Here is a 60,948-nt window from a genome sequence, read left to right as displayed (position 1 = left end):
CTCTCACTCCTGACCGGTCGTGGCAGATGGCTGCCCCTCCCCGAGCCTAGTTCTGCTGGAGGTTTCTTCCTGTTGAAAGGGAGTTTTTCCTTCCCACTATTACAGAGTGCTTGCTTATAGTGAGTCATTTTGGTTATTTGGTTTTCTCTGTAATTATTGTATGGTCTTTACCTTACAGTATGAAGCACATTGAGGCAACTGTTTGTTGTGATTTGGTGCTATATAAATAAAATTAAATTGAATTAAAGAAAAAGCATCGCATCAGTTTGCTGTATTGTTGTTTTGCTGCATGCAGCTCTTAAAATGAAGGTGATGATGTTTGTGCTCTGCTAACAGGCTATTGATATCTAGCTGAGATCGCTTTAGATCGCTGTCACAGCAGTTTAGCACCATGGGGGTAACTACACGCAGAAGCACACACCCATAGCTTGAAGATGCACTCCAGCAGAAGCAAAGAGACTGGAATAGAATGGAATTTGAAACGTTTTAGCTAAAAATGTTGCCATGCTCAAAGTGTTTTTTGCAGAAACGTTTCAGATTTCGTTTTGTTCTCCAACTGCGTGGGTGAAGATGATCAACTGATCCTGCAGGAAATACACTCTTTGTGGAAGATATACACAAAGAATAGATTTTGTTCAAAAGATCATAATGTGTAATTCTACATTTGAAGGTACACAAACACACCAGGAGTCTGAAAAATCTCTCTAAAAGCTCTCCTCTGACCCAAGTCCTCTGCCCAATACGATTGTTAATCATTTGAGCATCACTTTGTTTACTCCTGTCTGTGCTAACAAAGTGATAAGCATCAACTCAGTAGCCCACCTTAGTGATGGTGTTACAGCTTTGGTATTCTAAGATGAAGGCACATAAAACACATCCTCTGCAAAGGAAGTGTAAACAAAATACAGCAAACATAGAACTACTCAGAAAGAGCATACAAAATATTTTAGTTAACTTCTACAATTTACTTCTCTAACACTCCCCTTTCAGGATGCTACAGTATAATTGGACATGTTTAGACTACAGAAGATTCACACAATAGTAATAGGTATTATGAAGTTATGCTTTTAAGTGGCATTTTATCAACCTCAAGTTGATAAAAAAAAATTCTTCAGCAGCTCAAAATGAGAGAAAGAAGCACAAAACATTTAAATAAAGAGAATTTTTAAGTTAAAACTTAATTTATTCTGCTTCATTTATTTGATTTGAACATCTTGATTTAAGGTGCAGGCAGGGAAATAATTCATTTTTTTGTGTTAGTGGAACCATTTAGCACACAAATAAAGAATAATAAACTTTTAGATGTTTTTTTCAAAAACTGGCATTATGGAGATGTATGGAATTTTGTTATGAGTGTGGAAGACAAGTATATTACTGATTATTGCCTGTTTTTTTTTGTTTTTTTTTCCCTGTTCGGTGCTTCTCAATCGCTTTGTTATTTCAAGTTATGTGTAGGCTGTTAATCAATCGCCAGCGTGCGCACACACATACAGTATAACAAGTTTCTCCATGTTGTGTGCAGGCCACGTGGTGAGATAGGGCTGAGACTGCCTCATGAGTTGGGCCTCTTCTGTGTTTTGGTCCCCACCAACCCCCATCCTCCCAGCATCAGTGGGATGTCCCAAGCCTGTCTCCTCTTGGCCTTGCTCATGCTCTGCAGCTGCAAGAAGGTATGACTTTTAGCATTTCTCACTTCCACACGTCCATTCACAAAAATGTTTCCTTAATCCACTTTCTTGAATCAGACTGGCTGCTGAGAGCCTGGAAATTTTGTTGAAATGCACTAAAGGAAATTCCCTCTTCTTTCAGGTCTCCTCTGCTAACTCTCTTGAGCTTGTGAAGGAGCAGTGGAGCAGCTACAAGAACCAGTGCCTTGACCACCTTAGTGCCACACCCCCTGCAACAGGTGGTACAATTTCTTTCCAATATGAGCTCATGCAAGTGTATAAAGTCTGTCTGTCTCAGCGCAGATTTTACAGATCTCCTTTCCTTTCCAGGGCTGGTGTGTAACAGGACCTTTGATTTGTATGCCTGCTGGCCTGATGGACTTCCAGGAACCAGTGTCAATGTGTCCTGCCCATGGTTCCTGCCATGGTACCATAAAGGTCTGTGTGACTATATTTGCATGAGGTAGACAGAAAATAAAAGAGTGACTGCTGCGTCACAATGGCAAACATTTAAGACAGCATGAATCAATATTTTCGATAAAGACCGCATCAAATGACAACATTTATGTAATGGGATTGTTTTCCCTACTTTGCAGTTCTGTTCAGCGCTGTGGAATGTTTTTAGTATTTTTGAGCTCATTGTTTTGTTGTTACTATTAGCAAATGTAAGATTTAAATCCAGTCTGTGCACTCTTATCAGTAGCATTTCAGCCCACACCATGATAGGTAACTCATTAGCTTTTTGCCATTTTTTAAAATGTACAGTATGTAGCCTGAGCTGAAAAATGATAAAATGCTTATACCTGCCTGACTGTGCAGTTTGCCTACTAACTAAAAAGTTAACTAGAACAACCATATAAGGTGATGATATGTAATTACTGTGTTTCACAACTTGCTCACCAAAACAGACATAATATATGTGACGTGTTTTGTACTCACTCTGGCATTGTTGTTTAACTATTAATGTTAATAAATGCAGTGATAAAAAAAAAAAATTAACTTTATGCTGCTGTTCTTGTGTGTCAGGATTTAGTGCAGCATTATTTATTATATTTCAAGGTTTTGAAGATGGCAACTCAGTACAGAATATCTCAGGTCAATCTGTGTTATAGTACATAAGTAAGTGATGAATTTCATGGTTATTGTAAATGGCCAGTTTTCTGAAAACCTCAAATACATACATACATACAGTAAAAGAATTAATTTTAACATGGCAGATTGGTTTCCTTTTATCACCTACAGCACTCCGGTGCTAACAAGCTCACCTTGACACAAGAGCCTTTACACTCATAGAAACTGACTGTAGCACTTGTCAGATCTGAAGTAGTTACATCATTTATTCTTCTGAGAATGAAATGATGTCGTGTTCATCCAGTAAGATGATCTGAATGGAAAATTATTCGTGATCACCACTCAGCTCATCGCATGTCCTTGGTATTCAGTGCAATTAGTTAGAAGAATGATGTACTGAATACAATGTACCAAGGTTTCAGAGTGGTTAATCTGGTGTGAAGGACAAATATTACTCAGATCTGACTTTACTCTCAACCTTTAAGTCATGTAAAGACTTCACACATTGTCTCTCGGGGGAGTACACCTGTCCTGTGAAGCTTTCAAAGTCACTTGCCTGTGGTATGCAGGCTTGTGCTTCACATGCTAAATAGTTTTGGTTCATAGCATAACTTTTGATCTAAAACATATTACTCTGCAGCAGGTATCTTCTGTGTCTCTCTAATAATTTGAAATCTACAGCTATCTATACAAGATTGAGAATTGGTTAAAAACATTGAAAGTAGTCTTCCTGTGTTGTTGAAAAGACACAGAAAAAGATGTCTGTTTACATCTATATATGGTTCAAAAGGGAAACACATCCTTCCTCCTTGATTCTTCTGCCAACTCCACAGATATCTGGTAGAGTCAAACCCAGAAACTTTGAGCTGTGAGGGAGCAGTGCAAACCTAGAGTACACCCTAAATAGGGAAAAAAATAAGGTTTAACTCTCAAGAGGCCCATACAGATAAGTTCATGGAACACTTTTTGAGATGTTACCCCATGAAAAACACAATTTATAAGTATTTCAATGGCAATAACATGTTTTTTTTAACATTTCTTTTTAAATACTACTGAAGTTGTGTGGATTTCAAATATAATTGTCAAAAAAAAAATGTAATTGTCAAAACTAAGACATATTACCGGTAATCTACATTTCTGATATGATAGTTAGGTGTAATGTAGTCATCTACTAAACTTTAACTTTGGGACCAAATGTTATCTGTTTTTTAGATGTCTTTTGTCTTCTCTTTCCCTTCCCTCCCTTGCTTGGTTATGCCAGAGGTCTCTTACTGCTAAAAGGGAGTTCTTCCCCATTGTTCCCAAGTATTTGCTCATACGGAATTGCCAGATTGTTTGTTTTTTTCTCTCTGATACTGTATTGGTCTTAACCTCACAATATAAAATGGCATTTGTTGTGAATATTATTCATGAAATTATGTTTTGTTTAGTTTTGTTTTACCCTTACGAAAATTCACTATGGTTTTACCATGGTTAAAAACCATGGTTACTGCATAAAAACCATAGGAAACCATAGTGAATTTTTGTAAGGGTAGTTTTGTTAGGCTATGCCAACCAGATTTAGCTTGAGAAACATTCATGCAAAAAAATATCCAGATGTAAATGTAACCAGAATCACAGAAGAAATATTGTAGAATTGAATAAGATTTATTCATCAGTTATTTTAAATATAGTTCTTGAATTTTTTATTTATTAAATCAAAAACTATCACTTTGCTTGGGCATTAGCACTGTTTACACAGTTTAAATATGCCACTTTAATATAAAATCCTACAATCTTTGTTTCTCTGTGTGAATAGTTCAGCACGGTCTGGTCTACAGATTCTGCAACGAAGATGGTAAATGGGCACAAAAGAATACCAGTGAATGTGAGGACGACCCTGGTGAGGTGTGTGTATACAGTACTGTGTTTTTGTGTCCCTGTCTTGGTAATTAGTTGCCATTTTTGTAGCTGCCTGCAGTGGCAGATGGTTACACAGTATTGCGACTTAAAACTTTAACTCAATATGATCTGAACTTAATCTGCATGTGAGTATCTTTACGATCTTGGTTGGTATTAGTTTAAAGAAAACTGAATCTAAATTGTGTATCTGTATGTACATATGAGTACATTGCATGTATGTAACTGACTTTGTCTCATTCTGCAGCAGCAATATGGCCGCATCCTCACTCAGTTACGGATCATGTACACAGTGGGTTACTCTCTCTCACTGGGGGCTCTGCTACTGGCACTGGGAATTCTCATCATCTTCAGGTACAACATGTAAAAAGGACAGGTTAGAGGGAATGGGCAGCAGGATGAGGAAGAGATATTTGAAAGTGAAAGCAAAAGAAAGAAATAATTAAGGGAAGGATGATGACCAATAAAGATTTAAATTCATTTTTTTTTACATACTTGTAAGAGAAGAAGGGGGAACAAAGCAATAGAAGAATAAATTTTAAAAAACAGAAAACAAATTAATGTTTACAGAAGCAGGAAAGAAAAGATAAAAGCAGGTAGGAAATTATATCAGAAGGAGGGGCATGAGAGGAAAAAACAATGTGAAAAAGTTTTGAATCACTAATCAGATTCCAGTAAAATGATTGCACAATCTACAAACCTGGGTTTGTATCAAGGGATCTGCTTTACATCTTCTGCCTTCTTACCCCTCTAATGTAACCTTTTGTGTGGTTTATTCTTCTGTTCCCCATTTTAATTGTGGCGTTCCTCAAGGTTCTATCCTTGGTCTACTCTTGTTTTCAGTATATGTGCTGTGTCTCAGCGAGATCATTCAAAGGCATAATATTGCACACCAGAGTGATGTTTGATCCTCAAGTCCAGTTGCTTCATTCACTTAAACAAAACAAAACAAAAAAACCAAAAAAAAAAAAAATCCATAATTCCTGTCCATCCATCCATCCATCTCTTCCACTTATCTGGGGCCGGGTCGTGGGGGCAGGAGCCTAAGCAGAGAAGCCCAGGCTTCCCTCTCCCCAGCCACCTCCTCCAGCTCATCCAGAGGGACCCCAAGGCATTCCCAGGCCAGCCGAGAGTTATAATCTCTCCAGCGTGTCCTGGGTCTGCCACGGGGCCTCCTCCCGGTGGGACATGCCCGGAACACCTCACCCAAGAGGCGGCCAGGAGGCATCCTAATCAGATGCCTGAGCCACCTCAACTGGCTCCTTTGGATGTGGAGGAGCAGCGGCTCTACTCTGGGCCCCTCCCGGATGGCTGCACTCCTCACCTTATCTCTAAGGAAGAGGCCAGCCACCCTTCAAAGGGGTGCCACTTATATTCGCGATCTTATTCTTTTGGTCACTACCCAAAGCTCGTGACCATAGGTGAGGGTAGGAACGTAGATCAACCGGTAAATCGAGAGCTTCGCTTTTACACTAAGCTCCCTCTTCACCACGACAGACCGGTGGAGTGTCCGTATCACTGCAGAAGCAGCCCCGATCCGTCTGTCGATCTCCCGCTCCCTTCTCCCGTCACTCGTGAACAAGACACCGAAATACTTGAACTCCTCCACTTTGGTCAAGAACGCATCCCTGAGCTGGAGAGGGCACTCCACCCTTTTCCTGTTGAAGACCATGGCCTCAGACTTAGAGGTGCTGATTCTCATGCCGGCCGCTTCACACTCGGCTGCGAACCGTTCCGCTGCGAGCTGGAGGCCCCCCCCTGATGAAGCCAACAGGACTGCATCATCTGCAAAGAGCAGAGATGAGACTCTGAGGCCACCAAGGAAGAAGCCTTCTGCCACCTGGCTACGCCTAGAAATTCTGTCCATAAAAGTTATGAACAGAATCGGTGACAAAGGGCAGCTCTGACGGAGTCCGACACCCACAGGAAACGAATCCAACTTATTACCAGCTATACGGACCGAGCTCTCACTGCGGTTGTACAGAGACTGAATGGCCCACAACAACAGGCCAGACACCCCATACTCCCGCAGGACCTCCCAAGGGATACACCGAGGGACACGATCGAATGCCTTCTCCAAGTCCACAAAGCACATGTAGACTGGTTGGGCAAACTCCCACGCACACTCGAATATCCTTGAGAGGATAAAGAGCTGGTCCAGCGTTCCGCGACCAGGACGAAAACCGCATTGTTCCTCCTGGATCCAAGGTTCGACTAACGGACGAACCCTCCTTTCCAGCACCGAGCACCATGGGCTAATGCCCGGCCACCAGACGCTCTCCCTCGAGCTCTCTCCCCAGGCCTGGCTCCAGGGTGGGGCCCCAGTAACCCTATCCCGGGCAGGGTAAACTGTTCCCTTGCTGTTACAAACATAGGGGTCTTCTGAACCGCTCTTTGTCTGGACCCTCACCCAGAACCAGTTTGCCATGGGGGACCCTACCAGGGGGACAAGCCCCTGGGCAACATAGCTCCTGGGATCAAAGGGACACACAAACCCCTCCACCATGATAAGGTGGCAATTCATGGAGGAATCGCCACCTTATTGTCTGTCTGCTACCAATTTATGCAATGCCACGCATGCTTTTATTTTTTCTCATCTTTATTATTGCAATGCTCTTTAGCATTACAATAATCACTGGTCAGAGCTCAATTCACTCCAGCTGATTCAGAGTGTTGCTTCCTGGATTTTAACTGGTACCAGGAAATATGAACACATTATCCCAGTCCTGGCAAATTTACACTGGATCCCTGTTAAATTACATATTGATTTTAAAATCTTACTAATGATTTAAATCTCTAATTAGCCTTATGTATCTGGGGTGAATGGGGCTCTGCTTGTTAGTCCAAGGTCTCAACTACTAAACAAAGGTCAGCAGGCCTTTTCCATCAGAGCTCCCAAACCATCATCCATCAAACCATCTTCTTCTGCTTATCTTTTTTAAAATTCCTTCTTCTATATTTTCATTATTTGTTTTTAACTATTGCTTGGATTTTTTATATACATTTCTTTCTGTTAAACACATTGTAACATTGTTAAGAATGGTGCTATATAAATAAAGTTTATTATTATATTATTAGTATTATAAATAATGCAAACAAGAAGTCAGGGCAAAAGCAAACAGGAAGAAGAATTGGATAAAGGGAGGGAGGGGAAATTCAAGGAAACTTGGATAAAAGAAATAAAGGAAGATGAGAATAAAGCTGAGTAAAAAATGGAAATCCCAAGACTGGAAAGCTGGAATAACCAATTCAAAGGATTCAGTTATATAACATGTTGCTTTTTGTTGCATGGTCTTGATGCAGCATGCAGATAGAATAGTTACTATGATACATACAAGTAAGAAGACATAACACTCTTCCACCTCTGCATTAGGAAGCTCCACTGTATGAGAAACAACATCCACATGAACCTGTTTGCTTCCTTCATCCTGAGAGCTGTGTCGATCCTGGTTAAAGACGCCTTACTGACCCTCACACTGGATCCCAGAAGCAGCAGTGACTCCCATACACAAGCCTGGGTCAACATACCGGTCAGCACACAAACACACATCAGACTCACCTTCCTTAAGTAGTTGTAGTTGCGAAACCTGAACTACAGACATCATATAACGGTAGGTTTATGGCATGGATCTTGTTAAATAATAAAAGGTATCAAGGTGATTAGTAATTGGAGGGGACATAAACATCTCCTTTCATTACTTGAACTTTACTCCCTCACTGAATGTTCCTGTTAAAGCTAGATTGCAAATGCAATGTAGTGTGCATGAGAGCAGTCTCTGTATGTGCCACAAACAGATACAATGTCATGACTCACAGGTAAGGACTCAGGCATAGGACACAAAATCAAAACTGAACAGAGTTTATTCCGAGATATTTGTAAAAACACAAAACACATTGAGCTGCGGCGAGTCTGTGGCCACTTTATGCTGCAAGATCACTCTGGTGTCTCACACTTGCATTAATCCAGTAACTCCTACGAAAGTTTCCCAATGGAAAAAGTCTGTGCAGAAAAAGAAAAAGAGTATTCAGAAAATATTTCAACATGAGCCACCCTACATATCTGGCCGAGCCAACGATCTGGCGTCGACTGAGAGTTTCCACCGGCTTATAACGCCGCTCCATTAGTGAATGTGAAGAGCAGATTTGTCAGATCAGCCACAGGTAAGCCTTGGACCTGTGGGTGGAGTCCCCAAGGCCCGCCTCCCTCTGCCACAGGCACAACTCCACACAGTATACCCACATCCTCAAAGACACATGCAGGAAAAAGAAAACGGAACATAAAAAAGCAGGTCAGCCAGAGCCCCCAGGGGACCATGACATACAGAGACTGCTCTATGCTATATACTGCTATGTACCACAATATACTTTTCCACAGCCTATTCTGAAAATTAATTCCATGTAGGTTTAAACAACCACCACACAGAAGAATATCACAATATCTCAACAAACTGCTGATTAAATATTGATTGGGTGTGTCTAGACACATCAGATCTGTGATAATAGAAAGCTATTCTACCAAATATTATTGATGTTACTGGTGTTTTTGGTGTCATATCCTGCAAATAAAGATTCAGTATAAGAATATACACTACATGGATAAAAGTATTGGGTCGCACCTCTTAATCTTTAAAATTAAGTGTTTTCAGTCCCATTGTCACAGGTGTATAAAATCAAACACCTGGCCATACAGTCTGCTTTTACAAACATTCATGAAAAAATCTGAAGAACTCACAGCTGTGAGAATTCAGCTGTGGGATTGTAATAGGATGTCACCTGCAACAAATAAGGTGATATTTCTTCCCTCCTAGATATTCCACGATCAACTGTAAGTAGTATTATTGCAAAGCAGAAATGCTTAGGAACCACAGCAACTCAGCTACGAAACGTACACCACATACGTAAAGTTACAGAGTGGGGTTGGCGAGTGCCGAGGCGTATAGTGTGTAAAATTCACCAACACACTGCTGATTCAATAACTGCAGAGTCCCAAACCTCCTCTGGTAATAACATCATGTAAATGCCTGCTCCAGTAGGTGTAATGTGTGGATCTCAAGCATATATACATATATATATATATATATATATATATATATATATATATATATATATATATATATATATATGTGTGTGTGTGTGTGTGTGTGTGTGTGTTTGAGATCCATCTACTGTTGTAACGTGCTTGTATGCAAGGAAAATCTAAATTCCATTAGAACTTAAAGTTTTGATATAAGGGTGGAAGAGAACATCAGGAAAACATAAAGGCTGACTTTTGATTGTCCACTTGTCCACTTATTGACTTACGACTAATTAGGGATTGTTACACACAAAACTACCTAAGGAACAACAGCAGACACTTGTTGAATGACACCACTCAAATGTATACTACTAGATCTTTTAATTAATACATATATCCACAACATTGAAATGAAATTGTATTTATTTTATTACACCAATCTTGTCTGGCAGCTTATGCAAGCCAAATTATTGTCTTCATACTCTGCTGTGCCAAACAACTCTGCTGTGCCAGGAGCTCTATTTTAGGCTCCTCTTGTTAGTTTCTTTGTTTCTTCATTCACATGTTTAAATGGTGTGGCCCAACAAAGCCACAGCCAACAGACGGGATAGGGCAGAAGAAACGATAGAGAGGTGTGTGTGTGTGTGTGTGTGTGTGTGTGTGTGTGTGTGTGTGTGTGTGTGTGTGTGTGTGTGTGTGTGTGTGTGTGTGTGTGTACTTGATAATGAGGGTGAGAGGCTGCAACAATAGTTTTGGATTTTACATTATCGTTTAGTTTTTAGTTAGTTTTAATTTGTTTTCAGAGCAGTTTCGCTCGTTTTTTAAAAGTTTTTCTTTAGAATACGATCAGCATTCTGCCACTCGGGCATGATCACTGATAGTGAAAGGATGAATCTAAGCAGGGGCGGGCTGGGGTTGAAATTCAGCCCGGGAGCTTGGTTTGGAGAGGCCTTTTATTTGATCGTACAACGGAGCAGCAAAAGGGGGAAAAAGATCTTGAACCCCCCCTTAGCTGGTGTCTCACCCTTCATGTAAATGTAAATGCTTTTCCTTCAGTTCCCTTGAATTAGTCATTATGCACACTTACACAAAATTAAACATTTATTAAAAGTTATGGAATATTATTAATAATATTAACATTAGCATTTCACCTGCTTCCCACACACCTGCTCATTAACACCACTTTACTGAGATAATACGAGCGTTTTACAGCAGGACACGCTCTGAAAGGTACAGGGCAGTGTTCAGGACTAAGATTAGGAAAGGCTAATCCACCGCGGTGTGGAGATGTTCTCTAAACGCAAACGCTGAACTGGGAAAAACACTTTACCCTGCATGACATTAAAATGCTTACCTTTGCATGGAGATCTGGGTGACTGGTTTGCAGATGTTGTTTAAGATTTGTCCTGTTTTTACCCGAGATAGTCGCTCCACATGGTTCACACATCGTTTTGTTTGTCACAACGTCAAAGGACAAATGTGTCCATACATCGGCTCTTCTCTTTCTCCATAACTTACATAACTTAGTTCTATCGGAAAGAACGACAAATCACAGGCTAGTTTGGTCTTCCCGGGTTTAGAGCGAATTTGTGCAACTGTGTGTTTGATTGGATGTTTTCCTAATTTGTCCTGCTCTGTCACAAAATTAAATCAGTTCTGATTGGATATTTTCCTAATTTGTCCTTGCCTTTCACAAAATTAAATAAGTTCTTATTGGATGTCCTCCCCGACAAGCATTTTTGTCTCTTTTTCATTCGTTGACAAAAGTGTCATTTAATTAGTTAATTTCATCATCCTTTTAGGTAGTTTTTATTTAGTTATCGTCTCGTTTTCGTCATGAAAAAAGGGCAGTTGACGAAAACTAATATTTATTTAACAAAAACACACTCAGCTGTCATTTTACTGATGAGAAAGAGAAGCGGAAGTAGTTGCAGTTGATAAGGTATGTTACAATCATCTTTACTAGTGAACAGTCATTGGTTATGCCATAGCTGTTTATTTGGGAGCATTTGGACTCGGAAATGACGTCAAACTTAAAGACCGGATTAACACTGCTGGGCTGTTGTGTTTGTAGCCCCTCCTGATGAAAAAAGAGCCAGCTCCTGTCATTTACTTCAAAGAGCCACCTCTGAGAGCTGAAACGTTTGCAACCGACCATCACTGTCTGCACCTGTGGCTGCGCGAGCGCTGCTGTGCTTAATTGGGTTAAAAAAAAAATCTGATCACCGGCAGGTTCAGCCTGGAAACGACCGACCGTTCGGGAAAACTCCCGAACCTCCCGATGGCCACCACGCCCCTGAATCTAAGTGATATCCATCATAATGGAGCTGCTGACTAAAAATAGTCTAAGCACTAATGTAAGTGGTGAAGTGGTGAAAAGAAGGTGTAATCCCCCAAGAGTGGGGTGATTTGAACACCAAAAATCACAAAGACCAAAATCCTTCAGGTGTTGTTTACGAATATCTGCAGGCTGACAGTTCCTTTTTCTCACTGCTGTACTGAGCCTATCAATATCTAGAGTAAATAAAAGTCTCCCCCTATTATGAGTGTGATGTCAGAGTAATCAAAGACTGAAGTGAAAAAGGTATGAAAAAGGTCATCAACATTTGGTCTGTATATACTAATAGCCCATATTTTGAATAGACAAATTAAGTATTATAAGTCAATCTTCTGGATCTATTGTAGTGTTGCTAATGGTGAAGTTTAGCTTTCTATTAATCAATGTGGCCATGCCTCTTTGTTTGGAGCTGTAGCAGGCTGATTAAGTGTGAAGGAAATGTGGAGAAGTGAGAGTGTGTGCAAGTATTTTTAACATATATGTCTGCCTGTAAATCATTTAACTGCTTAACAGTTTTCAGCCTCTTTTCCCTCAAACCGACTCTGTGTGCAGTTCATGTGACGAACCTCAGTGTGGTCAAGTTTAAACTAACTTGTGGAGCACTGTGTGTTCACTAAAGGTGTGTGTGTGTGAGCGTGTGTGTCTGTCCTGTATGTTGTGGGTGTCTGTGCTGTATGTTTGTTAAATCGCATCAAATCTGTAAACTGTCCAGATCTTCTTTGCTTCAGAGTCCTGAAGTTATTGAAAAAATGCCTAGGAATTATTCTTTATTACCTTTAAGGCTATCTAAAAGAAAACAAATCAGTTAAATGTTCATTCACGTTGAGTTTTTGCATCGCTACAGCATGGCGCGTCCTGGGGCTGTTAACTCCGAAAGATCTTCTTCTTCATTGGCCTTTGATGGCAGCTGGCATCCAATAAGGTGCATTACTGCCTCCTGCATGATAATCCAGTCCTGTAATATCCGTAACCAGTCACTCAGCCTCTACATCTTCTTACTCAGCCCAGTCTTTTTGAGATAGCTCAGTACTGCTCCCCTTCCAATGTCACTATCTGTACACTTCAGCATATTCCCCATGTCATGCACTCGGCCCAGTCTCTGTAATTTACCCCCTTTCTCTAGCGAACTTCCTACACAACAGAAGAACATGCTTTACTGTGTCAGCCCTATGGCATTGATCACAGAAACCAGATGGATGTTTCCCTATTATCAATAAAGCACTTTTGAGGTTACTGCCCTATCTGGATTCTGCTCATCATAACTTGATCTTGTCTACTGATCCCTGTGTGTCTTGATATTGAGTCAATTTTACTTTGTACTGAATACAAATGCCTTCCTTTTATACTGTTGTCCCAGCTAAGTTGCCATTGTCTGTTTATCTGTTTCCATACAATGATTTTCCCTTCTGGTTCTGATAACTTAATTCTGTATTTAACCTGAGCCTTCCTTGTCCACTCTCTCATTGACCATAATCCCTACATGTGCAGGAACCCACAATAGTACTATTTCCTTCCCATGTTCTGCCAGGTGACTTTACATTTGCAGTATCTCTTGTAGTAAGTCATGATGATACTTTCCCATTCCCATTTTAATACTGATAAGGGCTGACAGTCTACACCAAATCATTGCATATCAGTATTCTTTTCCCACCCACGTCTGCACTCCATTCAATGCCATTTTACTGCAAACAGTTCCACCACATAAAAGCTCAGCTGGTTAGGGCGCCTGGGTGGCTTAGTGGTGAAGCCGACGACCACATACACACGTTGCGGTGCGGGCGGCCCGGGCGGCCCGGGTTCGCATCTCGGCCTGCCGCTGATTTGCCTGTGTGTCTTCCCCTGTATCTTTCCCCCATTTCCTGTCTCTCTCCACTGTCACAAAAAGCCACTGTGGCCAAAAATGGGAAAAAAAAAAAAAAGCTCAGATGGTTAGATGTTCTCCTATAGAATCCTATTTTCTCGCTTGTTACTGAATCCGCTGTTACCTCTGTTTCTGGGTCCTTTGATCCGTCCACGAGCACATGCACATACTGTTTATATTTACAGTCAGCATAGACATAATACTCACTGGCAAGATCCACAATGTTCCTGATCCACTTGTATGAAGTATCTCCAGATGTATTCTAGGACTCACTGAAGTCCAAAATGGTTTGCTAGGCCATATTACAGTTGCACCAAATTCAGCCCCCCCCCCCCCCCCCCCCCCACACACACACACACACACACACACTCACACACACATTTCCTTTGCCATTTGATCTCCTGTCCACCCAAAGCTCTTGTTGCACCTTTCCCAAGATGCCTGCAATACTTTTGTTGTAGGATGGCTATTTCCATTTCCCTTAAGATTTATCCAATAATTAACTCTGAAAAATCCGAATGAATGGAAAACTTATAACACAAACATCTAGCTTAATTTACAACATTGGCAAATGCATTAAGATAGCCATTTAAAAAGCATCTGAAGAGTATTATATTCTACAGCCACTCTGAATGGCTAATAAAATCCCATTGGCTTTATAGCTGAAGAGCAATGTAGTATATACCTTTTACACACTAAATTTTGGAATATTTTATAGTACACTATAGGCAGAATAAAATGTACACTTATCAATATGATCAGCATTACAAAACGGTTGTGACTCACCATCATGAACTGTATAGTGGGCGAGTGGACAGTTCAAACTTAGCCATGGATATCTTCAAGTTCCACTTTCTTCTTTCTAGATTAACCACTCCACATTTGCTCTGGGGAAATCTGTCACTTGGAAAAGTTACTGGTTGGTTACACAATATTATAACTTTCAATGCTGTGGTGTAAAGCAGTGGGGGAACTATATGTGTATTCCAGAATAAAACATCCATTGTGCAGTACTGTAGTTGTTGTCCTCTGATTCCACTGATTCATCTACAATGAAACTGAATATTTGTCAGCTTTTATCCTGTGGAGCTCTGTTTGAAAGCTGCATTTGCTACATTTGTGTGAGCAAGGACATCTTGCCTAACTGTTTGTGCTTCCATTGTATCTGTCTTGTGTCAGGCTGTGATGTGGTGTCGTGGTGCCATGGTGATGATGCAGTACAGCGTGATGGCCAACAACTATTGGCTTCTGGTGGAAGGGATTTATCTGCATAGCCTTCTAGTCATCACAGTATTCAGCGAAAGGAAGTACTTCTACATTTACTTGGCCATTGGTTGGGGTAAGAGCATAAATTGCTACACAGTGACTGACAGCCACATGCTGAACAGTGAACAGTGCTCTAACTTTAAGCCAGTCTTCTGATGGGTGATTTAGTCAAACAACAGACATCAGCAGCAGGAAGCCAATCAACAGAAAGAAAAATCTGCAGTCTTTAGCTACTGTAGACTGTAAACAATTTGAGAATATTAAAAATTCTATGAGGTACCTTGTCTTCATGCCAGAAGTGGGAAATAAAGTCCCCAGTGGCTTTCTCTGGCTACCAATAAACATCACTTACTGTAGGGTGTCACCCTCAAATCATTTGAAGGTTGTATTTTAACCCAAACCATAACTCCTGATTATTAAAAATAAATAAATAAATAAATAAAAAAGCAAAACTAGACTAAAACTAAGCTGTGACTGAAAGCAAAATGCTTTCAAAGCAGCCTGAATGCAAACTTCTCCCACTAACCAAATAATGTATTCTTCCTCCTTTTTCAAAACCTAAAGCCTACATGAGTATGTCTCTCTCTGGAGACAAACAAAGCTTTATACAGATTTTATTTACTTAGACAGCAGCACTCTGCAAGACCTGTAAACTGACTTTGATGACTGAAGACTGAGAGATATCTAACTCATACCCATGAGACACTGAAAGAAAATCTGTTGTACTTTGTTATAACTGTAAACACCCTACAACAAGGACCTTTGTAAAGTATTGTTCTGAAACACAAAAATGTAATGACTGAGCTCCTTCTACTTAACAAGTCCCCAGATTCCATAATAATAAACATTTACAAGCCCAGAACAGATGTGGTTCTCAGATCTCTTCAGATATCTTAGTTCCAAACACTTAGACACTTTTGCCTTGGTGAGCAGCCATTTCAACTATACTACATTATTAAGATTATTTAAGAAAAAGACGAGGTGATAGGTGTAACGCCATCTGGCTTGTTGGCGTAAAATAAATTATTGGCCCCCTGCTGATACTGCAACTTAAGCATGTGTGTGTCCATTTCACACTTAGGACAGGCAAAGTGGGACACAGTGGATCAGCAGGTCTATTACACACTTTTCCACGATGCTATGTTGCATAAGAACATAATTTTATACTGATTTCTGGGTTAAAATATTAATAATAGTACTAATTTGTGTGTATTGGAGAAAATGATCAGGGATTCTTAATCTATGCTTTCTATCGCTCTCAGGTGCACCACTCATATTTGTGTTGCCATGGATAACAGTGAAATACCTGTATGAGAATGAAGAGTAAGTTTAATCAACTTTATGAAATTCTCACATCAAATGGAAGGCAGTTTAATTTTTGCATTTTTTCATCTGTGACCTCTGTCTTTTGATTTGTGTCTAGGTGCTGGGAAAGGAATATTAACATGGGATATTGGTGGATTATCCGATCTCCTATACTTTTTGCTTATCTGGTAAGACTCTCTGTCTCTCTTTCTCTCGCTCACTTACACACACACACACACACACACACACACACACACACACACACACACACACACACACACACACACACACACACATCTCTCTATCATTTCTTCTGCCCCATCCCGCCTGTTGGCTGTGGCTTTGTTGGGCCACACCATTTAAACATGTGAATGAAAAAAACAAAGAAACTAACAAGAGGAGCCTAAAATAGAGCTCCTGGCACAGCAAAGTTGTTTGGCACAGCAGAGCATGCAGACAATAATTTGGCTTGCATAAGCTGCCAGACAAGATTGGTTTAATAAAATAAATAAATTTTCATTTCAATGTTGTGGATATATGTATCATTTAAAAGGTCTAGCAGTATACATTTGAGTGGTGCCAGATATCAACAGGTGTCTGCCCTTGTTCCTTAATCCTTAACCCTAATTAGTGGACAATCAAAGCCTTTATGTTTTCTTGATGTTCTCTTCCACCCTCATTATCAAAACTTTAGGTGGAATTTAGATTTAGATTTTTCTTGCATGAGCACATGTTATATAGCAGATAATAACTGGCATTACTTTTCTATTTATTTATAATTCGTGTTTCATCTATAACATATTTATTTATATATTTATTTATATACTCTGTACTTTATTTTAAATTTAGTATTTATTTTCAAGAGATTGTTAAATGCACTGGATTTCAAAGTATTCACTGTTCTTTAAGTGCAATAAATGCAGTGTTTACAAAGTCAATGAGTAATTGTGGTAATGGACATTTCAATATTGACCAAAATAACTGTGATTATGAATTTTTTTCCATAAATCGACCAACCCTAGTACAGACCATACAATAATTACAGAGAATTACACAGAAAGGCCCCGGCCACATGATTCAAACTAGAACCATCTTGCTGTGAGGCAATAGTGCTAACCGCCACACCACCATGTTACTGTCTGCAGTTAATATTTTATGAATTCCTACATTCACTTGTGTATGCTCACATTACTGACAAAATACAACTTTCTGTAGTGAAGTGTATTTTTATTACTAGCCATCACATCATAAGGTAAAAACAAACTCATTCATCCTCATCTTCTGGCTCTTTTTAAAATACACTCCTGTCATGGCGTGTGTGTGGCAGGCAGGATTGGACCCCAGGATGCAGACTCACAAAACAGGACTTAGAGGATTTATTGGGAAAACATAACAGGAACCAGAACACAGCTAGGCAGGGGCTGGACAGATGCCAAACTAAACTAAAGTAACTACAGAGAAGGAACATACACAACGAGGGAACACTGAAGACGACGCGACAAGAAACAGATGAACACTGAGGGCTTAAAGACACAGCAGGTAATCAGGGCAAGAGGAAACAGCAGGGAGCAACAGGTGAAGCAAATGAAAATAACAGGGGTTAGCAAAACTAGACACAAAGCACAGGGAACACAAGACTGTCAAAATAATACAGGAAGTGACTAACCAAGGTGCACGCAGACTACATATGGGGAACTGGCACACAGACACGGGGCAAAGACGCAGACTAGTCACAACACTAGGAATAACAACATGAAAACACAGGAGGTCAGGGACAAGACATCAGGACAAAACAGACAAGACCATGGAGCAGGGGAGACAGAGACAAAGGGAACAAGATCATCCAAACACACTGGGAATTAAACACTCAGGGAAAATAAACTAAAAAACACAAAACGCTGGGCAGACGGCCCAGGACCATGACAGCACCCCCCCCTCAAAGGCCGGCACCCGACGGCCAAAACAGGAAACAAAACCAGACCAGGGAGGGAGGCGGGGGACCAGGACGGAGGGACCGGAACAAAAACAAAACCAGGCAGGGAGCAACAAAGGCAGGGAGCAAAACATCAAAAATCACAAGGTCAGAACAAAAACAGCAGGGGCACAAGGCTGGGACAAAGTCCAAAAACAGGGACAAAACACAGGGATGAGAAAAAAAAAGCAACTGGATGAAACAAAAAGCGACGGCACAAGGCCGGAGAGCTCCAATGTCCAAAACAAGAAACAGTTCAGGAGCTATGACAAAAACAGAAACAAAAAGAGCAACGGCCAGGGGGAACAAACAGTCCATAGTTCAGGGGGCCGTCCAGGCCAAGGGGCCAAAAAGCAGAGTCCAAACCTCTCAGGCGGGCGACCGCGGCTCCAGCAGCGGCGACGAGGAGTCGTGGCAGGGGGCCGACCGCGGCACCAGCGGCGGCGACGAGGAGTCGTGGCAGGGGGCCGACCGCGGCACCAGCGGTGGCGACGAGGAGTCGTGGCAGGGGGCCGACCGCGGCACCAGCGGCGGCGACGAGGAGTCGTGGCAGGGGGCCGACCGCGGCACCAGCGGCGGCGACGAGGAGTCATGGCAGGGGGCCGACCGCGGCACCAGCGGCGGCGGCGGCGAGGAGACGAGACTGAGGGCCAACCGCGCTCCAGGCGGCGGCGGCGGCGAGACGAGACTGAGGGCCGACCGCGCTCCAGGCGGCGGCGGCGAGACGAGACTGAGGGCCGACCGCGCTCCAGGCGGCGGCGGCGGCGAGACGAGACTGAGGGCCGACCGCGCTCCAGGCGGCGGCGGCGACGAGGAGACCAGACTGGGGGCCGACCGCGCTCCAAGCGGCGGCGGCAAGACGAGGCAGGAGGCTCGAACTGAGCCAGACGCTCCAACTGAGCGTAACCCTTGGGCTTCAAACACGGCTCCGACTGAGCCGGACCCTTGGGCTGAACGGGGCCTACAAGGTGAGGCTCCGAATGTGCAGGCTGGGTCTGCGGTGTAGGGCACACAGCTGCTTCACTGAGCAGCTGGGGCTGCTTGGGGGATGGACCAGGTGCATGTGATGGTGGGTGCGTGGAAGCTGACACTGGGGAGGGCGAGGGAGCTGACACTATGGAGGGCGAGGGAGCTGACACTATGGAGGGCGAGGGAGCTGACACTATGGACTCTGACTGCAGGGAGGCTGAGGGAACTAGGGGGAACGAGGGACCAGGAATGGAAGCACAGGAGGGAATTAAGGAGACTAAGGGGACCTGAGAGACTAAGGGAGCTGGGGGAACTAAGGCTGACACTGGGGGAGCTGACACGGAGGGCGCTAGGAGCGTGGAAGCTGAGGACGGGGAAGCTGACACTGGGGAAGCTGACTGCGGAAGAGGTAAGGGGACTGAAGCTAACTGCGGGGAAACCGGAGTCGGGGGAGCAGGAGCAGAGGAGACTGGGACTGAGGCTGCAGGGGGAACCACAACTAAAGGAGCTGAGGGACCAGAGGGGGGAACAAAGGGAACCTGAGGGACCGGGGAGACTAAGGGGACCAAAACTGAAGGGACTGAAGCTAAGGGAACTGGCACTAGGGGCCGCGTGGAAGCAGGCCGGGAGACGACTGGCTGCGTGGAAGCAGGCCGGGAGACGACTGGCTGCGTGGAAGCAGGCCGGGAGACGACTGGCTGCGTGGAAGCAGGCCGGGAGACGACTGGCTGCGTGGAAGCAGGCCGGACGCTAGGGAGAGCCGGCTGCGTGGAAGCAGGCCGGGCGCTAGGGAGAGCTGAAGGGACTACGGGGACCCGAGGGACTGAGGGACCAGAAGTGGGAGTAGAGTAAGGGACTACGGGGACCTGAGGGACTGAGGGAACTGAGGAAGAAGGGACTGAGGTGACTGAGGACGAGGGGGCTGAAGCTGAGGAGGATGAGGGGACTGAGGTGACTGAGGACGAGGGGCTGAAGCTGAGGAGGATGAGGGGACTGAGGTGACTGAGGACGAGGGGGCTGAAGCTGAGGAGGATGAGGGGACTGAGACTAAAACTGAAGATGAAGGGACTGGAGGTGAAACTAAACTGACCAAGGGGATCACAGAAAGAGAAACCACTGGAGGGAGCAAAGCTGAGGCAGGGAGAACTAGAGCGGCTGGAGCTAGAACTGACTGAGGGCGAGGGAGAGCGGCTGGAGCTAGAGCTGACTGCGTGGAGACAGACTGAGAGCTAGGGAGAGCTGAGGCTGAGGGAACTGAAGCGGGGAGAGCTGGCACTGGGGAAGTTGAAGCGGGGAGAGCTACAGAGGCTGACTGAGACTGGGAGGTGGCTGGAGCTACAGCTGACTGAGACGGGAGTGACTGGGGAGGAGCTGCTGCAGGCGGCGTGGGTTGCTGAGGCTGAGGTGCTCCCACCCGCGGAACAGGAGTGGGTGCAGAGTGAGGCTTGGTGGTTGCTGTAGCGGGCGAAGATTGTGAGTTCAGTGCTCTGATGTGGGCTTCCACACGAACAGCTGAGTCCATCCATCCTGCGATAGTGGGCGACAGCAGCAAGCGTGGGTGAGCATTCAAAAGACCAAGCACAGCAGAAAAACCAACGGAAAAAGCCTTAGAGTCAGAGCAGTTGTAAATCCGGGAGGAGATTCTGAAAAATCTGTGAACCTCCGGTCTGAGCTCCTTGTCCATGAAAATAGCGGTGTCTACTGGATCAATCGGAGAAAGAATGGATTCTGTGTGGTGAGGTGTGGCTGTGTGCAAGGTGGAGGTTTCGGGGACCGGTGTCAAAACAAAGTTATTACTGTTCATGTCAACACAGCCTTCATCCATAGAAGGCTGCCGAGAACTCACAGTGGCCGATGCAGGAGACGAGTCAGAATCTGGTAGCTTCGCTTTACTCCTGTGGCGCCGAGAATTCCGCTTACGTGCCGGCGTAGCGGGTCGTGAAGGAGGTGTGCTGGGGCATGACGAGGCCGGTGGAGGCGAATCTGATGCCAGGGAGAACCCGCCCAGCTTAATCCCTAAAGGCTGGGGTAGAGGTGGGGCAGTGGTATCGAGCGGTTGCTGCAGTGCGGCTGATGAACAGGGCTGTGGCGGCGGAGGTGGAGAGAGCGGCAAGCTCTGACGCGGAGACCCTTTAACCCAGCTGGAGTCTCCGCAAGCGCGGTGAGAGCGGCGGAGCTGTCCCTCGTACTCGGGAGCCAGCCACGGCTTCCTCCTCACCACTTCCTGCAGGTGAGCTTGCACAGCTAGCTGCCGTTCACACAGGTCTGAGTCCGCGGGGTCTTTGAAATGGTCGCGTCGTTCTGTCATGGCGTGTGTGTGGCAGGCAGGATTGGACCCCAGGATGCAGACTCACAAAACAGGACTTAGAGGATTTATTGGGAAAACATAACAGGAACCAGAACACAGCTAGGCAGGGGCTGGACAGATGCCAAACTAAACTAAAGTAACTACAGAGAAGGAACATACACAACGAGGGAACACTGAAGACGACGCGACAAGAAACAGATGAACACTGAGGGCTTAAAGACACAGCAGGTAATCAGGGCAAGAGGAAACAGCAGGGAGCAACAGGTGAAGCAAATGAAAATAACAGGGGTTAGCAAAACTAGACACAAAGCACAGGGAACACAAGACTGTCAAAATAATACAGGAAGTGACTAACCAAGGTGCACGCAGACTACATACGGGGAACTGGCACACAGACATGGGGCAGAGACGCAGACTAGTCACAACACTAGGAATAACAACATGAAAACACAGGAGGTCAGGGACAAGACATCAGGACAAAACAGACAAGACCATGGAGCAGGGGAGACAGAGACAAAGGGAACAAGATCATCCAAACACACTGGGAATTAAACACTCAGGGAAAATAAACTAAAAAACACAAAACGCTGGGCAGACGGCCCAGGACCATGACAACTCCAGTCATAACTAGTATTTAATTTGTCAAGTCCTGAAAAGAGTCAGTGTTGAAAAATTAATTTTAGTGCTCTATCAAATTGTAGCAATAAAAAGCAGAATCAGATTTTGAAAATCTCTCAAAAACTACAAAAGCACACCAAAGTAACAATTACACAATTGTCCACAATATTATCACCTGCAACATTCACAGAATATCAGTATTTCATTGATGAACAACTATTGTGGCAGCATAATTAAGATAAATTTTTTTGCACATGGATCCACAGTCCCCTACCCACCCACTCACACACACACACACACACACACACACACACACACACACACACACACACACACACACACACACACACACACACACACAGAGAGAGAGAGAGTGTGAAATACTTACATCTGTGGTCAGCTTGCACATACTCATTATGGACATGAATGTCATGACAATTTTGAGCTGTTAATGATTTTAGTTTTTTTTCTATAGTAGAATGATTATTTTGCATACATCTTTAGTGATTAAAAAAACAAGAATTGGGTACAAAAGTTTGAAACTATTTTGGATATAGTCATCAGTGATTTTCTGGCATAATTCTGGGTGGATATTTGACCACCCTTCTTGGCAGAATTAGAAGAGTTCATTTAAATTAGTTGGTTTCAGGTAGTTGGCATGGATCTAACATTTAAGTGTAGTCCACAAATTTCATATAGTTCCATACTGAATGAGAACATGACTTTTTATTGTATTTGCTGTAATAGTTATATAAATAATCTGTATTTGTGTAAACTCAGACACACATTCGCACAAATACATCCGACAAGACAACATACACACTTCACCAAACTTGGAGCTCCAATAACTTGAGTGTTGTAAGAATAAATGACCTTGTATCCTCTTATTTCAGATTAACTTCTTCATATTTATCCGTATTATTAAAATCCTGATGTCTAAACTTAGAGCTCACCAGATGAGATACACTGACTACAAGTTCAGGTGAGAAACTTTCTTTCTTTCTTTCTGAAGAGAAAATTCAGACACTAAGCATTGAGTTAGTCTTAGGCCCCATTTACATGAGAACGTTTTCAGCACAAGCTGTGTCTTTTTGCCGTTTTTGTTTTCGAAATGTACCACGTTCAGACGGAAACATTTCAGAAGCAATCTCCGTTTATACGGAAACGCAAGACATTGAAAACGCTGCAGTTCCCATTGCTAGGCCACAAGTTGGCGGTGTGGATATAGGAGCTGCAACCATAGTGCGCATGTGCCAGTGCCCCCATTTTCAAAAAGTAGCGTTTTTGCCCATTTACATGGAAACTGGAGAGTTCATTTTTACGCCATTCTCGTGTAAACGGGAAACTGAAATGCATCAAAACTTTGCTGTTTTCATCTGAAAACGTTGTGTGAACGGGGCCTTAGTAGCTTTTCAAAAACAATGCTGATGAGTGGTGTGAAATTAAACCAAAAGAGGTGGCCGTTGCCAATTCAAAGACACTGCTGGGCTCTGGAGTTGAGGAGATCTGCAAAGTTCAGTGATAATTCTCTGGCTCCTTTATTAGCTCATCTGTTTCAAAGAAAAAGTCAAAGTATTGTCATAGCCCTGGCATTGGGGAGGTTGATTCCAAAAACACTTAAATGTTGGCCATAATCCGAGAACGATGTGACCTACAATGTTCAAATTCACATGAGAGATGCATCAAATGAAACTCTTGGACAAGTTTGAATCTCAGCAACCTTGACCTGAAGGTAAAGGTCAGAGGTTAAGTTTTCTGAAAAACGTCAACCTTAGCTCAAGAATGACCAAGGATGTTCAAATTCACACCATCTCTGAACAAGAGCACCGCTGAGTGGGTACCAACACTCAGCTGGTTTGGATTGGTAATGGGGAGAAGGCCAAGGGTTTTTTTATATATAGTCCCCAATTTTCTGAGGTTTCTTGTAATCTTTAATGTGTTTGCTTCCCCTTTCTCCTCTGTTTCAGACTAGCAAAATCTACTTTGACTCTCATTCCCCTGCTTGGAATTCATGCCATTCTCTTCACCTTTGTCATTGATGAATCTGTTCCTAAAGGCTCTGTGCTGCGCCTCATTCGCCTCTTCTGTGACCTCCTGTTCAACTCCTTCCAGGTATGAATAGAATAGAATAGAATAGAATAGAATAGAATAGAATGCCTTTATTGATATTATACAGAATGTACAAGGAGATTGGAGGGCCACTCCTGTTCGGTGCCATGCAATAGAATGTCTCACTTCCTAAAATATAAAATGGAACTTCTAAAAATATACAGAAAATAAAACAATGTATAAAAATATACAGAAAATAAATGTATACAATGTATAAAAATATATAGATTGTAAAAAAGAAAAAAGTATATACATATAATAATGAAGATGGTGAGTATTGCACTTGGTGAATGAATATTGGATATTACACAATATAGCAGTGACAGATATTGTTCAGTATGATTAATATAATATTGCACAGAGATGTGGGTATTGCACTGTTACAGTGGGTGAGTGTGTGAGTTCAGGGTGGTGACTGCCCTGGTGAAGAAATTGTTCTTAAGTCTGTTTGTTCTGGCTTTGATGCACCTGTAGCGCCTGCCAACGGGCAGCAGGTCAAACAGTTCAAAGTGTGAGCTGTCCTTGATGATGTTTTTTGTCTCTAATGAGGCAGCGGGAGGTGTAGATGTCCATCAGGGAGGGAAGAGGGCAGCCAACAATTCTTTGTGCTGTCTTGACTACCCTCTGAAGCCTCAACAGCTCAGTGCCTCAATGCAGCTGTCGTACCATTCTGTGATACAGTGCGGTCAGCAGGCTCTCAATGGATGAGCGGTAGAAGGTCAGCAGTAGGTTTGAGTCCAAGTTCTTCTTCCTGAGGACTCTCAGGAAGTGAAGTCACTGCTGAGCCTTCTTGATAACAGCTGTGATGTTATCTGACCAAAAAAGATCAGCAGAGATGAGGACACCAAGAAACCTGAAGGTGTGGACCCTCACCCTCTCTTGATGTGGAGGGGGTCAGTCCTGTGTTTCCTGAAGTCAATGATGATTTCTTTGGTTTTCATGATGTTCAGTGCCAGGGTGTTCTCTGAACACCAGGCTGTCAACTTCAGGACCGTCTCTCTGTAGGCTGCCTCATCTCCCCTTGAAATCAGTCCATCCACTGTGGTGTCGTCAGCAAATTTGATGATTAGGTTGTGTGTGTGGGCTGGACTGCAGTCATGGGTGTAGAGGCAATACAGGAGGGGGCTGAGCAACCAGTGGTCAGTGTGCAGGTGGAGGAGAGATGGGGGCCAAGTCTTACAGACTGGGGCTGGTTGTATCTCATGGCTAGAGGATTCTTTGTGTTGATGAATGTTCCTTCAGGAGCTACAAACTGAACTGTGGTTTTCCACAGGGGTCAATTCTGGGACCAGTGCTTTTTAACATTTATATGTTGCCACTTGGCAGTGTCATCAGGAGACACAACACAAGTTTCCACAGTTATCCCAATGATACACAGCTTTATGTTGCTGTGTCTCCTGATGACACAGAGCCAGTCAATGCTCTTTTGAACTGCATCTTAGATATTAAATCACGGATAGCAGCAAGTTTCCCCCAGGTCAATCAGGACAAAACTGAGGTTTTGATTATCAGCACTGAAGCTCGGAGAGAGAGAAACTTCATAACAAATTTCAGGCTCTTGCACTGAACCCATGTGAGCGGGTTAAAATCTTTGGGGTATTATTTGACTCAGAACTCACATTTAAAAAACTGCATTTTATCATTTAAAGAGCATTGCAAGAGTCTGATCGTTTCTCTGTCAAACCAATTCAGAAACATTGATTTATGATTTTATCACCTGCAGGATTGATTACTGCAATGCACTTTTTTCTTGTCTTCCAAAGAAATCTTTGGCATCATGACAGCTACTTCAAAACTCAGTTGCTCATGTGTTGATAAGCACCAGAAAAAGAGACCACATTGCGCCTTTTAAAGTCTCTGCACTGGCTCCCAGTCAGTTTCAGAGGTGATTTTCTGGTCCTTTAATTGTTTTTGAGACTCTCAATGGTTTAATGCTTTCTTATCTTTCTAATTTACTTTTACACTACAAGCCCTCCACAGCCCTCAAGGCCTCTGATAGGAAAATGTTAATCATGCCTACAATCTGAACTAAAACTCACAGAGCGGCATCTTTTAGTTATTATGCTAACATTTATGGGTCAGTCTCCTTGATGATCTGAAGGCTGGTGAGTCTGTTGGGATTTTTAAAACCAAACTCAAGACTTTCCTTTTTAGTCTGGATTTGTAAGTTTTTTGTTGTTGTTGTTGTTTTTTTTTTAATATCTGTTTATTTAGTCATCTTATTTTACTTTTCATTTATTTTCATTGCATTGTCCTTTTGCATGTTTATTCTCTTACTACACTTGTGTTTTTATTATTTCATCTTAGTTGCCTTTACATTTGCCTTTTACTTATTATTGTTTATGTCCAGTGTTTCCATGTGGAATTTTTGGTATTATAGCATTTTCCTTGTTTCCTGCAATGTTCAGAATCAGTGAACATCATGATCCCTGTTTGTTACTTCCTCATCCTCTTCCTGCTCGATCTATATGACTGCCAGATGATAAACACTGATCTGAAACAATAAGCACAATCAGTGAGAGGTTTTGTGATGAGCTCCCATGGAAGTCAGACATTAGTTTCCTCTCCTTCCATAGTTTATGTGCGGTACGTTACGCGCTCTTCCAGACACACATCCTCTGTTGCAGCGCTGCTGGTGATGCCTCTGTGTGATTGGAAAGTGAACTGCAGGGTGTCTAATGTCTAGGTAGGGCTGTAGTGACAGAGGGGTTTTGAGAGGGTGTAGTGAAGGGGATGCATGTGTATGTATGTGTAGTTTTATTTATTTTCTGTTTATTTTCTGACTTTAATGTGTGCAGCACTTTGAGTTGCATCTTTATTGTACAAAAATTGCTATGTAAACGAAGTTTTGATTGATTGTTTGATATCCGGGTGCACTGTCCGTTGACTCCTGTGGATCTCACGCTCATATCCCCCTCTCACTCATGATGTCTGCTGCCAAATAAACAAGATGCAGTGGGCATCAATTTGAGGCTTTAATACTGGACTTCACAAACTAATCAGTAACATCATGGTGGATATGCTTCAAATGCAGTTTTTGCTCTGAAATTTCTTTGATTTAAAATATTTGAGGTAGAAGTACTAAGCAGATATGCTTAGTGTGTAACAATACTGCAAAAACAAAATCAATTCACAATATTAGTTTCATTCTGGCAATAAAAATTTCAACACATAAAATACATACATCATAAATTGGCTTTATTGCAATGGTGAGAATTTTCTTCTGGAATAATATAAGCTTTATGAATATCTAACTAGTTGAAACCCTATAAAGATCATCTTGTTAGCATGGTATGGCATGGCAGCACCATTCTATCAGATGCTGCTGGTGTGTGAAAATATGAACAAGCTGTCCTGGCATTCATGCCTTGATGCATCAGATGTAGCAGTATTGGTTGCTGAGAGGTGAAAAAAAAAAAGGGGGGGGGGGGGGGGGGGGTTAAAGAGCTACAAAGTCTACATTTAATGACTGGAGGTGGAGATGAAGATGGTGATGGTGTAAGTCACAAGTTTGCTGACCAGGAGGCCATTGTTTTTGAGTTTGTGCCTGAGGTTAGACCTTCATTTTGTTTGCTCTTGCTTTTTAATTTTGCTGTCGCTTGCTGTTCAGGTTTAGGCACCATTAGGTTTAGGAAAAGCTCCTTCTTGGGGTTACAATATGCCCCCTCACAACATTAACTCAGCAAATTTTTAAAAAGACGGTGCATTTAAATATGGCGCCAAGGGCTTGATTACAAGCCTGCATATGTGACAAGCTGCAAATGAGAGACTGTATCTCTATTTCCATAAGATAACTTTCTGTACATCTGTGAGATGCCAGGGGGTTTGACAAAACTGCAGTACAGTATTTGACACCTTGGGAATGAAAATGGGCTGCATAAATTATATTCACAAACTACTCACCATTATTAATATGCCTCTGCCTTTGGCAGTTCAGTCCGCAAGTAAGTTAGCAATGCGATAAAATGACTCTTTCATATTTTTTCTTCTTTTTTTTATGTTTTTAATAATTAATTTGGGGATTAGAACAGAGTTATAAGATATAAATGGCAACTTTATATCTGGGTATTTGTTCATCATTTTAGAAAGAAACAATTTTTTTTAAGCATATTAAATGTCCTTCCATTTCAGGGCCTGTTGGTTGCCATCCTGTACTGCTTTGTCAATAAAGAGGTGAGACAGATTCACTTTCATGTTGAGAGCCACTTTAATATGATCTGCCATTGCTACAATTCCTTCCTTTCACTTTGTGGAGAAGATACATTTTTCATTGTCTCTGTTCTGCTGCCATCCTATATTTGTTCTTTTGCATCTCTAAAAACCATCTTCAAGTTCCACATTTTTTCTTTTGTGTGCAAAGACGAGCAGAAACAACAACATCCATCTGCTAATATCTAGTCTTTTAAATGCAGTTTTTGGCAAGGAGCATCCATCTACTGATGTCCTCTGTGTCTTGTTCAATCTTCATCACCACTCTCTGCCCTCTCTCTGCTATCCCATCATCTCTCAGGTGCAGTCAGAGATGCTGAAAAAGTGGAAGAGGTGGAAACTGGGTAAGGACATTGATGAGGGGTACCGCCACACCCACAGCCAGACGCCGCACGTTAAAAGTGGCAGTATTGCCACTGGCAATGTGCCCAACACCAGCGACCCAAGTGGTGATTCGACTCATCTCAACATAGCCAACAGCGGCCCGTCTTGCTCCACTGCACCTGAGGAAAACCGCCAACTAGTCGTCTCCTTCAGCAATGGTACAGGGAAATGCAGACCTGCCAAAAGCAGACACACCCTGCAGTTCACTTTCCAATCACACAGAGGCGTCACCAGCAGCGCTGCAACAGAGGATGTGTGTCTGGAAGAGCGCGTAACGTACCGCACATATACTCTAGAAGGAGAGGAAACTAATGTCTGACTTCCATGGGAGCTCATCACAAAACCTCTCACTGATTGTGCTTGTTGTTTCAGATCAGTGTTTATCATCCGGCAGTCATATAGATCGAGCAGGAAGAGGATGAGGAAGTAACAAACAGGGATCATGATGTTCACTGATTCTGAACATTGCAGGAAATACCGTTTTTTTTCCTGCCCAGCTGCAAATGAGTATTGCTTTTGGTAGATGGAGGAAAAAACACTTACTGACTTCAGACATCAGGAATGATCAAATAAATTAAAACTTAGTGGTGTTCAGTGTGCGTACGTGTGTCTGTCTATGTGCATATGGAGGACTGCTGTTTCAATGCCAACCCTACTTACATCTTATCTGCTGTTACCATTGTGGGACATGCTTGTGTTGTCTGTATGTTTGCAGCAGTTGGCACTAATCTGTGGTACTGAAAAACCTCTCGGTGTCAAATTATGATTTTATGTAAACTTTTGGTTTTATGAAAATGAATGTGAATTGAGTGGTCAGGAGATGTGATTTACTGGAGACTTCTCAGTCTTATCATGCAATGATAAGAGTCACTGATTGCCATGCTGAGGCAGGGTCACAGAATATGGACTTTTGCACCCGTAGAAGGACTGTGCTATAAAGTTTAACTTATTCTGGTTTTAACAAACCAAAGCCAAACAAGAAAATAATACTGTATATCACACATTTGTTATCAGCTGCATAAAGCACTAAAACTGTATTTATATTCCTCTACTCCATTTTTAAACAAATTTTGATTGAATGTATATGGGCAGTGGAGTAATATGGTTGAAGATTTTTAGCTGTATATATGTAATTAGAAGTACCTGCTGTATCCAATTGAATTTGTCCAATACCTAATTGAAATTCTTTATTTGCCTTCAAGATTACCCATTCTAAGACATAGTGCACTTTTAGTGTGAAAGTTGCTCCAAATCACCACCATCACACATCAGTCATTGTGAGCCCAACATTTTTTCAGGTATACTTTATTCTTTAAAAAGAGAATTTTTTGCACAAAGTCTCCAACTTGTACAGATTTCATAAATTTGTTTTATATTCCATGAAGGTTTTTAAAGGAAAGGTTTTGCATTTACAAACATTGTGTTTTTTGTTAGAGAACCAGGTCAACAATGAGAGTTCGATTGTTTTCATGCTTTCTGTGTCACATTTAGTGATACAAAAAGAAAACTGTGCCATGCTGACACACAATTTTGTGTTTTTAGAAACCAGAAATGAAATGGAGCCAACAAGGATTTTCACAAATACACTGCTCAAAGGAACACACAATCTTCACAGTATAACACAAAAGTTAGTGGAACTTCTGCAATATGAATTTGTCTAGTTAGGAAGCATAAGTCATTGTGAATCCATTTCACCTGCTTTGGTTCTAGTGTAAGTGGCAAGGGTTTCACTGGAGAGGCAACAACAAGACAACACCAAAAAGGAAGTAATATTGTAGGTGGTAGCCACAGACAATTGGCATTAGACGGTGTAGATCAGGTAGTTCAGGTCCTTTAGAATGGCACATTCAGGTGTACCATTCTGGAATGTGTCACAAGAACATTTGTTGTAACTCCCAGCACAGCATCAAGAGTGTGAAGGAGATACCAGGACATGGGCCATTACATGAGGAGAGCTGGTGAGGGTCATAGGGTCAATAATAATTTTTAATATATTTTTTCTTGTTAGGCTCTGCTGTTATGTTGTAAAGCAGTTTGTGATATTTGTCTTGAGAGGTGCTATATGAATAAAATTTGACTTTACTTATTTTACAACCCAGCAGCAAAACTGCATGCAGGGAGGTACCGGAGGAGCAGTGCAGGAGCCCTACAAAATGACTTCGAGGGGGCTACTCATGTGCCTGTCAGAAACTGTCAAAACGAAACTCCATGAAGGAGGCAGAAAGTCCTGTTGTTTTTTAGTGAGACCTGTGCTCAGAGCCCAGCGCCATGCAGCTATAGGCATTCACCTGAGAACAACAGAACTGGCAGGTCTGCCACGTTCTCTTGAGCTGTCTGAGCAGCTTCACACTGAATACATGTGACAGACTAGAGATAAAAGATTCTGGAGAGTCTGGCTTCTCATGGCCTATTGTCACTTTTATTTGCACCAGAGCAGGTAAAATGGATTCATGGTGGTTTATGCATCTCAACTGGACAGATTGGCATCCCTGAAGATTAAGTGATTATGACTGTGCTGATCAAGTATTCATTTTATTGAGCAGAATATATGCCTAAATTACTTTAAAAAAAAAAAGAAAGGATAGAAAACAGACTCTCTCTAAAGAGTGTAATATACATTGTGAATATCAAAAGTAAATATAAAGACAATAGCAGGTGAATGAATGGGTGTATTGTGCTGCTCACAGTGCAGGGGACTGAAAAATAAAAATTGTTATGAGAAATGACTTCTTTCACAAAGCATGTTTGTAACTATCAGATTGTGTCTCACTGCTTAAAGTATTGTAGATGTCAAAAGGGGCCTAAAGCAAATATTGTCATTAAGAAAAGGCAAAAGGTTTTTGTATAAATGCCACATTGCTGTGTTTCGTATGCCTTTGTGGATCCAATTAAATTTTATTCTGTCAGCAAAGAGAGTTTCAGTATATGTTGTGTCAAACAGAGCCATTGTTGCTCCGCTGACAGGTTGGTAATATACATCTCTCAGTTTTGTGACATTTAAAAAATATATTTTGATTTGACTGATATTTTTTAGTGGATTTCTACAGAAATGCTCCTGTTCAAGAGCCATGTTCCAACCTTAGCTTAAAAAATACACACTAAGCTTGTCGTAGTCTATGGTGCAGATGCAGAAATTAAGAGGTTTATTTCTAATGAAGTAAAAGCAAGAGTTTGACAGTTGAAAGATTTCCAGTTAGCAAATCCAAGGTTCCAATACAAACAAGTCCACAGACAAACTCTCCACAGGGAAAACACTCTTGGTAACTCATTCAGAGACAGTGCTGGATTTTTGCACAGAGGAGGTGAGGCAAACACACAGATTAGCAGCTTAGCTGGCAAGCATGCTGATAGGAGGACTCAACTTCACTAACTGTTTCCAAATTAACATTCCAGCATTGACTAAATGACTTCCTTCCTGAACGATTACCAACAGGTGTGTTCATTAATTTCAGGTGTGCAGGACTGCAGGGCAGGCACAGAGGTCCTGCCCCTGAAACACGAGGTGTGGTTAACTGAAACACCTGCACTCACATACACATAGACAGAAGGAGAGGGGAGAGAGAAACTAAAGAGCAGAGTTAACGAGAGAATGGGTGAGCCAGCACAGGAGGACTGGAGGATCATGACAAAGCTAATGAAGTGGTCTATGTGCACACATGCATGAATATCAGTCTCAGTTATTGGTCCTTATGTATGACTGCAAAGTATTATTATTAAACATGTTTCCAATTGGAGTTACTGAAATGCGAAATGATTTCTCATGTATCTGTGTATTGTTGTGCAGAATGTAATCACTTGATGAATTATGTATTAGTTAGTCATACATGCCCAGTAATGTGTGTTCATGTGTGTAATCGATCTCGAAGTCTCTCTGAAAGTGCTTCCATGCATACGTGTGCATTTACATATAACAGAGAACATAAACCACCAGAGGCAACCTGCTGCACATAACCGAACACGGAATATGAGTCCAGAATGGCTCAGTGCCTCACAGCAGAATTGCCTGACTTTCACTAAATGTAATGAAAATTCTGATTATAGAAAACAGAGACACATGGAAGGTTAAAGGTCAGGTTTACAACAACAAAATATTTAATTTGTCCCACTCAGTTTATCAGCTTCATAAAGTTGTGTCTGATTGAAGGTTTCGCTGCAACTCTGGAGCAGAGTTGACCAAAAAATGTTTTGTTCCGTAAGCAAGGTCTCATGGGAACATACGCTGTACCCTTTGGTTCATGTGCAAGCCTGACTTAACAACAAACTGATACTGTTAACACTAATCAGTTTAAGTCAATTCATTTTCACTCACTGATATATTTTGAATGTGCTATTGGCTTTCCTGCCTCACTTTTGAGAGTAGTGAAGATCTAATTACTGATTTTAACATATCCACAAAAAAACACAATTCAATTCAATTTTATTTATATAGCGCCAAATCACAACTAACAGTCACCTCAAGGCGCTTTGTATTGTGGGACCCTACAATAATACAGAGAAAAGCCAACAGTCAAAACGACCCCTATGAGCAAGCATTTGGCGACAATGGGAAGGAAAAACTCCCTTTTAACAGGAAGAAACCTCCAGCAGAACCAGGCTCAGGGAGGCTGGTTATTATTCCCCTCAGGGAGGGGAGAGAAAAAAAGATATGCTGTGGAAGAGAGCCAGAGATTAATATCAATTATGATTAAATGCAGAGTGGAGTATAAACAAAGTAAATAATGTGAATGAAAAGAAACAGTGCATTATGGGAACCCCCCCAGCAGCCTAGGCCTATAGCAACATAACTAAGGGATGGTTCAGGGTCACCTGATCCAGCCCTAACTATAAGTTTGATCAAAAGGGAAAGCTTTAAGCCTAATCTTAAAAATAGAGAGGGTGTCTGTCTCCCGAATCCAAGCTGGAAGCTGGTTCCACAGAAGAGGGGCCTGAAAGCTGAAGGCTCTGCATCCCATTCTACTCTTAAGTATCCTAGGAACCACAAGGAAGCCAGCAGTCTGAGAGCGAAGTGCTCCATTGGGGTGAAATGGGACTATAAGGTCTTTGAGATAAGATGGGGCCTGAGTATTCAAATTCTATTCTAGATTTAACAGGGAGCCAATGAAGAGAAGCCAATATGGGAGAAATCTGCTCTCTCTTTCTAGTCCCTGTCAGTACTCTAGCTGCAGCATTTTGGATCAGCTGAAGGCTTTTCAGGGAGCTTTTAGGACAGCCTGATAATAATGAATTATAGTAGTCCAGCCTAGAAGTAATAAATGCACGAATGAGCTTTTCAGCATCACTCTGAGAAAGGATGTTTCTAATTTTAGAAATATTGCGCAAATGCAAAAAAGCGGTCCTACATATTTGTTTAATATGTGCATTGAAGGACATATCCTGGTCAAACTATGACTCCAAGACTTCTCACAGTGTTACTGAAGGCCAAAGTAATGCCATCCAGCAAACACACAATTTTTAATTTTTGTTGTACACAGGAAATCTGTTCTGATGTCAAGACTGTAAGAAACAAGGTTTCATTCAGAAGCTGCCATTAGAGCTGGCGTACAAATCCAATTTCCAACCTTGGCTTCTAATTCAATTTTTTATATATTTTTTTCATGCACAATTTTGCATGAAAACTGAATGTCAGAATTTTTTTGCTTGTAGCACGTCACAAGCCAGCTTGTAGCCAGCGACAAAGAGGGGATACAAGACAGGTTGTGATGCCAAAATAATAAACATGAGGTGTGAGGAGTATCAGTCATGGCACGGATACATGGATGAGTGTATTAGTGCAGTGGTGTTGGCAAAAGAAGAAACAAACCAAAAATCTCCCATTCCCAGGAAGGGAAGAGAGAATGATTAGCTCAGGGCTACTTAAGCTATGTGAAGAGCCCTACACGGGTGTACCCCAATCAATTTAACCACCATTAGACCTCTGCAGGAGAAAAACCTGCAGACCATACAGGGAGGGGACGAGCCATAAATTCAGTTTTATCTTTACAGAGTCAATTCACAACAACACTCATCTCAAGGAGCTATATATTCTAAGGTGAAGACCCTACAGTTCCCTATGAGCAAGCACCTAGGAATGGAGGGAAGGAAGAACTCCTTTTTAACAGGAAGCGTCACACTGCAGTACCAGGCTCAGAGAGAGGCAGCCATCTGTTGTGACTGGTTGGAGGTGAGGGGAAAGAGAAGCGAAATTAGAGGGAACAGAGAGACCAAGAACAAAACGAGACTGATCCCAAAATAGATTTTAAAATCAGATCTTGAAGGCAAAAATTTGATCTGAAATTCCAATAAAGAAGCTTTTGTCTCCAACTAGTGTTAGTCGCAGCCATCTCGTATATTATATAGCTCTCATATATTAATGGTTGTGGGTTAAGGTTCCAAAAAGGTGACGAGAGACAAAAAGGACTCAAAGCAAGACCAAAAGTATTACAAACACAGAACAAATACTCGTGCTTGCTCTGACTCTGCCCGTAGTTATTAAAATGTCTATTTTAAGAACTCCTATAACATTTGAATTAATGTGACCTGATAATGTTCCACATGGGCATTTCTGATGTTGCAAGCCTGCAGGGAGGATGGCTGAAAAGACATTATATGTTCAGGGTCACTGAAAAAATATTACTGCAGGTAAAAGTCTTCCATACATCCTCCCCAAAGCGTCCCCACAGGATGTTAAAGCCATCTGTGTGTAATTTCAGCTGACTGTGAAAAAAATCTTACAGCAATAATCTGAATGTCACTCCCAACCCACAGACCCATAATGGCCAAGTGGATAAAAATCTCTGTAACACAAAGAGGATAAGTTTCAAAGCAGTACAATAATTGTTATCTACTTTTTCTGAATTCTGGTCAATCTCAATTTTAGTTCAGTGACATGTATAACCCTCAAAATGCGAAGATTTCATCTTATAAAAGACATAAAAGCAGAGAGAATCTTAGCAAAGGGCAGTGTAATTATTTAATAAATTATGAAATAAGTTAAATCTAATATTAAAAGGAGAAATATTCAAAGGCCAAATTCAGTTTTCCTCAGTGGTTCACTGACCTTTAGTGCCTGGAATTAGATTTGAAATCTCAGTCTTCATTATTTCTTTCATGTGTGTGTCTGTGCTGTGGGGGTGTGTTATAATCTGGGAAACTAGTTTTATAATCTGATTTCTATCTTTTTTTTTTTTTTTTGCGTGCTGTTAAAACTGGACAGGAAGTACTGTACATGGAGTACACAAAGTTAGGATACGTTATTTTGAGATCAGGACAAAAACAGCGTGAAGAGCTGCATGGAGCAGGAATCAATCAGCAGTGACACGTCAATTGTGGAAAGCACTTGAGTCCAAAAACAGGCGCAGGCTGGGTGAGAGTTACAGCCCCACAAAAGTGAAGGAACAGGAAAAAACACTGTTCACGTGTGTGTGTGTGTGTGTGTGTGTGTGTGTGTGTGTACAGCATGAGAGACTATGCAGTATGTATGTGTGCAGAATGGGAGAGGGTGTAGATATTGCACAAAAATGATTATCTGCCTCGTGAGCACAAAGCAGTTTGGTCTGATATGGATCAAATGCCTTTCCCACTGTAATTATTGTCATCATTCTTCTTGTGTTTAATAGTTACGCAGCCAGAATGAGTTTCTCTGAGAGTTATCTTTTTTTTTTGAATGAAACATCATACTGTAACTGTAATCAGCGTTTTAGCCTTCATTTGCTGTTTGTTCTATCACCACACATTTACTGAATGAAACCTCAATGTTCAAAGAATTTGATTTTTTTCTTTTTTTCAATAGATCCTGAACAAGGCCAAAAGTTTTCAGAGATAAGAAGAGATATATGTGCTTTTGTAATCTTTTTGAGTGCCACATAAAGTAGTTTTAAACTGTGGGCTTAAACTGTATTTTAATGGGTTTATTTATATCATTTGTACAGTGGTTTAGCTTTTCTCGTTGAACCTTATTCACCATTGTTTCTGTTCTGCTGAGTACCAAAATCCTGAAGAGCCATTACATTAAGTGATTTAACAACCCTTCTCATGTAGGCTGAGCTACAGTACTGATACAATCCAATTCAGGTTCAGTTCTGGGGAAAACCTGTCATGATCCTGGGCCGTTGTCCCAGCGTGCCTTGTGTTTCTTTGAGTTGTGCTGTTTAGTTACGAATTATGATTTTAGGAACAGAAAGCGAAACCAAAAAAAAGAGAGAGCATAGGAAGACAGGACAAAACACATGCTAAGGGAGAGAGAAGACAAATATTTAATGACATGCTGCAGTGGTGTTCAAACATGTGGGCAGTGAAAAGAGTTGAGTGGAGAATGAAGTCCCGCAGCAGTCTGAGCCTATGGCCTATATAGCTAAGGGAAGGTTCAGGGTCACTTGATCCAGCCTTAACTTTAGCTTTATCAAAAAGAAAACTTTTAAGTCTCTCTAAAAGTAGAGAGACTGAGAGTTGTTTCCACAAGGGAGGAGCCTGACAGGTGAAGGCTCTGTCGAATAGAAACTCTAGGAACCATAAGTAAGCCTTTAGTCTGAGAGTGAAGCACTCTATGAGGATAATAGGATCATACAGAATGCAGATGTACAGATAGGTGTATCAGAGAATAAGTCGGTTTACAGGAAATAGTCCTGAAAAATATGAAAAAAAAAACTCTATGGACTCAACATAAAAAATTAGGAAAATACATTTTTATATTTTTTTCTTTTTGTTCAGGGACCAAACAGCAACAAATGCCACACATAGATAAGTGAGGATGTGCAACAGTGTAGAATGTGGCTGTATCTAATGCAGAAAAGCTGTGATCTCTTCTAAAATTATATTGTTTATGTTGTTTTTTTCTGTATAAGCTCAACTCACAGCAACTCTCTTCAAACTTGAATAATTCTGAAAATGAAATTTAAGCAACTTTATCATTTCAGAAAATATTTTGCAGCTTGAATATGAGTATTACACCTCTTCACAGGCTCTTTATATGCACTTGACCTTGGATACATTATTCTGCAGATGGCTGATAGTTCATTAAGTCCTAATATATGTAATAGCAAAGGGAGAAGGCGAGGATAGATGCTGATGCTGTACCACACTTGGCTCAGACTTTGATAACCACTTATAACTTGTCAGCTCATCAGCCAAAAAAGTGCCATTGCTGCACTTTTCACCAGTGAAATGATTTTTCCTTATCCCCACACTGTCACACTAACTCTAGCCTTCATGTCTTAAAAATCCTTGTTTTAGTAACTTGGTACCCGTGTACTTGAATAGAGTTTGAATAGATTGGTGCTGAAAACCAGATCCACAAAACCACCAACATATTGATCTCCTAAGTACTCTACACTCACTGGCTGTTTCATGAGTTACACCTTGCTAGTTCTGAGATGGATCCCTTTGTCTAGAAAACTGACTTAATTCTTAGATCCAACAAAATACTGGAAACATTCCTCAGAGATTTTGGTCCATATTGATTTGACAGCATTACAAAGTTGCTGCAGGTTATTATTTTTTAGTTTATTCAATTCAATTTTATTTATATAGCACCAAATCACAACAAACAGTCACCTCAAGGTGCTTTATATTGTAAGGTAAAGACCCTACAATAATTACAGAGAAAACCCAACAGTCAAAAGACCCCCTATGAGCAGCACTTGGCGACAGTGGGAAGGAAAAACTCGCTTTTAAAAGGAAGAAAACTCCAGCAGAACCAGGCTCAGGGAGGGGCAGTCATCTGCTGTGACCGGTTGGGGCTGAGGGGAGAGAGACAGGACAAAAGAAACACTGTGGAAGAGAGCCAGAGATCAATAATAACAAATGATTAAATGGAGAGTGATGTATAACCAGAGTAAAAAGAGGTGAATGAAAAGAAACACGGTGCATCATAGGAACCACCCAGCAGCCTAGGCCTATAGCAGCATAACTAAGGGAGTGTTCAGGGTCACCTGATCCAGCCCTAACTATAAGCCTTATCAAAAAGGAAAGTTTTAAGCCTGATCTTAAAATCCCAGCGATGAATCCAAAGATGCTCTTTTGGATTCAGATCTGATCTGTGAAATGAGAAAAGTACAATGAACTCATTGTCATGCTCAAGAAACCAATCTGATATAATTTGGGCTTTGGGACATGCTGGCCAAATCATGGTGGAAGCAACAATAAGAAGCAGCCTTCAAGTGTCAGTCTGGCACCAACAACCATGCCACGCTCAGTCACATAAATCACATTTCTACCCTGTTATGATGCTCTGTTTGAACTCAGTTGGACCATCCCCACATGCCTAAGTTGAGCTGCTGCCATGTGATTAGCTGATTAAATATTTATGTTAATGAGCAGTTGAACAGGTGTGCCTAATCACAGGGCAATATGGACCAGGGTGGTTCTGAAGGCAAAGGGGGCAAAGGTAGTTTTTTTAAACACTTTGAAAACACATCAGCTCTAAATAGGAAAAAAAAATCTACAGAGACCTGAATTTAAAAGACACCCTGCCAAAATTTCACTGCAGCAACTCAAAATGGCAGTTAGTTTGCATGGCCTCCACGTGCTTGTGCACATGCCTGACAACATTGGGGCATGCTCCTAGTGAGATGATGGTTGGTGTCCTGGAGGATCTCCTCCCAGATCTGGACCAGGGCATGACTGAGCTCCTGGACAATCTGAGGTGCAACCTGGTGGTGTCAAATGGTCTGAAAAATAATGCGTTCTAATGGATCTAGGTGAAGAGAGTGTGGGGGCCAGTCAACGATATGATTCCTTCATCCTCCAGGAACTGCCTGCATACTCTCGCCACATGAGGCCTGGTGTTGTCGGGCATCAGGAGGAACTCAGGACCCACTGCACCAGCGTAGGGTGTGATAGTGGGTCCGAGTATCTCATCCCGATACCTAATGGCAGTCAGGGTGCCATTGCCTAGCTTGTAGAGGTCTGTGTGTCCCTCCATGGATATGCCTCACCAGATCATCACTTACCCACCACCAAAACCAATCGTGCTGAACAATCTTACAGGCAGCATGACGTTCTCCAAGGCTTCTCCAGACACTTTCATGTCTGACATCACAGATGAGACCAAGTTTACCTGCTTCTCATCTGTGAAAAGCACAGGGCACCAGTGGTGAACCTGCCAGATCTGATATTCTATTGCTAATGCCAGTGCCGGGTAGTGAGCACATGTTGTTCATTTCATTAACACCAAAGCAGCTGAAACTGATTAACAACCCCCTCTGCTGCTTAACTGACCAGATCAATATCCCAGATGTTTAATTGACTTGATGCTATACTCTGATTGATTAATGCACATACCTTTAATTTTTTTGAGCAGTGTATTTTTCATCAGTTTTTATTTGCTTCCCAATTATCCTCCAGAGTGAATTTATTCATTTCTGTTTAAAATGAGTTTTAGATTTTTGTGTCATTTTATAAAATGATTGGAATTTATCAGTGACTAAGTTCAAGATTTTGGATGTTTATAATATTGTATTACAATATAAGCACAACAATTTTTGAAGGCAATTAAAGCCATCCAGACAATTCTGTTTCAAAAACATGTGCACAAAGTTTCCCCAGGCGTGCTGTGTTTTCAAATTCAAGCAAATTGGTAAGCATAAAAGATATTTTCATTATATTTCAATATTTTTATTAATTCATTTATTTTTTGTTTTTGTAACCATGCACATTGTTTCAGTTTATAAATTTTTATTTCAGTTTGCTAAATTTTTTCCATTTAATTTTAGTTTACTATAATAACCATGGTTATTATATATTATCTTAGATATATCGTAAGGTCACCTGAAGGCCTCTGCTGTGTTAAATCACTGTACTTATCTCCTCTCTCATGCTGTGGTCTGTATAAACAGTGGCACATTTTAGGAACAATCTGTCCACAGAGACTGTGCAGTGTTTGTTTAATGTCTTATTAATGACAAACAGTTTAGCCATATTATTAATGACCCGATTAATCTGTTTATGTGTGTGTGTGTGTGCACGTTAAGGGTCAGGGTTAAGCTAAGACATGACGTGATTATAGTTCAGTTTGGGGGCTGACTGTAAACAGCGGAAAGTCCTGAGAAGTCTCGTAAACTGCATGTGTTTGTGTCATGTTTCAGGGTTTATCATCACAACATATTATGCAGATTGAGCAAATACTAGGTTTGCCTCCACCTTGCACGTCTTGGCTTTCAACCCATAGTAAGAGCTAAAGTATTTAGGCTGTTGTAGTATCTTTTGTATTTTTATGATTTCTTGGATATATTTATTGATGTGTGTATGTGTGTGTAGGTGCATGCACGCGTGTGTATAGTGTATTTATTTTACTCTGTTATCCAGCACTTTGGTCGATTTTGTTGTTGTAAATGTGCTTTATAAATAAATTTTGAGTGGAATGGATTGGATTTCCATAATTTCAGATTCAAAGCCAAATTGGGCACAACTGGGATCTGAATTTAAAAGAGTAACACAGTCTTTCATAGGGACCGTTTAAAGGCATCAAGGAGGTCATTTTAGAAATTCCAGGAAAAAAAGAGAAAAATGACCTTTCACTTTGCTTCAGGAAAAACAAGACACAGAACCAGACACAGACTGTGAACAGAACTGGGATCAAGAGTGTGACAAATATCAGCAGAATCCTGAAACAAGTGAATATGTAAAATTAAAGAAGAGTAATTGCAACAACATGCAGATATTGTCCTCTTTGAAGTACTTCTGCTTCTGAAGCCTCTTGAACTTTTGCTGCAAAATCCTTTTAGCCTGGCTCTGCCCAGAGGCAATGGAATCCACCTGAGAAATAACACAGAACCCTTCCAAGACAACAATACACACTATATTGCCAAAAGTATTCACTCGTCTGCCTTCGCTCACATAAAACTTGAAGGACATCCCATTCTTAATCTATAGGGTTAATATGAGGGTTACTCACCTTTTGCAGCTATAACACTTTCAAGTTGTAAATTGAGCTGTTTGTTACATACCTTTGGAAAACTTTCTGCCAGCATTCTCTACCTGCATGTGTGCACCTGTGGACAGGTTTTGCTGTTGTGAGTTTCTTCCAGAGGCGTGGCTATGCACCAGTTTCAGCTGGGTGGTTGTCAACATTTACTCAAACAGCAAAACTTAAGGACCATCTCTTCCATCCACTCCCTGACACATTGTAACAGTGGTCAAAGCAGTTGTATGTTTAGGCTGAATTCATATGAGTTGTTACTTTTATATTTCTGTGCTCTTACCTGAAATTGTCTTTGCGCCTGGTTTGCTTGTCAGTCTTGTGTCTGGATACTCACCTGCCTGCAATCTGCAACCTTTGCATTGTCTGGCATCTCTGTGTCCTGCTTTGGTGAATTAAATTATGATGTTAAGTAGAAGGTAAGGTAATTCCAAGGACGTCAGCACAAGTTTTATTTTAGAACTTTTTATCCATCATGTATTGAGATCTAGAATGAAGAGTGAGCCAACAGTTATTCTATGTTGAAATGTTCGCCGGCATATGACTGTCATTATTATTACACTCTTTAGTGACCCTTTGTGTCCCATGGTTGAAGGCAATACACTTTGTATTGATCTGCAGTGATGCAAACCATGGTATTTAAATACGCCCATACTATACATACCAGAGCTGCTGAATCTCCTACTGTATATTGTTCTCCTGTTGTATATTACAAATGCACTTGGCCACCTGCCAAAAATACAGTAGGAGATGACTCATTTGACCATATCTTTTTATTTGTCTTTAGACTAGTTTCTATGGTTTCATACCACTGAGCTCTCAAATGGGCATTTATCTGTGTAGTGAGAAGTTTATGCACTGCAGCACTACATTATTATCTGTCTTTGTAATTGGTAATGGATTGTTGTTCCTGACTCTAAAAAGCTCCATTCAAGTGAGGAAAGGTTGCTTTTTCTGTTTTTATTCATATATTGCATTAGTATTATATTAGTAGTATTTATTTATTTCTTTTTCAAGTATTCTTTATTGTCATTTGCATCACATTTGCATGCAGTGGAATGAAATTCTGTCCTCAGGTCTCTCATGCTGTACACACACACACACAACACACACACACACACACACACACACACACACACACACACACACACACACACACACACACACACACACACACACACACACACACACACACACACAAACATACAAACATACACACAATATATATATCTACAGATTCATAGAGCTCCATGGATATTTAACTTTAGTCACTCTTCATTCTGTAACACCAACCAGAGCATCTGTAACACAAGAACACAAGTTCATCTTATTCATGCCACAACAATGAACCCTTATTATTATATAGATCTTGCTTAATTGTGCTATGTAGTTCAGCTGCATGGAAACATCTTCATTTGTTTTTTTCTACACTCATTTATTCAGATTTTTCTTGAATTTCACATCTGTCTGTATACCATAGACTAGACTATAATATTTATTTCTTCTATATCAGAATAAAGAATAATTACCATAAAGTTTTACTGTTAATTCAAATGCGGTCCAGTGTGTGCTTGTGTTTGCCTGTTGATGCCATGCATTTGAACACCTGCCCAAGATGCTAATGTGTTAATGCAGTTTCAGTCCAAATCTCAGGTATATGAGAAAGCATGAATAATTAATTAATGCCCATCCACTCAATTCAGCACCTGCAAAAGAAACAGCAAAGATTTAAAAGCTCATTACTGTAACTATGCATTAAGAAGGACTTAGTGTCTAATCACAGCAGTGTCGGAGTGGGAGCCTCACTCCATGTGTATGTAGGCAGAGAAAATAGGCTCCTCATCATGTATAAACATTAATTAATCATTATAATGAACTATCCTCTAGCATGATCTTCCTGTACAGTGAGACTGACTGGGTTTTCAGTGACAATAAAATATCAGGCGTTTACTGACATTAATTCAAATAATCTAATTCAGATTGTTTATTGTATGTGTGTAAATGTGAAGATTATTTATTTAATTTTTTTATTGTACAATTTCAGGGTTAGTAACTATTGAGTAAGAGAACAAAAAATCTGTAGAGTAGAAAACACCAATGAGCCAAACCAACATGAATTAATTAAGGAGATAAACAGTGAATGCAGGCTTGTTTTATTTCCCACAGCCCCTGCAGGATTGAAGCCATCCCTCTTCCTCCTCTTCATTTCATCATCCCCTCTCTGTTTCACTTGATTACTTCGGTTATGTTCTCCTTAATGTCTATTTTCTCTCCTCAGTTTCTCAGTACCCAGTGTCCAAAGGGAGCTGCATGCACTGAGGAAAAAAGAGGAAGCCTAAAGCTTTTTCTGTTTGCACCCCCTCATCGAGAGGCAGATGAAAAGTTCAGCTGGACTATGTGTTCACACCTGTATCCTCCTCTTCATCATCTCTATTGTGCCTCTTGTGACTTCACTGAGCTAGCTTACCACACATTCTACCCCACTCGTATGTTTTAGTTATTTTTTTCTCTATAGATCGGTAATCATATAATTTCTCCTTTTTTTTCTTTCCTTTGATCTCACGCCACCCCTTCACTGCATCAAAGGTGAAATCATGCTCATTACAAATGGAAAGCATGATTAAAGGGCAGCTTTAATTTTAGATCTTGTGCAATTAGGATCTCTGCATTGGTATGCTCTTGTGCACAATTTTGTGTGTTTGATTAGGTTGGCGTACTGTTAAATAAAACGAGACCACAGTGGAGGCATGAATATCTGCTGGAATTTTGTGTCACACCTCTAATCGCGAGTCTTAATTTCTCTCTCACCCACTGTGACCCATGAACGCATCCGCCGACGCACTCGCCCCTCATCTCTTTTATTTGTTCTTTCTTTGAAAAAATATCTTTCAGTGGAGAAAATGGAACATTTAGTAACAGACTTTGACAACAAAGTCTTACACCCTTTGAATATTTATCTCCTGTTTTGCCACTAAATACAAATACAGGGAAATGTTTGTAAATGTGTAAATTTAACAGGTGCACAGGTGCACAATCTGCTGTCATTTTCAACAGAGATGGATAATCCTCCAGTAATTTAAATAACTATTTTTTCCCTTTAATTACACTATTGAGTTACACTGTTGCATTATTTGTGCAATGTGATCTAAATGTTTGTTGACTGTTAAACTGTTTGTAATACGGATTCACATTATTTTAATTTATGTTTTTTCTCCTTTATTCTATTCTAATCTATTGACCTTTTTAGTGACGCAAACTGTTGTGTTGATGAAAGCTGATTGGTGGACTTAGAGATAAGATAAGATAAGATAAGATAGTGTTTATTTGTCACATGCACAGTTATACACAGTACAATGCACAGTGAAATGTATTTTGTACCTGCAACCATATATACACACACATATAAATAAGAAGAATAAAAATTAAAAAAAAGTAATTCACACTATACACTATACTCTATATACTATACACTATACACACTTTTTAAATTATAATATTTACACTGTGCAATAATGGTCCAGTTAGGGCTCAGAGTTGAGCAGACGGATGGCTTGTGGGTAAAAACTCTTCTTCAACCTTTCAGTCTTAGCCCTCAGGCAGCGGTAACGCCGGCCTGATGGGAGCAGGGAGAAGAGAGAGTGTCCGGGGTGGCTGGGCTGTTTTAGGATCTTCATGGCCCTCAGCCTGCACTGCTTGGTGTAAATGTCCTGCAGGTTGGGGAGGGTGGTTCTGATGGTCCGTTCAGCTGAACGAACCACCCTTTTTAGGGCCATGAAGTCCTGCTTGGTGCAGTTTCCCATCCAGGTGGTGATGCTCCCACGCATGATGCTCTCGATGGTGCAGGTGTAAAAGTTCCTGAGCACCTTGAGTGGGAGCTTGAAGTCTCTCAGCCGCCTGAGGAGGTAGAGACGCTGTCTGGCCTTCTTCACAGTGATGTTTATGTGATGAGTCCAGGACAGGTCCTGTGAGATGGTCACTCCCAGGTATTTGAAGGTGTCCACTCTTTCCACCTCAGCACCACTGATGACAAGTGGATGGTAGTCCCTCTGCTGCTTCCTGCTGAAGTCCACGATCAGTTCCTTTGTTTTGCTGACGTTGAGCAGGAGGTGGTTCTCCTGGCACCAGTTCTCCAGGCGGGAGACCTCTCTCCTGTAGGCTGTCTCCTCATTGTGAGAGATTAGTCCCACAACAGCAGTGTCGTCAGCAAACTTGATGATGACGTTGGACTCTGACGTGGCCTCGCAGTCATGGGTGTACAGTGAGTACAGCAGAGGGCTGAGCACACAGCCTTGGGGGGATCCAGTGTTGAGGGTGAGGGAGGATGAGGTGAGGTGACCCACTCGTACCACCTGTGGTCTGCTGGTCAGGAAGCTGTGAACCCACCTGCACAGGGATGGGCCCAGGCCCAGGTCCAGCAGCTTAGAGACCAGCCTGGAGGGAACTATGGTGTTGAATGCTGAGGTGTAATCTACAAACAGCACTCTCACATAGTTCCCCTTACCAGTGTCTATGTGTGAAAGGGTCTTGTGGAGGAGGAAGGATATGGCGTCATCTGTGGATCTGTCTGGCCGGTATGCAAACTGTAGTGGGTCGAGGGTGGTGGGCAGTGAGGAGGTGATGAATGTCTTGATGAGTCTCTCAAAACACTTCATCACCACAGAGGTGAGTGCTATGGGCCTGAAGTCATTGGGGCTGCTGGGGTGTGGTTTCTTTGGGACAGGGACTATGATGGACTTTTTAAAGCAGGTGGGAATCACACACAGTTTCAGTGAGAGGTTGAATATCAGCGTAAACACAGGTGCCAGCTGGTCAGCGCAGGTCTTAAGGACACGTCCACTAATACCGTCTGGTCCAGCCGCTTTCCTGGTGTTTACACGTCTAAACGCCCTCCTCACGTCGCGCTCCGTCACAGTGAGTGTCTCCGCCCCTCCGGCCGGGAGCACAGCGGGCTGTCGGCTTCCCGACTCAAAGCGCGCAAAGAAGATGTTGAGTTCATCAGCCAGAGAAGCGTCGGCACTCACCGGGTGTGTGTGTGGTGCTTTGTAGTCCGTGATGGTGCGTAGTCCCTGCCACAGTCCCCTGGGGTCAGACTGTTGTAGTTGCTGTTCCAGTCTGCGGCCGTAGCGATGTTTAGCCTCTTTCACCGCTCTGCGGACGTTGTATGATGCAACCTTGTAGTCCTCCATGTTCCCAGAGGCGAGGCCGGAGTTGTAGGCAACGGTGCGGGACCTCAGGGCGTCGCGGACAGATTTATCCACCCACGGCTTCTGGTTGGGAAAAGTCCTGATGGTCCTCCTAAGTGAAGTGTCTTCAACAACTTTCCCAATAAATCCCACAACAGTTTCCGTAAACTCCTTGATGTCTCCGCCCGCGCTGCTGCGAAACATGTCCCAGTCGGTTGAATCCAACGCACCCTGCAGAGCGGCCTCTGTTTGATCAGACCACCGTATCACTTCTCTCACAGCAGGGGGTTCCTGCCTGAGCCGTTGTTTGTATTTCGGCATGAGAAGTACAGAGGTGTGGTCAGACTTCCCAAAAGGCGGAAGAGGCTTTGCTTTGTAGCCATCTTTGAATGGAGAATAGCAGTGGTCTAGGGTCCTCTCTCCTCTGGTGGGGCAGTCGATGTGTTGAATCAATTCTGGTATCAGCTTTTTCAAGTTTGCACTGTTAAAGTCCCCGGCTACGATGAGAGCCGCATCACGCTGGTTAGCCTGATAGGTGGAAATCGCCTCATGTAGCTCGGATAGTGCAGTGTTTGTGTCCGCCTGAGGTGGAATATAGACGGCGCTGAAGATGACCGAAGTAAACTCGCGGGGCAGGTAGTGGGGACGGCATTTCAGGGTTAGGAGCTCCAGGTTAGGTGAACATGATTGTTTCAGGGGGACAACATTCCTACTGTCACACCAGTTGTTATTAATCATTAGGCACACACCTCCTCCTCTTGATTTTCCAGACTCACTCGTTCTGTCCGTGCGATGAACACTGAAGAACTCCGACGGCTGTACGGCGTGGTCCGGTATGAGGGGAGTCAGCCATGTCTCCGTGAGACAGATGATGTTGCAGTCCCTTATGTCCCTCTGAAACTGTATCCTGGCCCTGAGTTCGTCCAGCTTGTTATCCAGTGACTGGACATTAGCCAACAGGATGCTCGGCAGTGGCGTTTGGTGCGCTCTGCGCCTCAGCCTCTCTCTTACGCCGGCTCTTTTCCCTCGGGGCCTTGTCCGTGACCTGGTCCGTCCTTTGTTTGAGCTGGCCCACTGGAAACGCAGTATCTCCCGAGGCCAAGTCGGGTCGGGAGAAAAAGGTGTCAGAATACAGCCAGAGTGCTGTATTCTGATATTAAAAAGAGTCTGTCTGTCATATGTGATATGACACAGAGCAGGCGGAATTATAAAGTCCAAAATTAGAGCTAAACCTAATATAAACAAACAAAGCGTAGGAGCAGGTACGACGGCTGCTGACCTCACCAGCGCCATCTTGGATCCAAGATAATAGAGACTCACCTCTCCTAAATCTTCTATTACTGTAATACGGCCACTTGTTACTTTTCATTTGCCATGGAGACAACTGTTACCTTCACCTTCCACATCCTCTCTAGCTCTTCTCTCAGCCCTTGGTATTTATCGAGCTTCTCGTGTTCCTTCTTCTTGATGTTACATCTATCACTACTTCCTCTTCCTCTGCTTGTCCACCACTACTATGTCCGGTTGGTTGGCCATCACGAGTTTGTCCGTCTGTATCTGGAAGTCCCACAGGATCTTAGTTCGGTCATTCTCTACCATCTGTCGGGGTGTATCCCTTTTTGACTTTGGGACTTCTATATATAAATGTCATTTGGACTGGAGACGTGTAGTAGGATGGTAACAAAGAGAGGGAAGGTAGTCAGAATTGAGGTGATTGCACTACCAGAAGGCAACATTGCAGACATTGAGGAAAGCTACAAGTAACTTGGAATCCCACAGGCAACTGGGAAACATGAAGAGGTCGCTAGGAAAGCTGCAACCAGCAAGTGCCTACAGAGAGTAAGGCAACACTGGAATAAAAGTCCTAAAATACGGTACTCTCTGAGGTATGATACCTCTGTATCCATCACAGATATGGACAATATCCCGACAAATGTGCGCCGGATCTTTGACGGATACATTTTGGAGATTGCTCTGTAAACGGATAAGATTGGACCCTGAAAAAGCCAAACTTTGAATGAACATCCGTTACATATAAGGATAATATCCATTTAAACATCTGTGACAGATCAGATCTTCCCATATTTTCTCTGAAACATTATGGATCCATAAAGTCGGATCTGCCACGGAGCATTCCTGAGCATTCCGGATCTTTCTGGATACAGGACCTTTTTGTCCAATGCAAGTCCTGAAGAGTCAGCTGAATAGGAAGTACAAGATCCAGGGAATCAACACCTACGCCCTGCCAGTTGTCAGATACTCTGCTGGGATAATAAGCTGGCCAAAGGAGGAGATAGACGCCACTGACATCAAGACAGGAAAGCGCCTTACCATGCATGGAAGGTTTCACCCCAAATCCAGCACCCTGAGACTGTATGCTAAGCAGAAGGTTGGAGACTTGGAGCTTGGAGGACAAAAGCCTGCCCGCAGGGCAAGTGGGGAATTTTTTTTTATAGCAGCAAGGTGGCATAGTGATTAGTACTGTTACCTCACAGCAAAAAAGTCCTTGGGTTAAATGGGCCTTTCTGTGTGGAGTTTGCATGTTCTCTCTGGGTACTTCGTCTTCCTCCCACAGTCCAAAGACATGCAGTTAGTGGGGTTAGGTTAACTGGTGATTCTAAATTACCCCTAGGTGTGAATGATTGTCTGTCTTTCCCTGTGATAGCCCTGTGACAGACTGGTGACCTCTCCAGGGTGTACCCTGCCTCTTGCCCTGTGGCAGCTGGGATAGGCTCCAGCCCCCTTGTGACCCTGAAAAGGATAAGTGAACGAAGATGGATGGATTTTTATTCATTAATTTTTTTTCTAAGAGCACATAATGCTATGAGCATATTCAACAGTTATTCCTTTTGTGACCAAAATGTCTTGACCTAGGCAGTTAATTTATAAATTCACTGAGTTTTAATTTGCACTTTTCTCACATCAGCATAATCAGACTTGACGTGGACATTGTACGGTACTAGTTTAATCTCCAGTTTGACTGCATCAGACATTTGAGTTTTCACAAGCATCTCTGTAGGGTAAAATTTCAGAGCTGCAGTGTATGTGTGAAAACAGTTTTAGAGGCAAGAAATTGACAGGCACGCAACTGGTTATAGGAGCAGAAAGTTTTCTATGGCTCAGTCATGTTTGTGCTTTGCATTTTTATTTGTATCATTGTCAAATTCTTCCAAAGCAATGCTGACAAAAATATGACCTTATTTTAACATTTAAACAATTCTTTCAACAGAATGTGTAATTGTACCCACATAACAACTGCAAATTGAACTGACTGTATTTTTGGGAAGTAGAAGTTAAATAAAGGCATGTTCAAAAGTAATTAATTGAAGATGATCAATGAAGGCTTTGTGCTCAAAAAGAAAACAGCATACAGTATGGCTGAAAGGGTTTTTTTTTCTTATAATTGACGTCACAAAAGTTCAGCCAGTCAGCTTGATTTATACTGATACATAGAGGTGACACAACTCACTCTGCAATATTTCCCATCTTTCCTTCTGTCCTTCCAATGCTGCTCTTGCTCTGCACCACCGCCATCCCAGCACCCACCTGCAGATATTTACTCATTATTTCCCAATAAACCATTGCAAAAGTTTTCTGGGGGGATGATGAGGTCCTTCCCTTCAGCAAACTCTGTTTACCTGGTAAAAAATAAACATGTGAAATGCATGTTGTCTGACTGGAATGACTACAATGATACATCTTGAAACAATGAGTCTACTTGTTTAATGTTTTTTAACCAAATTAGAGAAAAAAGAAAAAAGTTCTTATTCAAAGCAGAATGTAGGACACATGAGAAGCTTGACGTTTGAGAAAACACAATTATTCACTTTCAGCAAATAAAAAAGTTCTTACACAGCTCGTGCTGCTGTGACTGCTCAGAAGCCTGCCTCGCCTCCCAAACAGACACACACATTTAGGTACACAATTGATTTTTGTTAACATAACAACATGAATCAGATATTATGTCACTGAAACAGGTAATATTCAGACTAACCAGGTCAGCTGTGTAAAAACATCCACCTGATATTCACAACATGATCTTTCATTGGTAATATTATTTTGACAGTATTTTCTCCTCTCTTCTGTCTATCTATCTGGCCACATTAAAAGCTTTGTGTCTGCTGGAACTTTTTTTGTTTGTTTGTTTTTTATTTTAATGTAAAAAAACCTGAATCAAGAGAAAAGGACTCAACATCAACAAAGCAAACAAAGATCTCAGACAAATATAATGGATTTGGTAATGCAACACTTGAGGGATGGCCAGTGGATTACAAATAGACTTTTGAATTAAACCTCTCACATTATGTATTTAAAACAACATGCTTCTTTAAAGGACTGTTTTGAAGGCTATTTTTTGTCTGAGTTTGGTGTTTCTATTAGCCATCAGGTTTTATGCTGCAGGCTATTGAAAACCCACTGAATAATTAATGTGCATGTGCATAAATAAGAGAAGCATGCCATTTTGAAACCCGAGCTTCGGAATTATGTATGCATACACGTGTGTATGCATGTGCACACTATTGTGCACACACCACATTTTTCTCAGAGATATGCCCTGAGTTGATTAAATTCCTTTGTTTGTTCTCTTTGAGAAACAGGAAGAAAAAGGCAAAAGATAGAAAAACAGTGAACAAGAGAGAGCGTTTATATTCTATATAGACATAAATGTTCCCTTCAGACATATTTCATCATACAATTAATTCCATCTATTTGCTTTGGGCTTGTTTAGTTGGATGTTAATTTTGTGTGTTTTGACTTCCTAATGGCTGCAATTATGATAATATACAAATGAGCTTGACAGTGCATGTGTGTGTCTGTGTGTGCCTGTGGGACACACACCTCAGTAAGCACCCAAGTGTAAATTTCACTTATTACTCAATAGTCTTTTCTTCACTGTTTTCAGAAGCTTTATACCCTGGAACTCTGCATACATAAAATAACATTACATCTTAATACACAATTAATTAATTTAAATGGAGTCTTATTAATATTGCTCACGTTTACAGCCTATTCATTTCAAGGCAGTTTTTAATATAAGGTAAAGCCCCACACCACCTTAACGATCCAACAGTTCCTTATGACCAAGCACTTTGCCACTGTGAGAAGGAAAAACTCCCTTTAAACAGGAAGAGACCTCTGGCAGAATCAGGCTAAGGGAGGCCAGCCATCTGTCACGACTGGTTAGAGGGTGAAGGAAAAGAACAGGAAGATGAAGGTCAGGAGCGTGAAAAGAGGAAAAGTTGGAGAGGAAGGACAAATTACAGAAGAGGTAAAGTTAATGGCATGCAATAGTGGCATATAAATGAATGAAGAGTGAAAGAAAATGGATGTAGAGGTGAGCTGTGTAGTGCATCACGGGATCTCCCCCAGCAGTATGAGGATATAGCAGCAATAACTAAGGGATGGTTCAAGGACAAATGAGCCAGCTCTACGTAAAGCTTGCGTCTACATGAAGTATGGAAAATGGTGGGAGAATCAGGCCAGGACATACAGTACTGTGCAAAACTCTCTGAAACGTAACCCCTGCCACAGGTGAAGGATCACTGTATTTTGCTTTTAAAATGGGAAATGTGTGCATCAATTGATTGAAATGTGGAAAAAAAATAAATAAAATATATGGAAATATATTTTCTGAGGCAAAGGCAGAGTTTGCATAATTCTAATGAGCTTGGAAGTCAGTCTTTGGTATTATCACCTTTATTCTTCAGCACAGTCTTCAGGAATAGCTCTCCAGATCTCTTGAAGGACATTCAAAGCTCTTCTTTGGATACTGTCAAGATGTTCCCACACTGCTTCAACAATACTGGGGTCCAGGCTCTGGGGAAGCCAGTTGATGACTGACAGTTTTCCCTTGTGTTTTTCTATCCAGGTATGCTTTTACCACATTGGGTATTTGGGCTCATTGATATGCTGAAAAATTACACTTCTGCCAATTAGATGCTTTCCAGATGATGCTACATGGTGGACTGAAATCTGATGGTAGTTCTCTGCATTTGTAATTCCATCTATTTTGAAAATATTTCCAACACCCTGGCTGAAATGCAACTGCAAACTGTAACAGAGCTTCTACTGTGTTTTACAGATGGTTGTAGACACTCACTGTTGTAGCTCTTTTCTGACCTTTTATTACTCTATAAGACTTGTTGCCACTGAGTTTCAGTCCAGTTCTTGTGTAGTTTGGCATACCTCAGCCTTTTCTACCTGTTTGCCTTCCTTAAGAATGGTTTCTTGACAGCCACCCTTCCAATGAAACATTTTCTGATGAGGCTTCAGTAGACTGATCAGGTCCCCTGTCACACCTTTGCTAGATTTTTTCCTGTGTCTTCAGACTTTCAGATTCCATTCATCTGTTGTAGTTTGCTCAGTCTGCCACTTCTTCTTTTATCCTACACTTGTTCAGTTTCCTTTAAATTTTTAAGGACATACTACACACCATGTTGAAACATCCCAAGTCTTTTTTTTTCTTCTTTTTTTTGTAGATTTAACTGCAAATAATTTCTGTTTCTTGTGACAGTCTCCTAGTAACAAATTGCGTAAAGGCAGAGTTTAAAACTGGTTCTTTGCTAAGTTATCTGTTATGTGTAGATACAAATCTAGTTCATACCTTTGGGAGCCTTTTTATGCTTAAATAATCCATAGGACTGGACTGAAAATAAATAAAAAGCACCCAATGTCCAAAGAAAAGCTTTGAAAGACCTTTAGAAACCATGGAGAACTATTGCTCAAGACCACTTTAAGAAAATTAGAAGAAAATCTGTCTCCTTGAAAGCAAAATGTGAAGAAATAATGGATGGCTTAATACTTTTGCCCAATACTGTATTAAACTCAGCTGAGAATAAAATCAGCTAGTTGTGTTTTCCCATTGGTTTATAATGAGGCATGTTAAAGATACAGCACACTATTAAGGCTTTGGACTTTCTGCTGCACCCATCACTTCCTCTAAACCTTCTTCCTTCAGTGCATTTCTATTCATGACAGTTTCATCTTCTGAAGACATAGCATAAAACATGCTTATGCTCTTTATGCATGCAAATTTCAGTACAGGGGTCTGTGCTTGTCTGTGAATGTAAACTATATTTTTTACCTTGTAGTGTTTGCACTTATAAACTGTAACCACAAGGACACACATTAGTAGGCACAGCATAAACCACAGTGCTACATCTAAAAAGCAGAAACCAAAACAGAAAATAGTTTAAAAAAAATACCAACTTCCTAAAACATTACACTTTCAAGCACATTCAGAGCTGTGTGTTTAAATCATACTTAGGTATCATAATGTTTGATTGCTGGCGCACACACCCACAGCTGGTTTGACATTCCTACATTTGTCTTTTTACTTGCTCCTCTGTTGGTTAATGTCTAAAAAAAAGGCTTCAGGCCTGTAAAGCATATATGAATGTAAAAAATAAATAAATAAATAAAACAGCTGAAGTTGTCATGGTCCAGGTTCCTTTTGACCCTGTGTTTTATTTTTGATTTGTTTTGTCTGTTCTGGGTTTCTTTTGTTATGAGGTTTGGTTATGTTTTGATTTTCTAGTTCCTTGTGTTCTGGGTGTTCTGTGTCAGGTCCTCGTCTGTGTTCCCTCGTCTCACTTCCTGTTTTATTTTGATAGTCATCTGGTCCCTGTTGTGTTCAGCTTTGCTTCCCCCTGTCACTCAATGTAATTATGTTCAGCTGTGGTCCTCAGCTGTTTCCACTCCCCTCATTATTCCCTGGTGTATTTAAGTCCTGTGTTTCCTCTGCTTGTTGTTGGTTTTATCTTGGTGGAGTGTTTGTGGTTTCATGCCTTGTCTTCTTTTTGCATTATGCTCTTGGTCTGGCTTTCCATTGGATTTTTGTTGTTAATAAATACCTTTGATGTTACACCTGTTTTTGGAGTCCTTTTGGGTCCTTCTCCACTTGTCACACCGCCCGCCATGACAAAAGTCTGAAAAAATAAAGTCTAAGGTAGAAAAACTATTGATGTAGACATTGAGAGATGATTCAGAGAAGCAGCAGCAGAAATTATAAAATGTTATTAGCATTGTTTGTGTTCTAACTTATTCTTGATATTTTAATAAGAGAATAATTTCAAAGATATAAAACAGACTTTCAAAAGATAAAAGAAGAAAAGGTACTAGAGGCAGAACAGTGGCGTAACAATTTATTTTAAACACCTGTAAACTGTGGGATTGATTGTTCAAGGGTCTTTGATAGTTACAACCTGTCCAGAGGGTATACCTGCTGAGTGGATCTCTCAGGTGCTGCACTTATCTGCTAATCCAATCATATGAAGGATTTGAAAAAGCTCTTTTGTTCACAGCACCATAACTATTTTTTTTTTTTTATCCTTGTGGAGTTTTAAAATATTTAAAATCTAATCAATTACTGAAAACAATAATTAATAACAACTACAAATTACGATAATATGGATGTTCTTTTAACAGTTAAACTGCTTTCTGGAGAAGGAGAAATGAAGTCTCATCAGGTGAGAAGTGTATGGCAAGCTGTTTAAATTACTGTCTTTCTGTTTCTTTGTTGCTATGGTTATGGAGTATAACAAAAGATTAGTGTAGTAGGCAACCAGTTAACATCTTGATGCATGTGCATGGTAATGAACAGTTCTGTCGCTTTTGTCATGTGATTGACATTTTCATAGGTCTACTCGCTTCGTTGCTTGGTTTTTACAGTGCCACACAATGTCATCATTTAAAGTAGCTCAAGGCTACTTATTATTCACATAATGGTGGCCCACACAGAGTCAAGCAGTGTAAGTGATGAGACTTGGACTGAAACCAGAATTCACTCACTCATGGAGCTTGCCATTTTCTTGTCTGCTGAGACTTTCAATTTTAAAAATTGAGAAAATACATCAGAACAAAAAAAGTCCAATGTAGTCAATGTAGCTGATGTACAATATATTACCGGATATTGCAGTTTCAGTATTGTGGTATTTAGAGATAATACAAACATGAAGATTTGTTTGCACATTGATCTTAATGCTGAAGAAACAAATTATGAGTACATTATAGCATTGATGCAAAATACTTGAAATTCAATATTGCTGTGAAGGAGTCACTGATTTTTTTCAGCATTGCCCACATCTGGGGATATTAAGACAGCAACCGCTGTAATTATCCATGTGTGTTATATATCTTCATATTACCTAATGAAGTCTATGACTCAGAACCCAAGTGAGAAGAAAAAATCAATACATGAGCAGTTTTGTTTTTAATGTCACACACTTTAACCAGCATTACCACTGTAGCATTACCTACAGGTTCTAATGATATTTTCTAGATAATGTTTTAATTGAATATTCAAGCACAATTCTTCTGTGAGCTTAACATTTAAACTAATTACTAATTGTTCTAATGAACTAATTGTTCATATTCTAAAATGTTCTTTATAAAACATTGCTACAATGTTGCATGAAAAACATTTTTCAAGATGCTAAAATGACTAAATGTACCTTGCAATGTAGAGGAATGCTTAGAGGAATATACACTACACCTTGTCAATTTTGGATTTAGTCCAAAATGTTAAATTTGACATTTTGGTATGCTTTGGTTAGTACTGTTAATGCACAGCAAAATGTTTCTGAGTTAGAATCCACTCACCAGCTGGGGCCAGGTTTACGTGTTCCCCCTGTGTGGGTTCTCTCTGGGTTAGGTTAATTGGTGATTCTAAATTGGCCATAGATGTGAATCTGCGTGTGAATGATTGGCTGTCTCTCTGTATTTGCTGCCGCTTGCCAAAGTCAGCTAAGATAGGTTCCATTCATTTAAAAAACAAAACAAAAAAACCCAGAAACTTAAAATTGTTTTTAAAATGTTGGATCATTATATTCCAAGTAAAACACTGAATGTTTTTAGAACAAACATGTTCTTACTGGGTTAATCCCGCTCCTTTTTAGGAGCTTCTGATTGGCTGCACTTTGCAAACAGAAGGTTTGAACAGCAGATGGATGGAGCCAATATGCTCATAGCCTAAGCTGTGTGTCTGAGGTCACCATATTTGGGGTAGCTGCTCTCTAACATCATACAGATTTTTTTTTTTTTTTAAATGAGTGTTTAGAGCAGTGTGAAGCCTATGATTGTCTCATTATTTGAAATGTAACGATATTTAATACAGTACAAACATCTAAAAAAATAATAGTATGAAAGAAATAAACAACGCCACACTAGGTCAGCTTCAAAAGTATTCCTATTTTCTTTTCTTTTATATTTTTGTGGGCTGTAATATGAAGAAAAATTGTAAAACAGCAAGAGGTGAGACACAAGAGGCACATTTTCATAAGACATCTATATGCCAGTGTACTTGCACAATAAGACATACAATCACACTTTACACCCACAAGTTCTCTTTCCACAGCTTTGCCAACCTCACTACACTGTTGTTTTTGCCTGATATATTGATTAGTAACAATGGCCAACAGCCAACATCAATTATCACATTCTTATCTAATGCTTGTCATACAGATAAACAAGTAGCAGATCCAGAATCCTACTCCGGTAATTCATGCATCAATTGAGAAACCTAGGTGTGAATATCTACTCAGTGTTGCTAAAAACTGTGTGAATATCAAAATAAATGATATACTGTATGTACTGTGATACTGAGAAAGGGGCCAGTCCTTCTAGTCCTTCTAGCTGCAGTCCTGAACATTTTTTATTCTATTTATACCAAGAAATCAGGCTATTTTCTTCAGTTTGTTTTTGGTGTGTATGTGTACACACATTTTGAGTGTGTGTGTGTGTGCATGAGTAAGTGTCCTTTCAGAGACCTGAATGCCCTCTTCAATGATGAGATGTTTCCGCCAGGCTAGCTTTTATGACTCTCATTAACAAGAGGGAATATATCCACCACCTCATGCATAAAAAGAGAAATGACCAGTCAAGTGTTCATTTCAGCATAAGATATTTTAAAAATTACATTTATGAGCAGTTAGAAAGAAGTCTGTGATTATGTTTCAAATGTGGGATTTGACCATCGCACAATGGGAAAGAATGGCTGGTTGGTCAGACTGATGTAGAGGAGATGTTCTGATGATGGTCATTGTGGTGATGTGAGAGGTGACATTCAGTGAGAAAGACAAATGTGACATGGGATGTTATCACAATAGCAGGAGGCATTTATAGCAGCAGGATGGTGTATGCATTTTGAGTGTTAGTCTCTTAACGTGATACTTCTCTCCTTAGGCATTCAGAATGCTGCAAAAAGATAAACATTGGTATATGTAAAAAGAAGCAATTCAATAAGCTTCAGTTAACCCGAGGCTACATTTTTCACCATAATTTAATTAGCCTAAGCTCTTTTTTTCCCATAATGAGTTAAACACCACAGTCTGATTAGCTGACCAATATAAGATATATGTCGCCCCTTTGTGGATGTCTGCTATTACTGCAGTCAGATACAATCAGTAGACATACACACATAACAGTACTTTATTTTGTAGACTCCTGTAATACATAATACATTCAAGCAGCAAGCAGTACTTCACAGATTCATTTGCAGTGCTTCATCTTTTGATTCTGTGTGCTCGGCTGTGTTTGTGTGTGCCATCACACCAAAACCTGGTCATGCAAAACAGTCACAAAACTTTACAGATATGCAGTAGTTGAGAGCAAAATGAAGGTCAAGTCTTTAAAAGAAATTCACTTCAATTCAGTTTTTTATATAGCGCCAAATCACATCAACAGTCACCTCAAGGTGTTTTATATTGTAAGGTAAAGACCCTACAATAGTAGATAGAGAACCCCAAGAATCAGACAACCCTCTTTGAGCAAGCATTTGGTGACCAAATCCAAATTTGGAGCTGGTTCCACAGAAGAAGGGCCTGAAAGCTGAAGGCTCTGCCTCCCATTCTACTCTTAGAAACTCTTGGAACCACAAGTCTGCCTGCAGTCTGACAACAAAGTGCTCAATTGGGGTGCTATCATACGATGATGTGTCTAAAATATGATAGGGTTTGATTTTTCAAGACCTTGTATATGAGGAGAATGATAAGAACCCAGACATTTCTCTTTCGAGGAAAATTTATAAAGAATTTCAAAAATATTTTAAGCTACAAACTTATTTATGGACATGTGAAACTGTGACACCGGTCTCACACGGGTGGGTTCTTATGGGTTAATTGTAGACTTGACAGGTAGCCAGTGAAGAGATGCTGGAAGATATATGGTCTCTTCTTCTAGTACCTGTCAGTACTCTTGCTGCAACACGCTGGATCAACTGAAGGCTTTTAAAGGAAATTTTAGAACATACTGATAACAATGAATGACTTGTAGTCCAGCCTACAAGTAATATGTAGCTGGGTGGCAAAAACCTACAACTTAACTTCATAAGTTAAGAGTTTTTCATGTGGGCTAAATAAGTTTTTCTCTTGGGATGTAAGGGTGCCAGTAAACATGTTCTTTATCAGTTTCTTTTGAATGTGAAATTTGTTGTTAATTTGTAGTTGTAAGGTACATTGCAGATGTGCTGGCAGAGGTTCACCTAATGCTGCAGCCTTCCATCACAAGGTGGCAGCATTGCAAGGATTTTGCCAAGTGCATCTTGATGTTGCTTGGTCCGCGCCAAGCTGGAGATGCATGGAGGACAGTGATGTGAAACTGCTTTATAAAGTACTGGTTAAATCTGCCAGGAATGTGTTGAAATATTCTTGTGTCAATACTTTAAAGATTTTGTGGGTGTAAATGTTGCTGTTGATGTTAATGACCAATGTCTGCTGACAGGACTAAATACTGCCATGTTCTCACATGTCTAACAAAATTTTACAATTATTTGGTGGGTTTGGGTTAGTATTAATTTGTTCCTCTGTTTGTTAAGACCCACTGCAAGAACTCCTGTTATTGTGTCCTGTGTGACACCTAATTTCTCAGGCTACAAATAAATGCATTAACTAATTTTCAGCATTTGTCTGAGACAGGATGTTTCTCATTTTAGTAATACTGCACATATGAAAGAAGACATCCCTATATATTTGTTTAATATGTCCACTGAGGGACATATCATGATTAAAAATGACTCCAAGATTTCTCATACTTTACTGTTAGTGAAGACCAGTGTAATGCCATCCAGAGTAAATATCTGGTTAGATGCCATAATCTCAACGATTTTAGGGCCAAGTACAATAACCTCAGTTTGTCTGAGGTTTGTCAGAATTTAGAAGAAGGAAATTAGAAAACATCCAGGCATTTCATGTTTTTAAGGCATGTTTGTAGATTAACTAACAGATTTGTTTTATTTGGCTTCATAGATAAATAAAGCTAGGTATCATCAGCATAACATTGAAAATGTATACAGTGTTTTCTATTAATATTACATACGAGAGGCATGTATAGTCTTAATAGAACTGGTCCCAGCACAGAACCCTGTGGAACTCAATAATTAATCTTAAAATAATCTTACTGTATGAAGAGGACTCCCCATTTACAGGAACAAATTGGAGTCTATTAGATAGATACTGTATAATTCAAACCACTGAAGCACAATTCTTTTAAAATGTTATTTTCTTTTATAATTTTATGATCTGTGACATAGAACACTGTACCGAGATCCAACAGGACAAACATAGAAAAGAGTCCTCTGTCAGAGGCCATACTGTAAGGTCATCAGCAGCCATCACTAGTGATGTGTCTGTACTATGATGGACTCTATATCCTGACTGAAACTTCTTGAATAAATCATTCCATTGCAAATGATTAGTTAACTGTTGACAACTACTCTCTCAAGATTTTTTGAAATAAAAGGAAAATTTGAAACCAGTATATAATTAGCAAAGACAGCCGTCTCAAGTAAGTGCAATAGTTTAATTAGACCTTGTACATGAACTGTAGGCTGCCCACCTAGTCAGAAGTTGACATGCTGCCTACCTATGTTTTCTGTATTCTTTTTTGTA

General features: G+C 41.1%; 1 protein-coding gene across 1 annotated transcript; it reads left to right on the top strand.

Annotated features, from left to right (window-relative positions):
* The first annotated feature begins 1,600 nt into the window (after positions 1–1,600).
* Positions 1,601–29,309, top strand: gcgrb (glucagon receptor b). Its single transcript, XM_030735932.1, has 13 exons — positions 1,601–1,670; positions 1,810–1,906; positions 1,998–2,105; positions 4,537–4,625; positions 4,885–4,991; positions 8,011–8,167; positions 15,030–15,189; positions 16,379–16,439; positions 16,540–16,609; positions 23,182–23,270; positions 24,256–24,400; positions 28,529–28,570; positions 28,908–29,309. The coding sequence occupies exons 1-13, from the start codon at positions 1,617–1,619 to the stop codon at positions 29,307–29,309; spliced, it is 1,581 nt and encodes a 526-aa protein (XP_030591792.1). The 5' UTR covers positions 1,601–1,616.
* The last annotated feature ends 31,639 nt before the right edge of the window (positions 29,310–60,948 follow it).

The sequence above is a fragment of the Archocentrus centrarchus genome, chromosome 1 (assembly GCF_007364275.1).
Source record: "Archocentrus centrarchus isolate MPI-CPG fArcCen1 chromosome 1, fArcCen1, whole genome shotgun sequence".
In the NCBI taxonomy this organism is placed as follows: domain Eukaryota; kingdom Metazoa; phylum Chordata; class Actinopteri; order Cichliformes; family Cichlidae; genus Archocentrus; species Archocentrus centrarchus.
Note: the sequence above shows the minus strand (reverse complement) of the source record. Positions and strands in the feature narration are given on the sequence as shown.

What these genes read in the sequence shown, in the direction of transcription:
- gcgrb (XM_030735932.1), top strand. Translation starts at nt 1,617, where the DNA reads ATGTCCCAAGCCTGTCTCCTCTTGGCCTTGCTCATGCTCTGCAGCTGC. An exon ending in TACCTGTATGAGAATGAAGA is followed by an intron (nt 16,440 to 16,539) that starts GTAAGTTTAATC and finishes ATTTGTGTCTAG; the next exon opens with GTGCTGGGAAAGGAATATTA. An exon ending in ACTGCTTTGTCAATAAAGAG is followed by an intron (nt 28,571 to 28,907) that starts GTGAGACAGATT and finishes ATCATCTCTCAG; the next exon opens with GTGCAGTCAGAGATGCTGAA.